The sequence below is a fragment of the Glycine max genome, chromosome 14 (assembly GCF_000004515.6).
Source record: "Glycine max cultivar Williams 82 chromosome 14, Glycine_max_v4.0, whole genome shotgun sequence".
Classification (NCBI taxonomy): Eukaryota; Viridiplantae; Streptophyta; class Magnoliopsida; order Fabales; family Fabaceae; genus Glycine; species Glycine max.
The window spans coordinates 45,501,175-45,573,263 of record NC_038250.2 but is presented as its reverse complement, the minus strand read 5'-3'; the positions used below and the strand labels follow the sequence as shown (position 1 = coordinate 45,573,263).

General features: G+C 33.4%; 5 protein-coding genes and 1 long non-coding RNA gene across 7 annotated transcripts in view; 3 read left to right on the top strand and 3 right to left on the bottom strand.

Annotated features, from left to right (window-relative positions):
- The window catches only part of LOC100789751 (uncharacterized), an 11,862-nt gene extending 10,701 nt beyond the window's left edge, over window positions 1-1,161 (top strand). The window contains exons 6-8 of the mRNA XM_041009065.1: window positions 221-362; window positions 606-619; window positions 979-1,161. Of these exons, the coding sequence (XP_040864999.1) occupies window positions 221-362; window positions 606-619; window positions 979-1,161 (339 nt within the window). The remainder of the gene's footprint in view (window positions 1-220; window positions 363-605; window positions 620-978) is intronic.
- A 4,948-nt stretch (window positions 1,162-6,109) lies between these two features.
- Window positions 6,110-6,729, bottom strand: LOC100788689 (uncharacterized). Its single transcript, XR_418152.4, has 2 exons — window positions 6,580-6,729; window positions 6,110-6,419 (listed from the first exon to the last, which is right to left on the bottom strand). It is a non-coding gene; the product is annotated as an uncharacterized lncRNA (long non-coding RNA).
- A 1,313-nt stretch (window positions 6,730-8,042) lies between these two features.
- LOC100810792 (transcription initiation factor IIA subunit 2) lies at window positions 8,043-12,228 on the top strand. Its single transcript, XM_003544787.5, has 4 exons — window positions 8,043-8,179; window positions 8,342-8,490; window positions 8,586-8,636; window positions 11,858-12,228. Exons 2-4 carry the CDS (start codon window positions 8,362-8,364, stop codon window positions 11,996-11,998), a joined length of 321 nt encoding a protein of 106 aa, XP_003544835.1. The 5' UTR covers window positions 8,043-8,179; window positions 8,342-8,361; the 3' UTR covers window positions 11,999-12,228.
- Window positions 12,229-21,022: 8,794 nt separating this feature from the next.
- Window positions 21,023-38,100, top strand: LOC100788161 (E3 ubiquitin-protein ligase UPL1). Of its 2 annotated transcripts, none has more exons than XM_006596324.4 (17): window positions 21,023-21,252; window positions 21,494-21,606; window positions 24,558-24,653; window positions 24,741-24,944; window positions 25,078-31,627; window positions 31,772-32,826; window positions 32,917-33,216; window positions 33,296-33,500; window positions 33,749-34,014; window positions 34,112-34,395; window positions 34,521-35,619; window positions 35,700-35,846; window positions 35,953-36,033; window positions 36,110-36,335; window positions 36,471-36,610; window positions 37,558-37,664; window positions 37,818-38,100. In XM_006596324.4, exons 2-17 carry the CDS (start codon window positions 21,511-21,513, stop codon window positions 37,918-37,920), a joined length of 10,959 nt encoding a protein of 3,652 aa, XP_006596387.1. In that variant the 5' UTR covers window positions 21,023-21,252; window positions 21,494-21,510; the 3' UTR covers window positions 37,921-38,100. The 2 variants fall into 2 exon arrangements, with proteins under 2 accessions (XP_006596387.1, XP_006596386.1); XM_006596323.4 differs by having other exon boundaries at window positions 21,482-21,606.
- Window positions 38,101-41,264: 3,164 nt separating this feature from the next.
- On the bottom strand, window positions 41,265-44,936 carry LOC100787629 (uncharacterized). Its single transcript, XM_003544203.5, has 5 exons — window positions 44,687-44,936; window positions 44,541-44,567; window positions 44,074-44,196; window positions 42,797-43,217; window positions 41,265-42,526 (listed from the first exon to the last, which is right to left on the bottom strand). Exons 1-5 carry the CDS (start codon window positions 44,743-44,745, stop codon window positions 41,744-41,746), a joined length of 1,413 nt encoding a protein of 470 aa, XP_003544251.1. The 5' UTR covers window positions 44,746-44,936; the 3' UTR covers window positions 41,265-41,743.
- Window positions 44,937-59,530: 14,594 nt separating this feature from the next.
- LOC100810269 (GATA transcription factor 25) lies at window positions 59,531-64,485 on the bottom strand. Its single transcript, XM_003544786.5, has 7 exons — window positions 63,940-64,485; window positions 63,689-63,778; window positions 63,071-63,201; window positions 61,183-61,290; window positions 60,821-60,926; window positions 59,973-60,032; window positions 59,531-59,894 (listed from the first exon to the last, which is right to left on the bottom strand). The coding sequence occupies exons 1-7, from the start codon at window positions 64,225-64,227 to the stop codon at window positions 59,754-59,756; spliced, it is 924 nt and encodes a 307-aa protein (XP_003544834.1). The 5' UTR covers window positions 64,228-64,485; the 3' UTR covers window positions 59,531-59,753.
- Window positions 64,486-72,089: the final 7,604 nt, after the last annotated feature.

Below are 72,089 nucleotides of genomic sequence, written 5' to 3'. Positions count from 1 at the left end.
TTGAGATTAATCTTTTTTAATCTTTCAAATTAAAATTTATATTTTTCGGTTTGGGTACATAATTTGTGATTATTTTTAACTGAAGAGGAATTAAAAACATAAATAAATCTATATTAATTTATTGTTCTATGGAGAATAATTAAACACTTCAACATTTACTTGTCCAAGTAGTGAGTGATTGAGCAGCAATCTTAACTTTCAAGACCTTTTTGTTGGTCAGGGATACCAATTTTGGACTAGAGCTAACGAGAAAGGCTACTTCTCAATCAATAATATATGCGGTGGGGATTACAATCTCTATGCATGGGTTCCAGGTTTCATTGGAGAATATTGGAACAATATTGTTCTCGCCATAACACCAGGTTCATTTAATTATATTTTACTAGAGAGAAGATATAACCCCTGAATGTTCCTTTAAAATAAACCGAATTTGTGAAGTCTTAAAAGAAATTTATACTTATCCTTAATTTAATGTACATCATAATTTTAAAATCGTACATATATGCACTTTACACACACATATGCGGATTTTGTGATATTATGTCACTTGTTTATATTTTAATTCATGTTTATTAAATACTATAAGAACAATATGCAATGTGCAGGTTGTGAAATACACGTTGGTGACATTAGAGATGAGTCAAAAATTAATCAATGTTATGAGAATTGATTTTGAATTTAAAATTAATTTTAAATAAATTTACATATTTAATTTTACATTAGAGATGAGTCAAAAATTAATTTTAACATAAAAAATTAATTTTGAGTTAAGTAACTTCAGGTAATCTTTATATTAAGTTTTATTTTTATAATAAAACATACAAATATAAATCATATCACTTCAAAATTAAATTTAATTAAAATCAATAATCCAAAATGAATTCATTCAAAATCAATTTTGTAAACATGAATTTGTTGAGTATTTTCGCATACAATTCCTTGTCTCATACCTTGACGTTTTTGGTTTGGAATTTAAAGGTTAGAGTGAATGATCCAAAACAAGATCCTCCTCTGTTCATTACTGGAGTGATTGGGAAGGACAGTGCAATAGCAAGACATGGAATTCACGGACTCTATTGGCTATTGAACATCAATGTGTCTGGTCTTCTGCTAGAGAAAGGAGTTAATACTATATTTCTAACACATACTATATTCGTCTAGAAGGTCCTAAGCCCTTTCCTCCCATAAAAAAAAATACTAAATTAGTTTATTAAATATGAACCTGCTCCTACCTACAACACCTTTTACTATTTACTATTGGAACAATAAAGTTCTTATACGCACTCCCACTATATATTTATTGTCACTCTATGTTAGAGAATAAGAGAAGATGATAAAAAAATTGATTGAGAGAAAATAGAAGGAATTTAGAATTCTAAAAAAAATTTCTGCACTCTCATGCTTCTCATTGAAGATCACTACTATTTTTATACACACTATACATGTAGCTATAACAAACTTCATAGTTGTCAAACTAACTTCAAAATGAATCACTAACTAACTCTTAACTAACTAATTGAATTAAAGCATACATCAACATCCCTCTTTAATTTAGATTTGTCAAGGATGTCACTCCTAACTTGTCTCTCAATTCCTTCAACTTGATAGACTTCAATGGTTAGTTAGTATGTCTGCAACTTGATCTTCAGACCTACAAAACTCCAATTCAAGCTTCTCCTTACTCACTTGATCACGCAAGAAATGAAACTTGGTTTCAATATGTTTACTCCTGTCATGTGCCACAGGATGCTTGGCTAAATCAATTGTTGGTTTGTTATCAATCAATAACCTCATAGGACTGCAATCTCTCATGTTCAGTTCTTCCATTAAAGCTTCCAGCCATAGAGCTTGACAAGTTGTCATAACGGCAACAATATATTCTGCCTCACATGTTGACAAAGCAACTACACTTTGCTTCTTTGAGCACCAAGAGATTGGTGATGTTCCAAATTTGAAAACATACCCAACAGTGTTTTTCCTATCATCCTTATCATCACACCAATCTGAATCACTATAATCAAACACTTCTCCTTCTATATTCTTTTGACTATAAGGATATAAAATGCCAAGATCCAATGTTCCTTTCACATACCTCAGAATCCTCTTTGCTGCCAGGAAGTGAGGTGTCTTTGATTTCTCCATAAACTTCCTTATCAACCCAACACAATAGGCAATGCCAGGTCTAGTGTTACATAGGTACCCAATGAGCCTACAATTTGCTTGTACAAGGTAGGATCAACTTCTTTCTCATCCCTATTTATTTGCAGCTTGATTCTAGTTTCAGTTGGTGTGATTACAGAATTGCACTCCATCATATTGAACCTCTTCAGAATGTCTTAGGCATACTTCTTTTGATGCATGAAAATCCCTTTACTAGTAGAAACAAATTCAATACCCAGGAAGTATGATAGTTCACCAAGATCAGACATCTCAAATTCTTCCATTATTCTTTCTTTGAACACTCTCATATCTTCTTTGCTACTGTCAGTCACTAGCAAATCATCTACATAAAGACATATTATCAAAAACTCACCAAAATCTGAGTTTCTAACATAAAATCCATGCTCAGTAGTTCACTTGGTGAAATTCTGCTGGACTAGGAAGCTATCAATTCTTATATTCTAGGCTCTAGGAGCCTGCTTAAGGCCATACAATGCCTTATTCAACTTGTAAACTTTATCCTCTTGACCTTCCACTTCATAACTAGGTGGTTGAGTTATGTAGAGCCCATTCAAAAATGCTAACTTCACATCAAGTTGATATAGAGACCAGTTTCTGTTGCTAGCAGCTGCCACAATGAGCCTAACAGTTTCAAGCCTTGCAACTGGAGCGAAAACCTCATTGTAATCCAAGCCATGTTTTTGCAAAAATTCCCTCGTTACTAATCTTGCCTTATACTTGGATACATCTTCATTAGGCTTTACTTTAGTCTTATAGACCCACTTCACATCAATTGGTCTTTTTCCTTAAGGTAAATGGACTAACTCCCAAGTTTGGTTCTTCTCAATTGATCTCAATTCTTCTTCCATAGTTGCTCTCCAATGTGAACTTTGTGAGGCTTCATCATGACTCATTGGTTCTAATTCAGCAAGTAGGGCAAAGTGCACAAAATCCCCTTCTACAGTGATTGTTGTATCAGGATACAATTCATATTCTTTGAGTGTTTGTGGTACTTGTCTCTTTCTTTGTGACCTTCTGAGTTGCTCTCCACATGATGGTACATCATCTTCACTTTGTTTGTCTTCAAGGTTCATAATCACCTTTATTTCACAACTGTCAGTAGCATTTATTTCCCAATTCCAGCCCTTTGTTTCATCTATCAAGACATCTCTGCTAATCACAGCCTTCCACATTCTAGGATCATACAACTTGTAGGCACCAGTTGGATGATATCCAATGAGTATCATTGGTTCAGCCTTGTCATCAAGTTTCTTTCTGATCTGCTTAGGCGCATGCTTAAAACACAGTGAACTAAATATTCTGAAATGACTCACACTAGGCTTCTTTTCTGACCATGCTTCTTCAGGTGTGTATCCTTGCAATCTCTTAGTGGGACATCTGTTCAGAATATACACAGCAATAGAAGTTTCCTCTCCCCAAAAGTAATGAGGCATTCTCTTCCCTTTTATCATGCTCCTGGCCATGTTCAAAATGGTTCTATTTCTTCTCTCAGCAACACCATTATGTTGAGGTGTATAGGTAGATTTCACTTCATGAATTATTCCTTCTTCATCACAAAATACTTGAAATTCATGTGAGTTATACTCACCACCTCCATCTGTTCTAAGCACTTTGATTACCTTATCACTCTGCTTTTCACTCAATAGCTTAAACTTCTTAAAAATGTTAAACACTTTACTTTTCTGCTTAATGAGATAGATCCATATTTTTCTAGTAAATTCATCAATGAGTGACACAAAGTAACTGTTACCTCCTAGGGATTTCACTTCAAAAGGACCACACACATCAGAATAGATCACTTCAAGCTTTCTTTTGGATCTGATTGGAATTTTTGACTTGAAAGAATTCTTTGGTTGCTTTGACACATAACACTCAACACACAACTATTTTGGTATCTCAATTTGAGGGAGACCAGGAACCATTTTCTTACTTTTCAATTCACTTAAACTCCTAAAATTTAGATGACCAAACCTGTGATGCCACATCCAGCTTTCATCACTTATAGAAGCAACCAAGCATTGAAATTTTGCAATTTGAATTCCAATCTTGAATGTTCTGTTTCTTGACAAAGGGGCCTTTAGAATCAACCTACTATTGCTATCAAATATCTTCATTTGACTGTCCTCCATCTGTATTGAGTAGCCCTTTTCTAGCAACTGTCCCAAACTCAACAAATTATTCTTCATATTTGGAACATATAGCACATCATTGATAAATGAGTGTTGTCCATCCTTCCTCTGAATCATCACCTTTCCAATGCCTTCTGCAGTTACAAAGTTGTTATCTGCAAACTTGATCTTATTCTTCATCTTATCATCAATGTTTACAAACCACTCTTTATATCCAATCATGTGATTGGAACAGCCTGTGTCAAGAAACCACAGATTAACACTGTCTTCTTCTGAGTTTGTAGTTGTCATTTCTTGGAATCTTTTTATTTCTGCATTCATCTGCAAAATGTTCCCATTTCTGATAGTTATAACACTGAATCCCTTTCTTGTTGAATTTCTTCTTGCCCACTTTGTGATTCCCTCCATTTTTCTTGTCAATTTCTTCATTCTGGTTATGATTTCCAGAACTGATGGAGCTCTCACCTGATCCCTTCCACTTATTGTTCTTCCACTTTCCTTTTCCCTTCTTATTCTTGCTACCATCATAGTTGCTTCATTTGGTTGTTTGGACTTGCATAGCTTGCTCAGCTGATCTTTGTGAACTTCTTTCATTGAGCTTCATCTCTTGAGCTTCAAGTATTCCTTGCAGTTCTTCAACCTTCATTTCTTCAAGATCTTGGCCTTGCTCAATTGCCACCACTATATGATCGAATCTTGGTGTCAAGGTTCTTAATACCTTGTCAATGATCCCCAAGTCTAATTGCTTGTCACCATAAGCATTCATTTGATTTGTAATTGCCAAGATTCGAAAAAAGAACTCACCAATATTTTCTTGATCACTCATTTGTAAAAGTTCATACTGCCTTCTCAAGGTCTGCAACTTCACCTTCTTGAGTTTGCTATCCCCTGCATAGGATTTCTCTAGAGTATCCCATGCCTTCTTTGCAGTATCAGTAGATCTAATTTTCTGGAAATTATCTGCATCTATACACTGATGAATAATGAACCATGCATTTGCATCTCTTTTCATCAAATCACGGTGAGCCGCCTTCTGTTCATTAGTTGGGTTCTTGTCAGGTTCTTGAACCCCTTCTTGCACCACTTCTGTCACATCTTGAAATCGAAAGATTACCTTCATCTAAGCAAACCAATCATCATAGTTCTTGCCTATGAGAACATGCATAGATGTTGGAAAATTTTCATTCGAGGAAATCATCTCAATTTCGATATCCAAGGATCTTGAACCTCAACTTTGATACCAGATTGTTGGAACAATAAAGTTCTCGCACGCACTCACATTATGCATTCAAAAAAAAACTTCTGCACTCTCATGCTTCTCATTGAAGATCACTATTATTTTTATACATACTGCACATGTAGATATAACAAACTTCATAACTGTCAAACTAATTTCAAAATGAATCACTAACTAATTGAATTACAGCATACATCAATATTTACAAAACTATCATCTCATTTGCTTGTATTGTATATTTTTGTTTTTTGAATTCTTGTATTGTATATAGTAGTATAATATTAGACATTGAACTTAAGATAATTACAAATTGCAGACATTATAGTGATCGCAAAATGTTGTTCCATTTTGCTAGGCCCACGAATTGATGGGTTTGTTTCTTTCTTTTAGTTGCCAACTTGTTAATTGGTTTGATATGCGTTGATTTTTTCGTGAAGAGTATTCATGTTTTGTCCATGACAAGGTTTACTTGGAAAAATCAAAGTTTTTTGGCCATCGCCCGTGACCTTCAGAAATAAAATAGAGACTAGAAGTTACTAATGTATAAAAATGAAGCAAAAAATTGTATAAAAGAAGTTAAGTTGGATTAATTCACACATGTGTAACGAACAAGGTATATTGGAGCTACTAAAAGAGATTTTTGTTTCCCGGCCCACATGCCCGTATGCATCAGTTCCAGTAGAAAGAAAGAAAAGGAAAAAAAAAAAAAAAAAAGACAGAAATTTGGTAGTAATTAACTAGTGAAAAGCGAAAAGTTATGCAGATTTATTATGCCTGTTCTTGATATCTTCAGCAGCCTCAACTTACATCTTGGTAGCCTCAAGTTCCGCTTCACTTGCTTCCTTCTCATTTCTTGCAGTAATAGTCTTCACCTGTTTTTCCAAACAAAAAACACCAAGTCTTCCATTACACGAAGTCATGAATTAATAAACTAACATTTCCGAATATAAAAAAGACACGAAGCCATTTCAATTAATAATAATTCACCACAGCACCAAAAAAAAATGCAAAGGGCTTGTTTGGATTTCAAACCTGACCCACAAAAAACGCTTTTACATATTGAAAACCTTCCTGTAAAGAAGCTGCGAAAGACAAACAATCCATGTCTCCTATTGCTACTTGATAAATTAGTTACCTGAAAAAAAAATTATCCTTCCCTATCAAATTCAGAGTTTGGAAAGAGAAAATAGTAGTAGCAGTATCTTAACATACAAACGGTAACAAACAAAATGAGATGAGTTTGGCTTACACGTTTCTGGAATACATGGCTTCTTTCTTTACGTGGCACATATTTAGAATATTGGAGTGTTCACAAACCAATTCAATCCAGCATAATAATAAAAAAAATCGATCTAAAACACTGAAAATCGAATGCATCAAGAAATTTAAAAATCAAATTTTTTTATTGGATCGATTTTCAGATTTGATTTAAGAAAGTGATTAAAATCAACTTTATATATATATATATATATATATATATATATATATATATATATATATATATATATATATTTATAAATTTATAATATCACTCATTTTTATTTTTATTTCTTATAGATTTATAAAATTATCATATAACTTATATTATTTATAAAAATATATTTAAGATGTATAAATATTTTATTATTAGTTATATAATCACATATAAATAAATTATTTGATATTTTAAATTTTTATTATATATCTTATCTTTTATTTAATATTTTAGTAGAATTAAAATCGATAACTGATTCAATCCAAACTATTTTAAATTAGATTGGATCATATCGAATCAAATTAAAAATTTAAACTAAACCAATTGAATTATAAATTAATAAAATCAAAACAATAGATAGTTTCATTATTAATAGAACGACAGAATGAGTTGCTCGATCGATACGCCAAGTATGAAAAATGAGTTAGATCAAGTTAGGTAAAATTTAAAATGAATTATTTTATTCTGGCCCAACTTGACCAACAGATTAAACTAAATTGGTCTATTTTACTTTTTCATTATCTAATTTTATATAATTTACAATAAAATTTTTAAAAAATAAAATAATATTGAATCAAAATAAATCTGATTAAATTTAAGTCTATGTTTATTGAACCGACCCATCGAGTCCATTAAATCAGATCAAATTCACTTAGTTTTTTTTTGGCCAAATTTTTTTAAATTAGACTTGCCAACAATGATTACTAATAATATATATTCTTTTTTTTAACCATTAAAAGGAAAGAAGATTGCGATTTTATAATAATATAATTCAATGCAAAGTATATAATATATATAAATATAAGTATATATAATATAACTTAGCAAATAAAATAAAATGCAGTAAAATAGATATAAAAACTAAAAAATGTATTAACGTAAGTTGTCAACTTAACAAGGTACACGGGATGCATTTTTTATGTGCCAGCGACACCTATCACGTGTCAAAAACGTGATCGAGGGTACGATAGTCATTGCGCACTGTTCTCCAACCTTCTCTATATATACCCCTCTCCTCCAAATTCTAGGGTATAAAAAGCCCCAAATTTCTCCAACGCTATCGAGCCAAACCCAAACGTTAACTCAGACGAAGCACCAACAGAAGAAGAAGAAACAAAACCGAACCTCTCTAAACTCTCCAACGTCGCCACCCGATTCGTAATTCGAATTCCACCCCTTAGATCTCCGTTTTTTGCTGCTTCTGTGCTTTCTCGCTTTCTCCGCAATCGCAATTATTTTTTCTATTATTACTTTCAATTCTCTGAATTCCTTCGAATTGTTTCGGTTCCGTTATCAACGCGTGCGTTTTGTTCGTCGCAGATCGCATTTCGCAGGCTGCAATGGCGACGTTCGAACTGTACCGCAGGTCGACGATTGGAATGTGCCTGACGGAGACGCTGGACGAGATGGTTCAGAACGGCACTCTAAGCCCCGAGCTCGCGATTCAGGTTCTGGTCCAGTTCGATAAGGTAGGGTTTTCTTCAATTGGTTATGATGGTTCGGTTTCGGTTTCTGGATCTGTTTTAATGTTCTTTTATTTTGTTCGCCGTGGATAATATTTCAGTCCATGACTGAGGCTCTGGAAACGCAAGTTAAGAGTAAGGTCTCCATCAAGGTAACATAACTGATTAACACCGTTTATTTTCCACTTATATGTATAATACACACACACACACACACACACACACACACACACACACATATATATATATATATATATATATTGCATGAGATGTTAAATTTTGGATATGGTTTGGACATTTATTTACTCTTCTGCAGTTGGTTGTAGTTAGGGTTGAAGTGACTTGAGGTATTTGAATCTAATCGACTCTTGTTTGAATTGCTCTTTTTTTTTTGTTGGCTCAATGAGTTAAGCTTGACTCTTTTTTTTTATGATATGTACAATTAGCTAAAACAATTTAGTTGAAATAAAATAAAATTAAATGCTAATGTTTACTGAATATAAGCATTTTTTATGGTATTGTGCTTGAAAAGTTTTCATGTCAAAGCCAATTCACGTGGTAAGGCTATAACATGTGAAAGTAGAAATTTGTGTTATTTATAAAGAAGCCAAAAATTTCAGCTCATTCAGCGCATCTTTGGTTATATGTTCCGCAAAATTTGATCCATGTCCAACCCAACACTTCCTTTTATAGATTTCATGTCTTATTTGACTGGACATGAAAACATGCCCTTGTATGCACATTTGTAACGCCCTTCAAAACATGCTATCAGTCATTAATGAATCGAGCTGCTAGCAAGCTTTCAAGTTAGCAAGTTTCTCTTCCCGCAGTTTGGTGTGTGAGGACATGCTTGCTTTTCTGTTGCTGTTTGCTTTCTTTATTGGTCATGTTAGGGAATAGATAAAGCATGAAGTATATTTTGGTAACTTTATCCTTAACATTAATCATAGTAGTCAATAGTGGACAGCAGCAAAGAGCTGCCAAAAAATGCTATAGCAAGATAGCGGGATGACCACTATTTGAATGTGTGTGTGTGTGTTTAATTATATGTTTTGTTTCTATATATTTAATTATTACATTTTTGTTTGTATGTTCTGTTTCTATATATTTATAGATTATTAAATGTTATATATTTTTCAGTATTTTTGAATGTTCTTAAATATTATTTATAGAGTAGTAAGAGTACACATTGAATGCAATAAAATTATTGATGATCATAGAACAGATAAAGCTTGATATTTGGTATTTTGCCAAAAGGTGGTGTTGAAATATGGAAATCCCCCTTCTCCCCCTTACAAGCCTGCTTTTTAGGGTTAAGTTAACCTAAACCCACATTGTTACACTTTCATTAAATATTCTTAATAATGTGCATATCTTTTGTTATTTTCATGATTGAGTATTGTTTTTTTGAGTGGAAAAAGTATGTTCATTAAAATTTAAATTTATGGTTGTAAGGAGCATGCTGACATTTATTATTTAACTCAATTACAAGACATTGGTCTTCCTTTTTACAAAATTATTAATACCAACAGATGTTATTCAAATTGAGAATGTTGACATGATTATCCCATCTATAAAATACCTTTTCACACAATTATGGCTTTCGACATTTGTTTGGTGTAAGGTCTACTAATTATATATAATATTCTGAGGGCTGATTTCTGGAAATGAAGCTAAACATATGTCCTTTTTTTGTCATGGTGGCTTGCTGTATTGTTTGTCATTATGACTACCGTAGCCATCAGATTATTTGATTATTACTGTTAAGATTTGCTTTTGCAGCCATTCATACTATAGTCTCTCTTGGTCTTGCTTGCTTCCCTCTTTTTTTTTGTTTTTCTTTTTTGGTGGGGGAGAGGGCTAAAACTAGACATATGAATTTGTTTGAGTAGCATTTTTATTTGTGTAGATGCTTGGTTGGAAGAGTTTTGATTTGTTTCTCCCAGTTAGTCTATATGGGGAACAGAATATAGAACTTTTTTGGTTTAATAGACTGAAGTTTTCATTGCTTGTTATGAAATCAATAGAGAAGACCAAAATATTTGTTTTCCAAATATATAATTTTTTTTTTCAAAAAATATGGGGAACAAAATGCCCAATCTTTTTATGTGAGCACTGCAATAATTCTTTAGGCTGATCCTATTAAATAGTAGTAGAATATTATTATACACAAGTTTTTTTTTTTTGTTTTTTCGTCTAGTTATATATTATTATTGGTGGGTTAACTATTCATTTTATCCATATAGTTTTCATTTTAAATTTTAGTCCCTATACGACAAAGTTTGTCCCTACATGTGCATAAAAGTTAACTCTTGGTCCCTATTGCTAATATCAAAGAAAACTTTTTTGGCAGTGTAAAACTGCTACAAAAGGTTTTTGCCAGTGATAAACCACCACAAAAAACTGTTCAGAAACTTTTCTTGTATGGAGATTAAAACTTAAAATGGGAACAACTATAGGGATCAATGAATAGTTTAACTTTATTAGTGTATAGAAGAAGAACTATAGGGATAAACCACCACAAAAAACTGTTAAGAAACTTTTCTTGTATGGAGATTAAAACTTAAAATGGGAACAACTATAGGGATCAATGAATAGTTTAACTTTATTAGTGTATAGAAGAAGAATTCAACAATGGAATAGTCAAATAGAAAAGGAGAACATGGAATTTTCCTTCTATAATGGCCAAAAAACAAGCAAATATGATAAAAAGAACTACAATATCTGAAAAAAGTTTTCAATCCCTAACTTGTAACTACAAAACAGTTTTTGTTTTTCTTCTGATATTATTATGGTCTTCCATGTTCACTAGCTCTAATGAATGTTCATCTCTTAAAAGTTCTTGAGCTTAGCTATGCATTAGGATTTTACTTGTATTGATCCAGAGCATGATGGAACTACCTGTAAGTTTTAGCCTCAATCTTTTGGGGTTTATTGGTCAGCACAATCATTGTTGATCATTCACCGCCTTCCATGTAGTATGGCTTGGTGCTATTATTTTCTTATATTGCTCGAATGCTTTTGAATGTTTGTTGAAATGGTAATGTTTCTTGTCTAATGGAATATTCAATGTTATTATTGATCACTCGCTACCTTTTGTGTAGTATGATTTGGCATTATTATTTTCTGTATATAACTCGGATGCTTTTTGAATGTGTTTTGAAATGATGATGTTTCTTGTCTAACGGAATATTCAATGTTAAACAATTCGTGGTAGTAGTGAAATCCTCCAATTCTTCTTTTTAACGTATATGCGTTTTGTATTCGATACTGCATATATGATTTTGATTTGTAATTCATGAATTATGCTGAAGCTCAAGTCTAAGCAATGAAATCATTTATTACCTTTTTTCTTTTCATTTGTCAATCACAGGGACATCTCCATACATATAGATTTTGTGACAATGTTTGGACCTTCATCTTACAAGATGCTTTGTTCAAGAGCGAAGACAGCCAAGAGATTGTTGGACGGGTTAAAATAGTGGCGTGTGACTCGAAGTTGCTCACACAATAATGTGCCTAATTTCTGCCATTGTCGACAAGGACAAATTGTTGTCATCTGCTGGTACTATGGGAATGGTGGCCAGACCATAGTTAAAATGGTCTTAAATTCTTGCAGGAACTAGCAACTATTGTATGTTATTATTATAGATTTAAAAGCCATCAGTCTTCATATCATTAGGTAATTAATGCTACAATGAGAATACCGCTTGGAAATTGAATGAATCTACTCCCTTCTTTTAAGTGTATTTTGTTCTATTCTTCTGTGAGTACCAGTAAACTAGTTTATTTTTCACCGGCACAGGCCAGCTCCCTCACCTAACCCAACCAGTCTTTGCTGATTACATCGTAAATTCTGGAAAGTAATTTTAAGTAAGGTTACATCAATGAAAAAATATTACATGGGTGGTATGAGGAGTAGGGAGTCTTCAAAATTGGATGTGTTGGCCATTTGACCTGTTTTTATCCTCGGTAACTCAATACACAGGATTTTTGTGATGAAGTACATTATAAGTCAATTACTTAATGGATTCCATTTTTTAATTGGTATATCCTTAAATTTTTTTAGGCTCAATTTGATCCTCTAAAATTTACGAAGTTAAAATTTTGTTCTTTACTGGTTCAGATATCCAAATCGGGTTGTATATATAATTAATATAAAAAAATGATATATTTACACTAGTTTTATATATATATATATATATATATATATATATATATATATATATATATATATATATATATATATATGGTGTAAAAAATATTATATGCATATGATGTAAAAATCATCATAGTAGGTTTGGTTATTATTAAATTTTGCTTTCACTCAAAAATGACAGATTTTAATGAAAAAATAGACAAAATTTAAATTTTGCGAATTTTACAAAAGGATAAAAAATATATTTTACCAAAATTTATGATATTTTTTTTTATCCATCCTTTCCAAGTTGCTTATTCCCAAACCTCCATGACCGTGGCTCCCAACCTCCCCCCAAACACCACCACCACAACCATCCAACACCACCTCCACACCACACCAAACCCACCACTGTGCTTCCACCCACCACCACCACGTGACCCATGAACCTCCATGCATCATGTCGCACCACTCCTGCATAGATACTGACTGTGAAATGATTATCCCTCCTCTTAATAAGTTTTTTTTTTTTTTTCTTGATACTTCTCTTCTTGAATAAGTTAATTTGACTAAAACACTTCTTATTAACTTATTTTATTCCTAAAAGTAGTTTGGTCTTTAAATATTTTTGTTATTATATGATTGCTTAATGGCAATGATTGTTTTTTATTTTTCTTTTCTGGGTTATTCATGAAACAATACACCCCCTTACATGATTGTTTAATGACCATGACTGTTTTCTGGGTTTTTTTTTTGGGTTATTCACGAAACAATACACCACCTTAACTGGTATCGATCATTATATGATTTTCAATTGTGCATTTGAGGTTGGATATGACAATTTTGGTCTCAGAAAGAAATTGTTTCGAATGAATGTTTTAAGATGTTTCGTATTTGTTTGTCCCAGATTTGTCATGGATATCATTATATTGACAATTAAAAAAATGGCAAGTAATGCTTTTGCTTTTGTGGATGGATACTCTACGTAATTAAGGATTCCAAATCATGCTTTTAAGCTAATCATCCAGTGAGTGACTACATGAGTTATATGAGAAATCTAAAAAGTTATTGTTTTATTTCGAATTACTTTGAATTCTCACGAACCTATATACGAATGTGAAAGAAAAGTTGCACGATGCCTTAATTGTTTTCAATTTTAGTTTTTATTGCTTGAACATGATCAATTGCATAAAGCAAATAATATGAATTGTATGCAAGATGTTAATTTTTAATGTTTTTTAAAAATTAATGAAATCTTATAAATTCATGAAGTCTTTTAAATTTGATGAATTTTTATGTTATAAATTTATTAAAATTCAAACTACAAAATCTTAATAATAAAGTATTTTAAAAAAACTTAAAAATTATTACATTCCGACAAAATATTTTAAAATATACAAAAAAAAATTCAAAATAATTTTTTTAAAATCTCAATTCAATACACCTCCTAAATTTACAATGACTAAAATTAATTATTTTAGTTATAGAATTAATGCAATTAGGACGCAATTATAATTTTGTCCCTAGTTAACCTAATTTTCAAAATTGTCAAAATTAGTCCATGTTATGTTTTTAAATTCAATTTTACCTAGCCTTACTAACTCCTTGTTAATGACATTTTTTTTCCTAGTGCTTTTACTCAAACTTTGCCTTAATCCCCTTAAATGTTTTCTTATGAATTTATGTTCATGTTTAACACTTGAATCCAACCACTTAGGTCTTTCAATACTGTTTAATAGCTTAAATTTTTAGCTTTGCATGAGGTTTCCTTTTTAAGTTTTAAAGTTTTCGAAAACGGTTAATAAATATCTAAGCAAAATCATACATACATCAAATGATATCATATTATTGTCACATGAAAAACTAGTTAATTGAATCGGCTAATGCTCCAATATGATTTCAAAATAAAAGTTAAACGATTGACAGTGGGAAGGGAAATATGCTTCTCAACAATGGATTCACAAACTATGAAAGAAAGTGTTTGGTGTAGGTGATGAGAACAAGTTACAAAAATAGTAAAATTAAATTGAAAAGCTATATAAACTAGACATGACATCCACACGGGGCGGGGACGGGGAGTACTCCCTCGCTTCTCGTCCCCGAACCTTACCCTACTTCCCGTCTCCGCTCCCCGTGCCTTGTGGTGAGGGTATATTTTTTGTCCTATCCCCATTTTCTGGCTTCCTGGGGACCTGCAAGGATTCCATTTTACATTAAAAAAATGTCAAAAATTATATTAAAAAAAACAATTTTTTTGTTTTATCTCAATTTCTCAATAATAATAAATTTAAGGTTTAATTCTAAGTTTAAAACATGACTAAAAATACCAAAATAAATCAATAATAATAATAATAAAACCACACAAGCATAAAAGCATCCAAGAAATATCCAAGTACACATTAATGTTACAGTATTACACAATAAAAACAATAAAACTAGCATAACATTACAAGTCTTCATACAATAAATTAACATCATCATACTAAATCAAGTCTTCATACTTCCATCCAAGTGCAATGAAACATCTTCAACATCAAACCTACACAATGAAACATGTAAATATGTGTTCATAAAATATAAAAAAGTCATGAATTAATATAATAAAATTTTCATACCTTTGGCGTTGTTTTGTCTGCATCGTCAACTATTGAGTAAAATTTCATCTTTGATTTTAAGGAACCTAATGACACACTTATACAATTATTAAAATAAATTAATTGCTTAGAAGAAAAATTTACAAGTAAAATTAAATTTATTACCTTCAATCTCATTACGCAATCAATCTTATGCCTCAACAGTGTCTTCATTTAATTTGTTACGATGTGGAGTCAGAAAGTGTCGACCAATGTTAAATGCAGACTTTGAAGCAACCGTTGAGATAGGAATAGCTAGAAAGTCTTTAGCAATCCTTTGCAAAGTAGGATACTTGACTCCAATGTTTTTTCAATATCCCAAAATGTCAAAGTTACTAATATTTGATTGATTAAACAATACATGCTCCTCCAAGTATAAATCTAATTTATATTTAACACAATCATCAGAAGAAGTTTCTTGAACATATTTTAAAAAGTCAAAACTCCAATCAACCTTTCCGTCATTATTATCCAAACCAGACACTATTAAAGATGAAGTGGAAATAGAAGTAATCCTCTTTTCCCTAGATTGATATTCAGAAATCAAATCTTCTAGTAATTTTGTCACCTTATTCAATTGATCTGTGCTTTCACTTTCATACATGAGAGGAAAAAAATAATTTAGCAACTTCATTTTCAACCTAGGGTCCAAAATAACCCCTATTGCCATCATCCCATTGATCATGCCCCAATACTTCTCAAACTTGGGAATTATACTGTCAGCCATGCCTTGAATGGTGCTATTAGAAGAAAAAATCCATTCATTTAAAGCTAATCCAATTTCACACACTTTTGGAAAATAAACACTTGAAGTTGGATATTGTGTACCCGAAAATAACTCAATAACTTTATAAAAGATTTTCAACTTCTCACAAATTTCAGTTGCCATTTTCCAATCATCATCACTTGGCAATGACTTATATTGAAGCTCTCGTTGAGTCAAACGCTTGAAAACTTCAAGATATGGCAATGCAAAAACAAGCATTAAATAAGTTGAATTCCATCTAGTTCTACAATCCATCCTAAGTTTCTTTGAATAAGGAATTTCCAATTGTTCACAAGCCTCAACAAGTTTTTCTTCCCTCTTAGGTGTTCCAACCCAAAAGGAAACACTATCCCTAATCTTCTCAATGGAATCATGGATAATTGACATTCCATCCTTCACAATCAAGTTTAAAATATGGGCACAACACCGCATATGGAAATAAGTCCCTCCCAAAATAAATGAACTAAGTCCAAACTTGCTAAGAATTTTAGAAATCATTACATCATTAGTACTACAATTATCAACAATTATTGTAGATACTTTTCTATCTAGATTTCATTCAAAAAATGTTCAATTATAATCTCTGCAAGAACTTGAGCAGTATGTGGTGCACGAACATACATAAACCTAAAATAAAATAATTATTCATCTTAAAACCAAGTTCTATGAATACATGTTACTATAACTACACATATTACCAATTATATAAAATTAAAATCATTAAACTTTCAAGTGAATGATTATTTATATCATAAGCCGACTTTACAAATTCCAATTGTTATCAATGAAATGGGCTGTAATAGTTATATAACCACCACAATAGACAATCATTTTACTAGTTATTCAACATAACCCAGTAACCTTTAAAATTAAAGAGTTAAATGTTTATTATTAATTTTATATTAATATCTAATCATAAATTATTTTAAGATAATTTTTTAAAAAATTAATTAGATTTATCTTATGATAAATTGTAACTAAATGATTTTTTTATGTTAGTGCGTAACTTTTTTATCATTATTAAATAAGCTAAAATTCATCAAGTCACCGAAAATTCACTCTTGGGCTTAGGTCAACTTAATTTGGCTAGTAACCACAATCAACCATCATTTTTTTTTTCAGGCTAATCGGTTTGGGTTACAGAAAATGTAAATTTAGGTTTACAAATCATATAATCTTGATAAATAGTTAATATTCAACCAATGTCATCAATGATAAGTAGAAAAAACTTGTGCAAATAATATGGCAAAATGGCAAGATCAAAGCTTTTCATTCCAAGAAGAACATACTCATCAAAATCAATAATTTCAAGAACCGAACTCTGCAATAAGAGTTTTTAACAGAGTCTATCCAAACGTATAAAATCACCAATCTTGAAGATTTCAGAACTGTGTTTTAAAAAATAGCTTCTCTTATCCTAAAGGCGAGTTCATGCTTCTTTGACTAGATATATTCAAGAAAGTAAGAGCTTCTAAGCTGTAACAACCACTGAGACAAACACTCAGGAACCATAAACAAGGGAAGAAAATGAAAATGAATAAAGAAAAAAAGAGATCGATTTCATGCAACCCCAAAGAAAAATAATGGGGAAAGAAGAAGCTTACCAACCCTTGAACGACTTTTAATATTATTTACTATGTGTTATTCTATTTTAATAATAGATATTGGATGACTTTTAATAATAGGGAAAAAGATTGATTACACACACATATTTACTATACCTATGTTTCCCAAAATTAGTTAAAATGATATTTGAAAGCTAAAAGGTTAGCGGGTAGTTGAGAGTTAAAAAAATTAGTTTATTAAATTATAAATATTTGATAAAATTAAATGTTGGAGTAGCCAAAAAGTGTAAAATAAAAAAATCATAATTTATTTTAAAAGGATAATTAGAAATTTTGGTAAATATATTATGAAAAAAAGAAAGAATATAAAAAACTAGAAACTAATATTTTAAAAAATGTTACTTTAAGGTTATGTTCAGCTAGACATTTTCAATTAGTTTCTAACTTTTTTTTAATAGTTGAAAAAATTGTTTAATTGTTCAGTAAATGAACAATTTTAGTAGCTTTTAGTATTTTTTAAAACATTATTTGAAGTAACTTTTTTTACAATTTCATCTAAGTTCTAGTTTTTTATATTTTTTTTTCTATTTTTATTCTCCATATATTTATCCAATTTTTTTATTATTTTTTAAAATAAATCATGATTTTATTATTTGTCATTTCAGACTTTTCAGTTACTTCAGCGACTAGTTTTAACAAACACTTATAATCTAATAAGCTAATTTTTCAGCTTTCAACTATAAGTTTTTGACTTTCAGTTATTAACTAGCTTTCAACTAACTTTTCATCTTTGAGCTAGCTATTCAGCTAGTTTTGTTTAATATTGTCCAAGTAACATTTAAAAAAATGTTAGAAGTTATTAAATACTACTAAAAAAACTTTTTTATGTAAAAATGAAAAAAACTTTTGAGCTAATAAAAAAAACTAGAAGCTAGCTAAATCACCTATATGTTATTCTATTTTATGTTTGAGATGGATCAAATAATATCAATATATTTATTTATTTATATGACAATGTTACCATTTTGTCATAATTGCCTAATATCTTTTAATAAATTAATTCTAAATATATTTTTAACTTTCAAAACTTTATTTTCTTTTTAAATTATAAAAATATTTTAAAAATGACTTTTAATATTATTTAATGAATTTTATACATTATTTTATTTTATAAACTGAAAAATTTATAATTAAAAATTAATTACAAAATTTAATACTAACAGAGTTAACATTAATTATTTATAATAAATTCTATTATTATTATTATTATTATTATTATTTTCACAAGTAATTATAATATTATTATAGCATGTCTTAAATAATTGATATGACTTTTTTAATCACAACACAACATTTATATATTTTATTAAATTTACTATTTTTTTAAAAAAAATTATTCTGTTATGCTATTTCTTAACTCAACCTCTCCACTATAATAAAAAAAAAACTAGACCAACAAAATATGATAGAGGAAGAGATAATATAATTTTTGGTTAAATTAGAACAACCCACAAAGATTCATCTTGGAGGTTTTAAATAACTAAATATATCATTATTATTTTGATAAAATAACTATTCTATTTTATTTTACCGTATCCATGTCATAAATAATAATAATAATAATAATAATAATAATAAAAGAAACATGATGCTTTAGTGTACACATTTCATTTTTTCATTTTATCCCAAAAATTTCCTTATTAATTTTTTTTCCTTATAACTTCTCTCTTTAACCAACCCACACCTCTTAGTTACATCCTAAAAGCTATTCAATATTATTTTTTTTCAAAATATTTAAAGAAGCACATAATGCCTTTTCCCTAGTAATAATTATAAGGTTAAATTGTAATTTTAATCCTCTTATAATTTTAAATTTGTAATTTTAGTATTCCTATTTCTAGATCAAAATATTTAATATATAATTCAAAATAAAATATTAATTTTGATGTGACGTATTAATGTTGACATTTATGTTTAACATGACACTTATATGATAATAGATTAAATAAAGTAAAAACAATAATCTTAATAGGAGTTGAATTGATTAGTTAGGAGTTAATGAATTGTTTGAATACTATTTTACATGTATGATTAGTTAGGAGTTGTTAACTTTTTTTTGAATTATTAAAATTTAAAAATTAAAATAAAATAAAATATTTAATATTTAAATATATTTAATATTTAATTTTACATGTATTTATTTTTACTATATAATTTTATTTTGATATAAATTAACAAGAAATTGTTCTTATTTTATTATAATTTAAAAAATACATAAACTAATATATAGATTATTTTAAAAAGTTATTTTATGTAATTTTATACAAATTATGTAAATTTAAAATAATATTTAAATAATCTAAAAATGAAAAAATTACATTTTATAATTAAAATAAAAATTTATATTATTTATATATAAAAATAAATGTGCATTATTTTTATAAATTACATAAAATAATTTATGTAAATAAATTACATATTAATTTAAGTAATTTTCTTGATTTATATAATTGGTATTAAAAAATCTTATTTACTAAATAGTTTTTTATAAGTAAAACAAAAGTATTATCATGTAAGTTTTCTAAAAAATTAAATATTAAAATTTTATTAATTTATATAATTAGAATAAAAATAATTTACATATTAAAGTAAATTTACATAATTTGTATAATTTACCTATTAATATTAATTGATGTAATTATATTTATTTATATAACTAGAGTAAAAGTAATCTGTATAGTAAAATAAATTTATGTAAATAATTTATATATTAATTTATGAAACTTAATTATAAAATTATAAATTAAAAATAAAAATATACAAAATGATATATAATAAAACTAAAAATATTTATATATTAAATATTTTTCAATTTATAACTTTTTATAATTAAAAAAATAAATAATTATTAACTAATGATATGTATAAATTATAAAATAATGTTTATAAAATTAATTAAAAAAATAAGTATCTTAATAATGTATTATTTTATGTTTAAATATAAAAAGTCTCAAGTTTAATTTCTGTTAATTATTTTTATTTTATTTTATTTCTTATCATATAAATTTTAATGTTAACAATTTACATAAAATGTTAATATTATGTTACGCTAAAGTTAACATTCGACTTTGAATGATGAAATAAAAGAATGATCAAAATTATTTATTTAAAAAAAATTAGATATTTTGATTTAATAATAAAAAAACCAAAATTATAAATTTAAAATTATATAAAAATCAAAATTATAATTTAAGATATCAATAATCAATAATAATATAAAAAAGACAAGAATAGAAAAAAAAAATAGTGAAGGCGGAATCAAACTATGAAGAAAACAAACGAAACGCCACGTGGGAATGCCACAAAAACCTAGGGGCAAAAAGGGTTAAACGAATCTGAGTTTAGAAGACCCCGCAGTGGAAGCAAAGAAAAAACGACTCAGCCTCAGTCCTACTACACTATATAACACTCTTTCCTGACGCAGAGAGACAGGACACAATTTTGTGTAGAAAGTAAATATAAATTCTTCACACTTCTCACTTCTCTTCTCAGACACAAGCGATTCTCTCTCTCTCTTTGGGGTTTTCGTTTCGCTCTCTCTTCCCATCATCGCACTTCTTCATTCGGATGTGTGTGCACCCTTCCCCTTTCTCTCTCATCTCTCAGGTATGTTTCACTCTCTCTATTCTTCACCATAACACCGTGTTTGGTTATCGTCACCAACCAACTTTTTGATCTGGTTTTCCACGCCAATTGCTGATTCAGTACCAACTCCTTGTACTTACGGAATTGCGTTGGGCCAATCGGGGATTGCTTATTTTGTGGTTCTTAATTCAATTATTATTATTATTATTATTATTATTATTGTAATTGTGATTTTTTTTATAATTTTTAGGTGGTGGTTCAGTGTGCAGTTGAGGTGAGATGACAACCCTAAGATCGAGTTGGCCTTCGAGGCTGCGCCAACTTCTGTCGAGCGAGGGCGCCATTGGTCCTTCCGTCAAGGTGGACACCGAGCCCGTGAGTGTTTTCTCTCTCTCTCTCTCTCTCTCTATAATACGCACCGTTTTGTTGTGTTTGTGAATAGGGTTTAATGAGGTATATGAATATATCTTTAACTGCTGGGTAAACACCTCGTTAAGATTCTTATTTGCTTATTCCTTTATATATTGATATATGATATATGCTATGATGAAGAATTTGATTAGGGTGCTCTGTTGCTCGTTATGAAATGCAATTTCGAGGGTTTGTGTTTGTGTTTTGGCTCTTAATGGGGTATATGAGTATATGTTTAACTGCTGGGTAAGCCCCTCGTTAAGATTCTTCTTCCATTATTCGTTTATTCAATATATATGATGAAGAATTTGATTAGCGTGCTATGTAACTCTATGTAACTCGTTATGAAATGCACTTTCGAGGGTTTTTGTGTGTTTTGGCTCTTGGCGGATTGTGTCATACTGGCTTCATTCTTTTGATAGCGAGAACCCGGAAATTATGTTTTTCTTTTCTTGTGAATGTTTATTTTTATAGTGCATTTTTTTTTGGGTAAAAGTGTAGTTCGTGAACTTTTATGTATCAGGGAAATTAGAGCAATATGCATTTGGATGATATTTAATAATTGAAATAGCCTGGTGTAAGTATTGCGCATTGGGACGGTATTTTTTGGTTGAAAGTCCAAAAGTGGCGGTGGTTTCTTAGATTTGAAGTGTGATAGCTCATAGCTTTTAGGGGAAAAACTGACCTTTTCTTTGCTTTGATGACAAGATTCAATTTGTAGCTTATTCTAAAGTGTTTTTTTCTGGTGAAGAGATGGCTTATTTAATTTAAAATATCAAAACAAGCCACTAAGTTTTTCTTGAAATTGGTATAAAGCCGGGAAAACTAATTCTACAAGTGATTAAATCAATAATCTCTGATGCTGAATTTATTCAATGTACTGTTTTTGTTGTTTATATTTTGTTTGCCAGTGGGTTACTGGGTGTGGATGGCAAAATGAGTTACTTCAGTTTGGTATTGAGATTGACTGAATGGAGAGTTGTCTCTAAACTGTTTGCTACTAACTAGAAAAGAGAGAATAAGCGCTTTTGTATTTTGATTTTGGGTCCTGTAGTTGGTTTTTTGAATTCATTACAGTGTTACTTTCTACCATTATTATAATATATAAGATGCCTTTGAAACAGGTTTATGTAACATATGACAAATAGTTACTAGTTACTACGGAATTTTAAGTTTCACAAGTTGTAATCATTACTGGACTAAAAAGGTATAATTAAGAAAATGGTGTTTTTACACGTATGTTACCTCAAAATTTGAGTATATTACACTGTTACTGGTTTATACTAATTGCTGATTTAATCGGTCATTTACTAGAGTTGGTTTAATTTGCATGCGAAAGTTTGTTTCTCATAAAGGTGGGGTTCTGCTGAAATTTATACAATTATTAATAGATCTCAGGCCTTTTGGATGAATCTCTGTTGCATATCAAATTGTTAAACGTTGAATATTTGAATATGATTGATTAGCTGTAGTTCTATTCCATATGTTTCTGAGCATCTTTTTGTTTCAAAATTCAAACCTATGAAATGTGCTTGCATTGCACATCCAATAAACATAGTGGTCAATCAAAATACTTGCAAGTTGTGTGCCATTGTGTCATTCTTTACTGCCATTCTCTGTTTTTAGTCTAGTTATTTGCAATTGATGTACTTGAGACAGCTTGAGGTATACTACACATGTAGTATAATGTAGCTTAGTCATAGCTTCTGTCAGATCTCTCTAACTGACTTAGAGGTAATTAGACAGTCATAATGTTGAAACTCTTTACAGACTACGGAGTTTATTCTGAATTTTCAGAGAGAACTCTTCAGTTTACTCTTAAATTTTCTGCTTCTTATATTTTGTTGCACTCTCTTCGTTTTATCACTCAACCGTAGATTCTAATGGTATCACATTTGTACCCTGTGGTCTCAGGCTGAGCCCAATGGACTGACCGCGGGTTTGACCGATAGGTCATGGTCCGACCCGACATACTGGGTCCGACCATATCCGTTATCAGCACCTTATTTTATAATCTCAGAAGATTTAATCATATCTTGAACTATATCTTAAATCATATCTTACCTGAAATATATCTTATCTCCGTGAATTATGGGTATAAGATATAATCGGACCTTACCATAATTAGGAAGTCTATATAAGCCACATCTCACCCAAGAGCAACAGAAGATTACACTTTATGCTCTGGATAGTCAGACCCAAACCCTAGGGAAAACTTATACTGGAACAATATTCATAGTTTCTGTTGTTTAACTTCTGTTAGAAGAACACTTACTGACTTAAAGGTAGTTAGACAGTAATCACCCAAAGAGCCCATCACTGAGTTCATTCAGAATATTATATACACAAATTTCAGAGAAAACTCTTTAGTTTACTCTTCTCACTACATTTTCTCAGCTTCTGATATTTTCCTGCATTTTCTCTTATTTTCTCACTAAAACAGCTATTCTAAAATAGAGATTGCATGTTGCGTACAGAATCTTAAGTTTTGGTAGGTTACAGAGTTTGATTTCCTGTTTACATAATGCTGCAGTACAAACATACCCTCTTTTACTCATAAAGCAAATATAGTGGCTTCTGGTTTTTGTATGGTTTTCTGTGGCAAATTCCTTGTGCTCATCATTTAAATTTTGGCTGCTCCATTTGCATGCACTCTTTTTGGTAAAATTATTGTTAGGCAGTGATGGATTTCTTTTTCTAAAATTTTGATTAATGCTGTTATTCCTCCATCAACATTGATTATCACAGAGAAATTTATGAAATCAAATATGTTTGGAAATTTGCTTCAACTGCTTTTCATAATTTTTGTATTCTTGGAACCATTTGTATTTTTTAACAGTGTAATTATATCTTTAGCATTTCCTCCCCCAACATCCATGTATTGTCATCTTAATTTGGTGATCGATTGGTTTCAGCCTCCTATGGTCAAAGCCTTCATTGAGAAGATCATCCAGTGTCCATTACAAGATATTGCCATACCACTTTCTGGCTTTCGGTGGGAGTACAATAAGGTATTAATGTTAGGTCTGCTAGTTTTGCTGCACCGAGTAATTTATTTTATTTTCCCAGTGCCTGATACCTTCCTTCTTTCAAATCAGGGGAATTTTCATCACTGGAGACTGTTGTTGCTTCATTTTGATACATACTTCAAGACTTATTTGTCGTGTAGAAATGATCTGACATTGTTAGATAATCTAGAAGATGACAGCCCATTACCAAAACATGCAATTCTGCAAATATTGCGAGTGTTGCAAATAATTTTAGAGAACTGTCCAAACAAGAGTTCCTTTGATGGCTTAGAGGTTAGTTGGTCAGAAAAGTCTGGTCTAATTTAATATATTTTCCGTAATTCTTTCCCCTGTTTATTCTAGTCAAGTGGTTTGTTATTTTATTTTTGAAACTTCTATTTCTGATATTTTATCTGTTCCTCTTCAGCATTTCAAGCTTTTACTAGCATCAACAGATCCTGAGATTCTTATTGCTACATTAGAAACTCTTTCTGCACTTGTAAAAATTAATCCCTCTAAGCTTCATGGAAGTACAAAGATGATTTGCTGTGGTTCGGTGAACAGCTATCTTTTGTCCCTAGCACAAGGCTGGGGAAGCAAGGAGGAGGGCCTAGGATTGTACTCTTGTGTTATGGCAAATGAGAAAGTCCAAGATGAAGCACTGTGCTTATTTCCTTCTGAAGAGATTGGTCATGACCAATCAAATTGCCGCATGGGCACTACCCTTTATTTTGAATTGCATGGTCCCAGTGCCCAAAGCAAGGAACATAGTGCAGATGCAGTTTCCCCTGGCTCAACAGTTATACATATGCCAGATTTGCATCTGCGCAAAGAAGATGATTTGTCCTTGATGAAGCAGTGCATTGAACAATTTAGCGTTCCTTCTGAGCTCAGATTTTCATTGCTCACTAGAATCAGATATGCTCGTGCCTTTCGTTCTCCTAGAATATGCAGGCTTTACAGCAGGATTTGCCTACTTTCTTTCATTGTTCTGGTGCAGTCTGGTGATGCTCAGGAAGAACTCGTCTCCTTTTTTGCCAATGAACCAGAATATACAAATGAATTAATTAGAATTGTACGTTCAGAGGAAGTTATATCTGGATCTATCAGGACACTTGCAATGCTTGCTTTAGGAGCTCAATTAGCCGCATATACATCATCGCATCATCGGGCACGAATACTCAGTGGATCTAGTTTAACTTTTGCTGGTGGGAACCGCATGATACTCCTAAATGTGCTCCAGAGGGCTATTTTGTCATTGAAGAGTTCTAATGATCCATCATCCCTTGCTTTTGTTGAAGCACTTCTTCAGTTCTATCTGCTCCATGTGGTTTCAACCTCAACTTCTGGTAATAATATTAGAGGTTCTGGCATGGTGCCTACATTCTTGCCGTTGCTGGAGGATTTTGATCCTACACATATTCATCTAGTCTGTTTTGCTGTGAAAACACTTCAGAAGCTTATGGATTATAGTAGCTCAGCTGTATCATTGTTTAAAGAATTGGGGGGCATTGAACTTTTGGCTCAGAGATTACAGAAAGAGGTACACAGAGTCATTGGTTTGGTTGGAGAAACTGATAACATTATGCTTACTGGTGAAAGCTTGAGATATAGTACTGATCAATTGTACTCCCAGAAGAGACTCATAAAGGTCTCCCTTAAGGCGCTTGGTTCTGCAACATACGCGCCTGCAAACTCTACCAGATCTCAACATTCTCAAGACAGTTCATTACCTGTAACTCTAAGATTGATTTTTCAGAATGTAGATAAGTTTGGAGGTGACATTTATTATTCAGCTGTTACTGTTATGAGCGAAATAATCCACAAAGATCCAACCTGTTTTTCTGCTCTGCATGAAATGGGTCTTCCTGATGCTTTTTTATTGTCAGTTGGATCTGAAATACTTCCATCATCAAAGGCTTTGACATGCATTCCAAATGGTCTTGGGGCAATTTGTCTTAATGCCAAAGGGTTAGAGGCTGTTAGAGAATCTTCATCGCTACGGTTCCTTATTGACATTTTCACTAGCAAGAAGTATATCTTAGCCATGAATGAGGCTATTGTTCCTTTGGCAAATGCTGTGGAGGAACTTCTACGTCATGTATCTACATTGAGAAGCTCCAGTGTTGATATTATCATTGAAATCATCCACAAGATCGCATCTTTTGGGGATGGAAATGGTACTGGATTTTCTGGAAAAGCTGAGGGCACTGCCATGGAAACAGATTCTGAAAACAAAGAAAAAGAAGGCCATTGTTGCATTGTAGGCACATCATATTCAGCCATAGAAGGGATAAGTGATGAGCAGTTTATTCAGCTATGTGTCTTTCATTTAATGGTATTGATTCATAGGACTATGGAAAATGCCGAGACATGCCGGTTGTTTGTGGAAAAATCAGGAATTGAAGCTTTATTGAATTTGTTGTTGCGGCCAACTATTGCACAATCCTCAGATGGCATGTCTATTGCTTTACATAGCACGATGGTATTTAAAGGGTTTGCTCAACATCATTCCATTCCTCTGGCACATGCCTTCTGTTCTTCTCTTAGAGAGCACTTGAAGAAAGCTTTAGCGGGGCTTGGTGCAGCATCAGAACCTTTGTTGCTGGATCCAAGGATGACAACTGATGGTGCCATCTTTTCTTCACTTTTCCTGGTTGAGTTCCTTCTATTTCTTGCTGCACCAAAAGACAATCGTTGGGTGACTGCCTTGCTTACAGAATTTGGAAATGGAGGTAAGGATGTTCTTGAAGACATTGGACGTGTACACCGTGAAGTCCTGTGGCAAATTGCTCTACTTGAAAACAGAAAGCCTGAGATTGAGGAAGATGGTGCTTGTACTTCTGATTTACAACAGGCCGAAGGGGATGCAAGTGAAACTGAAGAGCAAAGGTTGAATTCTTTCAGGCAGTTTCTTGACCCATTATTGAGAAGAAGAACATCAGGATGGAGCATTGAATCTCAGTTTTTTAACCTTATAAACCTGTATCGAGATTTGGGCCGTTCCACTGGTTCTCAACATAGATCAAATTTAGTTGGTCCGAGGTCAAGTTCTAGTAATCAGGTACAGCATTCTGGGTCAGATGATAATTCTGGGACTGCTGATAAGAAGGAATCTGACAAGCAGAGACCATATTATACCTCTTGTTGTGACATGGTCAGATCACTTTCATTTCACATTACCCATTTGTTCCAAGAGTTGGGAAAAGTAATGTTGCTACCTTCACGTCGACGTGATGATGTTGTGAATGTAAGTCCTGCTTCAAAATCAGTGGCTTCTACTTTTGCATCCATTGCTTTTGATCACATGAATTATGGTGGCCGTTGTGTAAATCTTTCGGGAACAGAAGAATCCATATCAACAAAATGTCGATATTTTGGGAAAGTGATTGATTTTATGGATAATGTTCTAATGGAGAGGCCAGATTCATGCAATCCTATTATGCTGAATTGCTTGTATGGACGTGGAGTTATTGAAACTGTATTAACTACCTTTGAAGCTACCAGTCAGCTGCTCTTTACAGTTAATCGGGCCCCTGCCTCGCCCATGGATACTGATGATGCGAATGCAAAGCAAGATGACAAGGAAGATACAGATAATTCATGGATTTATGGTTCTTTAGCTAGTTATGGGAAATTGATGGACCATCTAGTGACCTCCTCTTTTATATTATCATCATTCACAAAGCATTTACTTGCACAGCCCCTTACTAATGGTAATACAGCTTTCCCAAGGGATGCTGAGACTTTTGTGAAGGTCCTTCAATCCAGAGTGTTGAAGACTGTGCTTCCTGTTTGGACTCATCCCCAGTTTGTTGACTGTAGTTATGAATTTATTTCTACAGTTATTTCTATCATTAGGCATGTCTATACAGGTGTTGAAGTAAAAAATGTGAACGGAAGTGGTGGTGCTCGCATTACTGGGCCGCCTCCTAATGAAACAACTATTTCAACCATTGTAGAGATGGGGTTTTCCAGGTCTAGAGCAGAAGAAGCTTTGAGGCAAGTTGGGTCAAATAGTGTGGAGTTGGCAATGGAGTGGTTGTTCTCTCATCCAGAGGAGATACAAGAAGATGATGAACTTGCCCGTGCACTTGCCATGTCCCTTGGAAACTCAGAATCAGATGCAAAGGATGCAGTTGCTAATGACAATGCCCTGCAGCTTGAAGAAGAGATGGTCCTACTCCCTCCTGTTGATGAGTTGTTATCTACTTGCACAAAACTTTTGTCGAAGGAACCACTTGCTTTTCCTGTCCGTGACTTGCTTGTGATGATATGCTCTCATGATGATGGTCACCATAGATCTAATGTGGTCTCATTTATTGTGGAACGGATCAAAGAATGTGGTTTGGTTCCTAGCAATGGAAATGTTGCCACGCTGGCTGCTCTTTTTCATGTTCTAGCCTTAATTCTTAATGAGGATGCTGTGGCTAGGGAAGCTGCTTCTACAAGTGGTTTGATCAAAATTGCCTCAGATCTACTCTACCAGTGGGATTCTAGTCTTGATAGCAGGGAGAAACAGCAGGTACCAAAATGGGTGACTGCTGCTTTCCTTGCATTAGACAGATTGTTGCAAGTAGATCAAAAATTGAATTCTGAAATCGCAGAGCAGTTGAAGAAGGAAGCTGTGAATAGCCAGCAGACATCGATTACCATTGATGAAGACAGGCAAAACAAGTTGCAGTCTGCATTGGGACTCTCTATGAAGTATGCAGATATACATGAACAGAAGAGACTTGTTGAGGTTGCTTGTAGTTGTATGAATAATCAACTTCCATCTGACACAATGCATGCTATTCTGCTACTATGTTCCAATCTTACAAGGAATCATTCTGTAGCTCTTACATTTTTGGATGCTGGTGGTTTGAATCTACTTCTTTCTTTGCCAACCAGCAGCCTCTTCCCTGGGTTTGACAATGTTGCTGCTAGTATTGTTCGTCATGTTCTTGAAGATCCACAAACGCTCCAGCAAGCAATGGAATCTGAGATAAAACATAGTCTTGCAGTGGCATCTAATCGGCATCCAAATGGAAGGGTCAATCCTCATAATTTCCTTTTAAATTTAGCTTCTGTTATTTATCGGGATCCAGTAATCTTTATGCTAGCTGCTCAATCTGTGTGCCAAGTTGAAATGGTAGGTGAGAGGCCATACATTGTCTTGCTGAAAGATAGGGATAAAGACAAAGCTAGGGAGAAAGAAAAGGATAAGGATAAAACATTGGAGAAAGATAAAGTACAGAACAGTGATGGGAAGGTTGTTTTGGGAAATACAAACACAGCACCTACTGGCAATGGCCATGGCAAAATTCAGGATTCAAATACCAAGAGTGCCAAAGGTCACAGAAAACCTAACCAAAGTTTTATTAATGTAATAGAGCTTCTTCTTGAATCTATATGCACTTTTGTTCCTCCCTTGAAGGATGACATTGCCTCAAATGTTCTTCCTGGAACCCCAGCATCAACTGATATGGACATTGATGTCTCCGTGGTTAAGGGAAAAGGAAAAGCAGTTGCCACTGTGTCTGACGGCAACGAAACTGGTAGTCAGGTTGCTTCTGCATCACTTGCAAAGATTGTCTTCATTTTAAAGCTTCTGACAGAGATATTATTGCTGTATTCATCATCTGTTCATGTTCTACTTCGACGAGATGCTGAAATAAGCTGCATTAGAGGTTCTTATCAAAAGAGTCCTGCAGGTTTAAGCATGGGTTGGATATTTTCCCATATTCTTCATAATTTTCTTCCATATTCTCGAAACTCAAAAAAGGACAAGAAAGCTGATGGTGATTGGAGGCAGAAACTAGCAACCAGGGCCAACCAGTTTATAGTGGGTGCTTGTGTTCGATCTACAGAGGCAAGGAAGAGGGTTTTTGGTGAGATTAGTTATATCATCAATGAATTTGTTGATTCATGTCATGACATTAAGCGTCCAGGAAATGAAATTCAGGTTTTTGTTGATCTACTAAATGATGTTTTGGCTGCTCGTACACCTGCTGGTTCGTACATTTCAGCTGAGGCCTCTACCACTTTTATAGATGCTGGTTTGGTTAAATCATTCACTTGCACTCTACAAGTTTTGGACCTTGACCATGCTGGTTCATCTGAAGTTGCTACTGGTATTATTAAAGCTCTTGAGTTGGTAACCAATGAGCATGTCCATTCAGTTCATTCTAGTGCAGGGAAGGGTGATAATTCAACAAAACCTTCTGTTCTAAGTCAACCTGGAAGAACAAATAATATTGGTGAACTGTCTCAGTCCATGGAGACATCACAAGCCAATCCTGATTCCCTTCAAGTTGACCATGTTGGGTCTTATGCAGTTCACTCCTATGGTGGGTCTGAAGCTGTTACTGATGATATGGAACATGATCAAGATCTTGATGGGAGCTTTGTTCCTGCTAATGAGGATGATTACATGCATGAAAATTCTGAGGATGCAAGAAATCTTGAAAATGGAATGGAAAATGTGGGTCTACAATTTGAAATCCAACCTCATGGCCAAGAAAATCTTGATGAGGATGACGATGAGGATGATGATATGTCTGGAGATGAAGGTGAGGATGTAGATGAAGATGATGATGATGAGGAGGAACACAATGATTTGGAAGAAGTCCATCATTTGCCACATCCTGACACAGATCAAGACGAGCATGAGATTGATGATGAAGATTTTGATGATGAAGTGATGGAGGAAGACGATGAGGATGACGAGGAAGATGAAGATGGTGTTATACTGCGACTTGAGGAGGGAATTAATGGAATTAATGTTTTTGACCATATTGAGGTTTTTGGCAGAGATAATAGTTTTGCAAATGAAGCTTTACATGTAATGCCAGTTGAGGTTTTTGGATCCAGACGTCCGGGGAGGACGACATCTATTTATAGTCTTTTGGGCAGAACTGGTGATGCTGCTGTGCCTTCTCGTCACCCACTCTTGCTTGAACCTTCTTCATTCCCTCCACCTACAGGGCAATCAGGCCAGTTTCTCTGAATTGTTTGTTATCGATTTCATCTATTAATTGTTTTTGTCAAAGTCATTAATTACTATTTAAATTATAAAAAAGGATTTGATGTTGTTTAATGACATTTTGGCTTTTTGGTATCTTGCTAAAATATTCCAGATAGTTCAATGGAGAACAACTCAGTGGGTTTGGATAATATATTTCGATCGCTGAGGAGTGGGCGCCATGGACACCGTTTGCACTTGTGGACTGATAATAACCAGCAAAGTGGTGGGACAAACACTGCTGTTGTACCACAAGGCCTTGAGGAGTTGCTTGTCACTCAATTAAGGCGACCAACCCCTGAAAAGTCATCCAATCAGAACATAGCAGAAGCAGGTTCTCATGGTAAAATTGGAACAACCCAGGCACAAGATGCAGGGGGTGCAAGGCCAGAAGTCCCCGTTGAAAGTAATGCTATTCTGGAAATTAGTACTATAACTCCCTCAATTGATAACAGTAACAATGCGGATGTCAGACCAGCAGGGACTGGACCTTCACATACAAATGTTTCAAACACCCAATCACGGGCAGTTGAGATGCAATTTGAACATACTGATGGAGCTGTGAGGGATATTGAAGCTGTCAGCCAGGAGAGTAGTGGTAGTGGAGCAACTTTCGGTGAAAGCCTTCGGAGCTTGGAAGTTGAGATTGGAAGTGCTGATGGCCATGATGATGGTGGTGAAAGGCTGGTTTCTGCTGATAGGATGGCAGGTGATTCACAGGCTGCACGCACAAGAAGAGCAAATACACCTTTGAGTCACTTTTCTCCTGTGGTTGGAAGAGATGTGTCCCTTCATAGTGTTACTGAAGTTTCAGAAAATTCAAGCCGTGATGCAGATCAACAAGGTCCTGCAGCAGAGCAGCAGGTGAACAGTGATGCGGGATCAGGAGCTATTGATCCTGCTTTTCTGGATGCTCTTCCTGAGGAGCTACGTGCTGAAGTCCTTTCAGCTCAGCAGGGTCAAGTGGCTCAGCCATCAAATGTTGAGTCTCAAAACACTGGGGATATTGACCCAGAGTTCCTAGCAGCTCTTCCAGCTGATATTCGAGCAGAAGTTCTAGCTCAGCAGCAAGCACAGAGGTTGCATCAGTCTCAGGAGCTGGAAGGTCAACCTGTGGAAATGGATACAGTCTCAATAATTGCAACTTTTCCATCAGATTTACGAGAAGAGGCAAGTTTGTCAGTTCATAGCTGTTATATAATAGTGAGATTGTTTCTGTGGTTTTAAGTTTTCTTTTCTTTTTTTTCTTTTTCTGTTCAGGTTCTCTTGACATCACCAGATACTATCCTTGCCAATCTTACACCTGCTCTTGTTGCTGAGGCAAATATGTTGCGGGAGAGGTTTGCACACCGTTATAGTCGTACCCTCTTTGGTATGTATCCAAGAAGTCGTAGAGGGGAGACTTCAAGACGTGAAGGTATTGGTTCTGGTCTGGATGGAGCAGGAGGAACCATTTCTTCTCGCCGCTCCAGTGGAGTTAAGGTTGTTGAAGCTGATGGAGCACCTTTAGTTGACACAGAAGCTTTGCATGCTATGATTCGGTTATTTCGTGTAGTGCAGGTATTAATTTGTGATTTGAAGAAGTCCTTTAATGAGTCATTCTTTTATTGTCTATAATTTGTCTATTGTGTTTTTGCAGCCACTCTATAAAGGCCAACTCCAGAGGCTTCTATTAAATCTTTGTGCCCATAGTGAAACAAGAACCTCTCTGGTGAAAATTCTCATGGACTTGCTAATGCTTGATGTAAAAAGGCCTGTCAGTTATTTTAGTAAAGTTGAGCCACCATATAGATTGTATGGTTGTCAGAGCAATGTAATGTATTCACGTCCTCAATCTTTTGATGGTAAGAATACTTGATTAATCTTATGTTGTGATTGTAAACAACTGTCCTGGTTTTGATTATGCAACATAAATACAATAACTTGTTGGTTCTTATGGTTGTCAGTCGTCCCAATTATGATTTTTCTGTAATGTCTTTTATTTTCTTAATTCACAAGCTCCTTACTGGAGTGTCTATTTATAATATTTGGACGATTTTTTTGTTAAATGGTTAATGAATTTATTAATACCTTTTCTATTGTTTAATCACAGGAGTTCCCCCATTGCTGTCTCGTAGAATACTTGGAATTCTCACTTATCTTGCTCGCAATCATCTGTATGTGGCAAAATTTTTGCTTCAGTGTAGGCTGTCTCATCCTGCAATAAAAGAACCAGATGATCCACGGGGAAAAGCTGTGATGGTTGTTGAAGATGAAGTAAATATAAGTGAAAGTAATGATGGGTACATCGCCATTGCAATGCTATTGGGTCTGTTGAACCAACCACTTTATTTGAGGAGCATAGCCCACCTTGAGCAGGTGATGCTTTGGTTTTATTGGCTTCTTCGTCATTTAATTTCTTGTGCATTCAGACAGTGCTGACATAATTGTCTTTGTATCTGTGTTGTGTTTTCAGCTGCTAGATTTACTGGATGTTATCATTGACAGTGCTGGAAACAAGTCATCTGGCAAATCCTTGATACCTACTAACCCATCATCAGCTCCACAAATTTCTGCTGCGGAAGCCGATGCGAATGCAGATTCTAACAATTTACCTTCTGCGGATGATGCATCTAAAGTTGATGGTTCCTCCAAACCGACAGTCTCTGGCATTAATGTTGAATGTGAGTTACATGGAGTGTTGAGTAATCTTCCAAAAGCAGAACTCCGGCTCCTGTGCTCACTGCTTGCTCAAGAAGGGTATGCGTTTTGGCCTATGCTTGTTGCCAATAAAGCTAGTTTTTGTGTATCTATACACCATCACTAGATACAATGTTGTTTTAGTAACCATGGACTTGATCTGACATTTTGTCTATTCCTCCCAGTTTGTCAGATAATGCGTATAATCTTGTAGCGGAAGTAATGAAGAAATTGGTGGCCATTGCTCCAACACATTGTGAGCTTTTTGTCACTGAGCTGGCAGAAGCAGTTCAAAAGTTGACTTCATCTGCAATGAATGAGTTACGTGTCTTTAGTGAAGCAATGAAAGCTCTGCTTAGTACCTCTTCTACTGATGGAGCTGCAATTTTGAGAGTCTTGCAAGCCTTGAGTTCCCTTGTCACCTTACTGACGGAGAAAGAGAATGATAGAGGTACTCCTGCTCTTTCTGAGGTTTGGGAAATCAATTCAGCATTAGAACCCTTGTGGCATGAGCTTAGTTGTTGCATAAGCAAGATAGAATCCTACTCAGAGTCTGCATCTGAGTTTTCGACATCTTCTAGTACCTTTGTGTCTAAACCGTCTGGTGTAATGCCTCCACTTCCAGCTGGCTCTCAAAATATCTTACCATACATTGAATCTTTCTTTGTGGTTTGTGAGAAATTGCATCCTGCTCAGCCAGGTGCTAGTCACGACTCAAGTATTCCTGTTATTTCGGATGTTGAGTATGCCACCACATCTGTAACTCCCCAGAAAGCATCTGGAACTGCTGTGAAAGTAGATGAGAAACATATGCCTTTTGTCCGGTTCTCAGAGAAGCACAGGAAGCTACTAAATGCTTTCATAAGGCAAAACCCTGGTTTGCTTGAAAAATCTTTCTCACTCATGCTAAAGGTTCCAAGATTTATTGATTTTGATAACAAGCGTGCCCACTTCCGATCAAAAATTAAGCATCAGCATGACCATCACCATAGTCCCTTGAGAATATCAGTAAGAAGGGCATATGTTCTAGAAGATTCTTACAACCAGCTTCGCATGAGATCAACTCAAGATTTGAAGGGAAGGTTGACTGTCCACTTCCAAGGGGAGGAGGGTATTGATGCAGGTGGGCTTACAAGGGAATGGTATCAATTATTGTCCAGAGTTATTTTTGATAAAGGAGCACTGCTTTTTACTACAGTGGGCAATGAATCAACATTTCAGCCAAACCCTAACTCTGTTTACCAAACAGAACATTTATCTTATTTCAAATTTGTTGGTAGAGTGGTGAGTCCCCTTTCAAGTGTTCTGAATGTTTGCTGTTAGTCATATGGTTCTAGTTTACACTCTTTTTCTATCTCATTCAGGTCGGTAAAGCATTATTTGATGGTCAACTCTTGGATGTTCATTTTACTCGGTCATTCTACAAGCACATTCTTGGAGTCAAAGTTACATATCATGATATTGAAGCCATTGATCCTGATTATTTCAAAAATTTGAAATGGATGCTTGAGGCAAGTGCATTTATGTAGTTCCTCCCCTTTCCCATTGTGTATTCTCATCTCATTTTGTTTATTGTTCAATTTGTGATGATTGTCTGTGTTTCTGGTATGATTGCAGAATGATATCAGTGATGTTCTGGATCTTACTTTTAGCATTGACGCAGATGAGGAAAAATTGATCTTATATGAACGAACAGAGGTATTGACTGTGCCCTTTAAACTGAGATGGAAGATTGGATTTTGCATTATTATAGTCTAATCATGAACATGTCTAGGTGACTGATTATGAGTTGATTCCCGGGGGACGGAATATCAAAGTTACTGAGGAGAACAAGCATCAATATGTTGATTTGGTTGCCGAGCATCGGTTGACAACTGCTATTCGACCTCAAATAAATTATTTCTTAGAAGGGTTCATTGAATTGATTCCCAGGGAGTTGATATCGATATTCAATGACAAAGAGCTGGAATTGTTGATCAGTGGACTTCCTGATATTGATTGTGAGACTTCCATTCCTTTATATGACTTTAACTGATGTGATTATTTTTCGTTTGCTCTCCCCACATACTATCTTTACTGGTGTCTAAATTGCATGGAAGGGCAAATTAATTGTTGTGTATTTTATTTTCTTTCAGTGGATGACTTGAGAGCAAATACAGAATATTCTGGATATAGTGCTGCATCGCCAGTTATCCAATGGTTTTGGGAGGTTGTTCAAGGTTTGAGCAAAGAAGACAAGGCTCGACTGTTGCAATTTGTGACAGGCACATCCAAGGTATATTGCTTGCTATCCAGGGCTTTTGAACATTTGAATTTTTTCTAGGCTACTCATTTTCTGGTTATTTTCCAAGTGTTTTCTAAGTGCAATTATACCGGTTTATGCATTCAATTTGTTGAAGCCTTCTCTAATGCAATGCTATTCTAAATCCTTTCTTCACTTTTCGATCTTGTTATAAACCACCTCTCATTTGTACTTCTCTGCTCTCTTGAACTGACTTGTCTGTTGTGTTGGGGCATCTGTTCTTTGGTCTGAGTTTTTTGTTTGTCATGATGATCAGTGTCTCTTTTCTTTCTGGTCTATTGGTGTTCTACCAGGGCCAGCTGAACTGCCGAAGAAGCTCTTATTTTTTTGTTCCTGAAGCCGACAAATTGGGCTTTTGAGGCCTTCATTTGAAATACAAGATATCTAGACTATTTTTCATGTCTGTTTTCTTTCTGCTGCCTCCAACCCCCCCCCCCCCCCCATTGCTATGGAATATAAAATACATTGAAACATTAAAAACCAGTGAATTTTAATGATCATATGTATTAGTTAATTATATTATAATATTTTTATACTTTTGGTAAAGATCTTATGATTGGTGTTCCAATTACATGAGTTCTTTCATTCCTCTCCCCGTAAGATCCCAATTTGACAACCTTGGATCAGAGCTTTCTCTCTGTGCTGGGATTTGTTATGATATATTTATGATGTTGGCATGTTGGGCCAGTTTGTTTAAACTTATTTGTTGAAATAAACGTTTATTTTAATAAAATGAGAAACTTTTTGTTTTTTTAGTGTGTTTGTCTAAATTGTTTCTGCTTATTTTAAGAAACAAATCTTATCTGCTTCTTAAATAAGCACTTAGTTTAGTTTAAAGTTGCTTATTTTCAAGTTTAAACAAATGTACCCATTTTTGCAAACTTGAAGCTGTTATAACATTTTTTCTACTAATGTTTCAGGTGCCTTTGGAGGGCTTTAGCGCTCTCCAAGGAATTTCAGGCTCCCAGAAGTTTCAGATACACAAAGCATATGGAAGTCCTGATCACTTGCCTTCTGCTCATACTTGGTATGTCTTTTTCCCCGTTACAAAATTCCCTATAGGACCTATTATCGTTCAGTTGTGATTATCTGTAAGCTATAGGCTATATTTTATCTTTTGATGGATCATTATAGTCGTGTGATTTGAAATAATAATCAAAACGGAATTTTCTTCATGCAGCTTCAATCAATTAGATTTGCCGGAGTATCCATCTAAACAACATTTGGAAGAGAGGTTACTGCTGGCAATTCACGAAGCAAGTGAGGGTTTTGGATTTGGTTGAGAAGCTTCAGTGCGGATGGGACAAAATACAATGTATTACATTTTTAGGTTAGGACCTATTTTAAAATGGAATTGAGTGGTACAGGGCAGGGGGTCGAAGTTTTTAAGTTCATATCATGTTAATATGTTGTACAGTCGTATATTTGCAATGGGAAATGCCATTGGCAGTTTTTCAATTCAACAGTTTTACACTGCTATGATGCCTTGTTTATTTCAGTAACTCAGGTTAGTGGTTTTGCGAAATCAGCTAAGAGTATTATATGCAAATGTTACTTCCATGTAACAATGAATAAACTCAGGACGTGGTCATTTTCGTAGGGATACCGTCATGAATTGAAGGTATAACTTACTAAGGTTGTTGGTGCGATGGGTAATGGTTTATTTTGGTGTGAGGAACAAGCCATTTTCTATAAAATTTGTACAAAAAATTGTTCGAGTAGATTGATATAAGTTTATGTTAATAATTTGGTTTACAAATTTTTCAGGCTCGTTCGTAGTGTAACCAAACTGATTATAGAGAAGTTGGGAGTATAGAAGGTATTATGGTGTAGAGTGAATTTTGTATTGTGAACAGTAGTGAATGAATGAAAATAATAAGAATGAAAGAAATAAAATATAAAAAAATGGACGAATTTACATGGAGATTATTTTACATTCACAAAAAATTTAATTAGAAGCATATCTAACTAACGTGTTTGAGGCGAGTGAAATTATTAAACACCAATATTTAAGGCTCTTGCTATTTACGCCCCCTCTTTCTAAGTACACTCCCATATTCCTTTTCTACCTCTTAGTTATCTATTATACATTTTTCTTAAAGAAGTATATCCCTTTCGGAATATATATATATATATATATATAAAATAAAATATCATAAGAAATTAAGATGATTAACGAGAAATAAAAAAAATGATAAATGATTATATTATATTCATGTTTGTTAGTTTTATTTTCTCTCTCTAAATTATCCATTATATCTTTTTTCTTAAAAAAGTATACCCCTTTTGCATTTTGGAAATGTTTTTTATGGAATTACATATACCTATTTCGGAAATGTATCTTCAGAACTATGATTCATAGTTTCAGAGATATACTTCTAAAATAGGTATTTTTTTTAATAAAATATCACTTAAGAGTTAAGATGGTTGGTGAGAAATAAAAAAATAAATAAATGCTTATCTTATATTCATATTTGTTAGTCTTATTTTCATCCTATTATCATTGTTTTTTAAATCTTATATGAAATCTTATTATCTTATCTTTATTATTCTTTAAATTATAATTTTAAATTATCTTCATCATATATTCATTATATAATATTATATTTTCATTATTATTATATAATATTTTTATATTTTTTTTTCATACGATAGTGTTTCAAGGTACCTTCATCATTAAAACAAAAACAATAGCTTCATGATTAACATGACGAGATATACATATTAAGTTTTTTCTCAAGATGTAGGCAATTGGTTCAAGTTTGAGTATGCATAATGATTGTAGAAAAATGAACATAAACGGTGAAACACATCATTTGAAGGAACTAAAAAGAGAACAAAAAATTACACTTTTGATCATACTCGTCCTCTTATAATCCAAATATCTTTTGCTGCAGAAAGAAAAGGGAAATCAAAAGTTAATGCTAACGTTGAGCTATCTGTAATGTAGGAGACACAAAAGTCAATAGTTCTTGTTGTGATAGAATTGACACATGTCAAGGATGAATAAAATAAGTAGAGAGAGTTGGAGATGGAGAAAAAGTTTGATTTAGAGATCTTCGATGATACATTTAGGATGACAAAGAGACAACTACGAGATCATCAAATGTTATGTAACTTAATTCAAAAGGAAACGTGAAATTATGTAATGTAACGATGTTAATCAAAGTAGTTATTCAAATTAATTGTTCAAAGTGGTCATCATTTAAACTAGTTGTTATGTTATCTAAAAGGATTTTCACACCTCTTAATTATGCAATCTTGTCTCATTCTTATCAAATTCTCTCAAAACATTAACTCTCCAATTATTCCTCAAATAGACTTCAACAATTTAAACCTATGAAGAATGTTTGAGTGAGAACTTATTGAAGATTTTATAAATGATGACTACGACGAACAATACACAAGGTTGATGCAATGAAAAACCAACATCAAAGAGGAGCAATTCTGGTAAAGATTATTCAATGACTACTTTGAAAATCCACTTTGAAGAACTCACATAGAACAAAGTCATGAAGGACATAATTGATTATTCAATGACTACTTTGAAAATCCACTATACAAAGAGGAGCAATTCTGGTAGAGATTTTGAATGAGGGATGCATTCCTTCACATTGTACAAACCCTTGATAATCATGATGAATATTTTCAAAGAGAGTTGATGCGGTCGGAAGAATGACCCTTTCACCGTTGCATAAATGCATTGTTGCTATTTCTATATTGACACATAGAAGACACTTTTTAATAATATGAATTGATGAAAGCATTGTGGTTTATCTTTGAGTATCCTATATCTTTTAGCATACTCGTTGACTAATTAATATAGTAACTCTCCTCTTCTTTTGCTCGACTTATTAAGATGCAACTTATATAGTAATATGATTTTGGGATTAAGATATTTTTTGTCTCTATAAAATAACATGTTTTTTTAGTCTCTGTCATTACTTTTTTATTTATTATATAGTCTCCGCCAATAACTTAGTTGTTGATATGAATTTTTTTGACTTTTAGTCCATATAAAATAGTGATTTTTTCATTTTAGTCCTTGAAAAATTTTTAGTCACTATATTTTTAAGGAGTAAATGGATAAAATACAACTTTGTAGGGACTAAGTACTCTATTTGTTTTGCTGTAAAACTAAGTACTATATTTTTATTTATTTAACGAGACTATATTGCACACAGGGTAAATATAAAGACTAAAAGTGCTCGTAAAATTTTATATAGGATACTATTTTACGATAACAAAATTCATATGATGTTGTTTACAAACCTATCAGTGCTTGTACCAAGAAAACACTCCTCTATATTTGCTTACAAAATTTTATAGGGTAAATATAAAGACTAAAAGTGCTCGTACCTTAAGATGTAGACTAGCTTGAGTGTCTGCAAAACATTATCCATTTTTCTCAGTCACGTATTATTTTCTATTTCCCTTTTCTTCTCCGGAGGTAACAGAATGAGAAGAGAGAATTAGAGGTTCAATGCTATAGAAAATTTAGTCAAACAAAATTAAATTTTCCATATCAACAAAAACCAAGGGTAGCTCTATCAATAGCAAGTACAGCTAAGGAAGCATATTTTTAGGAAGAAAAAAAAAATGAAGAAACTTAGACTGGATGATCTACTAAATATCGCAAGAATATATATTGCACCTTTTATCCATGATTGCAAACCAGAATTCTAAAAGATTTTTGACACCATTACCATATAGCCAAGCGTGATAGGATCTTAACACTCCCAATATCAGGACTAAGATTTTCCGCACCATAACAAAATTGAGAATGGAGAAGGCATAATTTAACTACAAAACATAACTTATAAGGATACTTTGGCCATTTCCTCAGACAATGTAGGATCATAACAATATCACTAAGCAGTAAAAGTCTAAATATGCTATCTACAACGTAATTAACGTCACTTGCTGGTGGCAGCAACTCTATATTCATCTTGAATTTAGTGGAGCCTAAAACAGTGATGTTAACTCCTCCAAATGGAAGCTGGAGCATAAGTTTCCACTCAGGGCTTTCTAATTTTGTTTCTTTTATCTGTACTTACCTTCCCATCAACCCATTCGCAATCTGAAACTAACCTTGAGAGTTAGATATCATCGTCTACGATATTTCGTTCCTTTGGCATCATCTTCAATGATTCTGGAAAGGCTAGGTGGAAAATCAACTGGCGACAAAACCACATCATTTGCCAAAAGATCCATCTTAGCAAGATGATCTGCTGCCCTATTAGTTTCGCGCCACGAGTGAGAAATTTGATATTTATCAAACTTCTTTAACAGTTTCCATATCTGGTTCAAATAGCCAACAGCTTTTGGACAAAGTTGCTTTCTATTAACCGTCCTCACAACACTCATGGAGTCTGATTCCACCCATATTGCTTTAATCCCAAGACCCAAGGAAAGAACAAGGCCTCTCCATATGGCCCACAGCTCAGCCAAGAAAACATCTCCTTGAGGAGCTTTGGAGACAAAAGCACATATTGGTTCACCCCTGTAATCTCGAAGCAGCCCACCAAAACTAACAGTGTTACTATGAATAGAACCATCAGTATTTAATTTTGTCCATCCAAACTCTGGCTTTGTCCATTCACACCATCTTATGGATCTGGAAACTGGATTGAGAATGCTTGCAATTTGGTTGAGATTCCTTAGTAGAACCATCCCTTTGATTCTTTTCTGAGTAGAGGAAAACTCAACTCTAAGCTCATTTTCCTTATCCTTGTGTTTCCTCCCTTTAAGATGTGCCCTTAAGCAATTTTCACTGGTTGTACTAATCTGACATAATGCACAACTCCATTCCTTCTGGACTAGATTTTTAATAGTTAGCCTTGTGTAACTGCTTTCTGTCTTGTCACAACCAGCGATATCATCTGTCTCCTGATGCAAACAATTTTTCAAAAAGTCTACATTAATATCTATCCAGACAATGACACAATAGAGTTAGAGTAGATGAAAATCAGATAAGCAGTCACCTCCTTGAGTCCTTGTAGATGGTGAAAACTTATATGTAAACAAATTTGAAATATTTGCAATATAATTGCAAGTGAAAATTCATCATGACATTTAGTATGACAATTGCATATTTGGAGTTAACAGATAGATGAGAAATTAAATGAAAATACTGGGGCAAAAACTTGAAACCAATACCTGATATGCTTCAAGTTTCTTTTCTTCTATTTGACTTGTCGTTATTGTCTGGTCAGAGACGTTAAAAAGTTTACTATCCTCATCTGATTCCAAATTTCTGCTCTTCTCACTGAAGTTGTCAGTAATTTGCTGTAAAGGCATGAAAATACTGCGGTATAAACTTGAAACCAATACTTGATATGCTTCAAGTTTCTTTTCTTGTATTTGACTTGTCATCTGGTCAGAGACATCAACAAGTTTACTATCCTCATCTGATTCCAAATGTGTGCTCTTCTCACTGAAGATGTTTGATGTCCTTGTAAATAGGCTCCAAGTAAAGTAGTGTCTAATTAAGAATTTATAGACATATGGTGCTGCACCAACATAAGGTATCAACAGCAAGATAGTTGCTATGGATTTCACATGAGGCCACCATGGGAGGCTGTGACAACAACCAATTAAAAATGAGAAAATGGTAGCAGAAAATCAAAAGATCAGGATATTCAAACATAAGCATATGTTATGATTGGTTTCATGCAGTAGACAACGAATGCAGGGGGATGAACTGTCATGTTTAGTAGTCTATATTTTCTTTTTCTTTCCTAACCCTGCCAGTGACATGCAAAAAATTATCCCTAAATGCATGCTTTTTGCAGATGATATGCTTTTAATTGAGGAATCAAGGGAAGAAATTAACTCTTCACTTGGGCAGGCTCGGACACATTGAGTACATCCTATACATGTATCATAAATCTTTACTGAATGTGACATTGGATCATAATCCTTGAACTTAAAAAATTCAACATTTTCAATCTAGTAAACTCGTAAACTAATTTATATATATATAGACCAGTTGAATTTTATGAACGTGAATGTTGAATTTTATAGACACAACAAGAGAAAAACATGGGAATAACATAAGTATGGTAAGATGGATGTGTGCTAAATGCTCACAAAAAAGGACATGATATGAAATGACTATATAGGAAGAGATATTTTATATTTGTCCAATGCCTATTAAAGAAAAGTTTATTAAAAATCAACAAAGTTGTTTGCACACATGCAAAGAAAAACATCATTTCACTAAACAAGACTACAATCAAGCTCCAGCAATCCAGAAGCTAACCATGACTGATGATTAAAGGAACCAAATTTTGTAGTTATAGTGGAAATTAAAATTATCACAATATGCATGAACAGTTAAATGAGCTTAATGATTAAACTATACTAATTACACTGCGGATGCAAAAAGGAGTTTGCCAAATTATCAATTAATTCTCATCTGAACAAAAAATTACCAGTTAAATAGCACTGAAAGTTCCCCTTCCATGATCATACACAAGGAATACAAAACCCAAAAAGCGAGACATCGCTGGTTGCTGGACCGGGAATCACTCTTCATTACCCGAACAGAAACAAACCTGCAAAAAATAAATAGATGTTAAAGTAAGAATTTCACAATTCTCTTTCTCTTGCTGTCTCATAGAAAGAAAACAAAAAACTATTTTTTTAACGAAAAACTAGCAGAAAGACAGGCATGCCTTGTCTTCATTTCTTATTTTTTTGAAAAAAAATATATAAATTAAATTTGATTTAATTTAAGATGAAAGTTTTAAAGAGAACAGTGAGTGGTTTGAAGAACAGTTAAAGGATGAACAACTTTAACAAAAATGTGTAAACCAAATGGGGATATTCCCTTTATTATTGTTATAGATTATAAATTTATAATTTATATATAAGAGAACCAAAGAGTATAGGTACTTACAATGGACAAAGAAAACTGACTGGAGGCCTGCATGTCCAAAAAAATAGAAAAAATGAAGACATCAATGTTAGAGAATAAGACCCAATGATTGTAACTAAATTTTGAAATAACTGGTTGAAAACAAAAAAGAATGAAGAGAAGAGTACCAGGAAAGGACGGTGAATGATTTGGTTAAAAGCGTGTAAATTGCTTCTATCCAACCCATTGTTTCACCTTCAATCTCACTTCTATTCTTTTCTTCAACCAAAGTCCAAAGACAAGAACTTTATGGAGAAGGAAGTAGTAGTAACAACGTAGTGGCGAAGGAGAAGACCAAAGGTCAATTTAATCATTGCTCCCTCTTTCCTCGTATCTCTCCCTGTTTCCAAATAAGCCAATGAAAGAAAGCGAAGGAAAAGACGGGGAAATAATTGAGAAAGAAAAAGATATGTTCGTGTCGTTGCGCTAAAAAGCAAAAATTAAGCAAAGTTTGTTTTTTAAAAAGAAACAAAGGATATTGTGTATTTATGTTATTGAAGACAAAAAGTCACGATTTTCATTCAAAAAGGAAAAGGCACAAATCTAATTGATTATAAATCTAATAATAAGCCTTCAAAAAAAAAAAATCTATCAATCATATAACGTACAGAACTTATTTAACAACTGCGGGTCTCCTATGAATAAGGTGGATAAACAAACCCAGATCTATGGATTGGTCTACGGTCTGAACGAGTACCAGATCAATTTTTTTAAGTGGTCATTGGTTATGTCATATTTTTGGGTCCGTCCCACTTAATCTGCAAACTATGCGTGTTTGATCCGTGGGGTCCGCGGGTTGCTTGCATTAGGATTTTATTGCTTCAAATATGAAATTATTTGTTGTTGAAGATGTTTAAGTTTCATATTTTAGATTTATTACTTGGATTTTCTTTTGTTAACACATTATTTATTTTATTGATGCAATTGACTAATTAAGATTTTATTTACATTTGTATTGAACTTAATTTAATTGTGTTGTATTTTTATTGAAATTGAAATTCTTTTAAAACTAGGCCCGCAGACCGGCCCGTTTGATCTGCGAGGTCCACGGGGCCGGGACGGACCAATTTATTTGGTCCGTGTAAGAATGTGGGGCGGGCTGGTCTGGTCCGCTACCAATGCAGGCGGACTTTACGCGGGGCGGACCGGCCTGCTTACCCACCCCTACCTATGAAGTCTGTTCTTGGATTGGTCTCATCCATGCATGCCACATAACATTTTCATATGTCTCAATTCTCATATCTCAACCCCTAAGTTTCGACTTTCAATTATTATTAAGAAGGTAAATAGTCATTTTTATCTGGAATGGCGATAAATTTGTTTTTGAAAGATGAAAATTTAAATTTTAAGTCTTAAAAGTAAAAAAAAAAATACGACAAATCTATGCATCCGTTACTTTCATATGTTACTGTTAACGAAAGAGCTTACCTAATACATTCAATGATAAATTGTTAGCGTTCTACACATTTAAAAATAAAAATGACTATTTACTTAAAAAGAATATGGGAAGACTAATGCTATACTACATTGGTAGGAAAGCTAGGAAAGAATATAGCTTCTTCTCCTTTTGCTATTTTATTCTCAAAATCCAAATTTATGATATTTTAAGAAACAAGATAGATTTACCCCCAAACAGTTTGGTAACATGCTTGCAGGCATCCAAAGCACAAAATGCTAAAGCTAACCCTGGTATTGGTCTAACCCCTGAGTTGAGAAAGACATCTTCTTTTGACAAGACACAGGAACATACCGTGGCAAAATCTGTAGCTTATGAATTTGTTGCACCAGATGAAGCATCCAACAATAAACCAAAAGATTCCAAAGGTGCTATTGTTTGATGGATTGACAAGTGCATCAATTTGTCTCAAGTAATAAAATTAAAATGGAAGTTCGAGTGTCGAATCCACACAAACTTTGTTTGTACTTAGGTAGATGAATATTTAATTAAGAAAAAGATTTGAAAAGATTATAGAAAACAATAAATTAAATTGCTGAAAATTAAATCAAACAAGAAAAAGAATTAAACATGAATTTAAATTAATTAAAGATAGAAAATATGAGAAAATCCAATAATGTTGTAGAAGGAAATTGAGAAGATGAAAATGTTGGGAACTTAGTCTACCAGAGTTATTATTTGATATAATGTTAATGATTTTTCTCTATTTATAATTATTTCAATTTATACTTACATCTACTAGTATACTTTAACTTTGGTCAAAGAGCCTAATTAGCTTCCTTTCCTTAATTATTCTACTTTCCTTAATTAGTCATTCTTTCCTCAATTAGTTTTCTTTTCTTACTTAGCTTTGATTTCCTTAATTATTCCTATTTTTCTGGACTTTATTTTACTCACTAAGCTTCATAAATTCATTACTTTTAATATTCTTTACACAAAAACTTAAATGATGTTAATTTAACAATTATTTGCTCGAAAAGAAAAAATTAGAAGAGAAAAATTACAATTTCTTCTATAATTTAATCATCAAAATATACTTATAATTAGTCGTTATCAGCTATGCCACTTGAAGAGAAGAAATCTAGACCACAAAAGATAATGGAATTTCACAACATCAAAATTAGTAAGATCGGTAGTAGTTTTGGACCATTTGAAAGTTGTCACCCATCACATTTCACTACCTGTGTTGAAATAATTCCAATTTCTTATGAATCATACATTCTTTCTTGCAGGTGGAATTATGTATTACCTATGAAGGGTCAAGATTTGTTGCGAGTTATATGAAATTATTGATGGATCAATTTCACTGAGTGGAGTTTATGGGAACTTGGCGAAGACTCTTCTCTCGAATTAAGAAACATATCATATGGGGATTCCTGAAATCTGTGATTGGAATGCAAGTGATGAACAAATTAGAGTTTCCTGATCTCCTTTCATTTTGTTGTTAACAATAATGAATGGATGTATACCCATTGTGTTTATCTTTGTAGACAACTATTCATACCTAACTACCACTGCAAATTTATAACGACGTTCTAAAACAAACTTGAGTGAAATTGTTGTTTGATTCCATTTAAAATGGCTTTTGCCAATTGTTGAGTGGAAAAGAAAACACATGACAAAACTACAAATACCCTAATTGCCTAGTTATCAACTTATGTAGATCCTAGAATTACCTTAATTAGACATATCTAACGATATCCAACGCTCTTTGTCAAGTTGAAGCATATAAATCATATACACCAAGCTTGTTACATAAATAATCAATTTGTAGACCCCTCAAAAACTTGGTGAAGACATATGCCAATTAGTTATTGGAATTGACAAAATTAGTGGTGATATCACCTAATAAAATTTTCTCTTAGATGAAATGACAATCTACCTAAATGTGCTTAGTTCTCTCATGGAATACCAAATATGTGAACTAATGTGAAAGACATCTTAATTATCACAAATGAGTGTTCCCAAACTTTAGTTCTTTAAGCAATTTTTTAAGCTAGCCAAGTGCTCTAGTGGATGAAGCCATGACTTTATATTCCTCTTCTACACTGGACCTTAACATTTTGTATTTTATTTAATGATTGCTTAGCCTATACTTCCTTTGTTCCAAAATGACAAGAGGTTTTTCACACAAATTAAGAAAAACAAGTATTCCAAGACAATAGTATTTATTAGGGGAGAATTTTATTAAATATAATTACTCTCTTTCTTAATTTCAATAAATATATTATCAAGTTTTTCAAGACAACGATAGTATTTATTAGAGGATAAAATTGGAATAAATATTTAAATATCTCAATGAATACTGAAAATATCAGTCAATATGATTTTTTTAATACAAAAACATCAGTCAATTCAGAATGGAGGGAGTGTATTGTAATGCTATGAACAATTTCAGTATGGAGGAGCAATATTTAGTTTTTTCGTTTCCTTTATACTCAAGTTGGTGAAATTCTTTAACTGATTATTCTTAATTCATTTAAATGTCTTATTGTTGTGGATCATGTAGTGTAAGAAATTTAAAGACAAAGGTCAAATTCAGCTCCCTAGTTCTGCTCCGGAAATGGACCTTATTTTGAGTGACAATGAAGGCCAAGCAGGAAAATCTGTTAAGCTTCCACCAGCTTGGCCTAAGCATCCAAATGACGAAGCAGCTAATGGATTTGTAACATCCATTAAAGGAATATTTAGAACTCAACATCACAAGGAAAAGGCATTTGTGCACAAGACAAAGAAAGGAGAAGTGGAGAATGAAACTCAAGGGGATTTCAGTGAATATGATGGAGAGATTGCTCCTTTTGCTAGGCATCTCACGAACACACAAGCTAAAAAGATTATTAGGAAGCACACCAAGAAGTTGCAGTCTAAAGCACAAAAAGGTTTGTTCTAGAGCTCACTTCCATGTTTTTTACTTCTCGATTCACTATGATTTGTGGATAACTTTAAATTATTTGGATAAGATACACACACACACACACACACACACACACACACACACACACACACACACACACACACACACACACACATATATATATATATATATATATATATATATATTATTGTGAGGAAAGGAAATACTCCTCAAAGAACAACCAAAAAAAAGTCAAAATGGCTCAAGATTTCAATAAAGTATCTGATCTCTCCCTAACACCAATGTGTTTCAGCCAAGGATTGTACTTTATTCTGTTTGCCATGTGTTCTATCCACTCACTTACTTTGATTATTTATCCTAACTTTTTCTTTCTGAATTATGCAGTTACTTGAGTAGTTTGAATACCCTAACATTCAAATTATATTGGCTTTTTATTTTTATGGGACAAATATAAGCTATTAGTTTGTTAACAGGGGATTTGAACCCACTACCTATTTCCTTCACCCTTTAGTACAAAGTGAATCTTATATCTCCCATTATATTGGCTTCGTGAGTTTAACCCTTAAAACAAGAGTACATTATCCGTCTGTACTTTTGAAAATAAATCCCATCAAATGACTTATTTTGATAACTTATTTTCTAATCTTGCTGATTTTGTAAGCCATTCAATTCTTCATGACTTAATAGCTCAAGGACTAAATAGTAAATGTTTTACATGTTCCTCCTCACAACAAACAGAAGCACTAGCATCATCTCCTAAAGAAGAAAACATTACATTTGACAGTGATTCTTCAAGTGGATCCTCATCTGATGATGAAGCTTTTCATGAATAGGTTATCTAAAGGAATTCTTACTTTTCAGCTGATCATGAAGCACGTTTTATCTTATTCTTAAATCACTAAATCAGCAAGTACCTCAGATAAACACCTAAATTAACAGAAAATCTTGAGGGTAGGGACACCAAAAATGGAAATAGAACTTTGGACTTAAAATTTGGATAATGCATGATTGATATTGATTTTTATTCAATGGATTACCTGGAAACCTCAGTCATTGTTGATAAAGAACCTTGCATTCTTCTCGTTTGTTGGTAAGTTTTGCAATTTTGGGCTCCTTAATATTTCACAAGAGGAGAGAATATAATGCAACTTCATGAGATTTTTTTAAGAGACCACAACTAAGATTCAAACTCAAAAAGTTGTAGACTTGTCGTCCAACTTGTAGCAACACACGTTCAAATACTAATCTAATTGTTATGAAAGTGATGAAGACCAAAACAAGAACAACAACAACTGGTGAACCAGTATGTCATACACATAATTAGAAGTAAAACGAAAGAGAGAAAGAAGATAAAGAACACATAGAATTTTACGTGGTTCACCCTTAGATTAGGCTGCATCCACGGGAGGGGCAAAGAGAAATTTTATTACTAATACAATCCAAAAAAAAAGGTCCATCCAATATAGAACAACCTGACCTTTATATTATAAAGGATCATAAATAATAGAACAGAAACAATAATAGAATTAACTGCCATATGGATTTTAGTCACAACCCAACAATTCACCACTTTGAACTAACATCCATATACAACACAAACTGCACCCTCCAAACACACATTGAACTTAATCCCAACAATCAACATTGAGCAAGCTTAAATAGTGATCAAACTTGCACTTTGGAACTGGCTTTGTGAATATATCAACAGGATTATGCAGAGTATTGATCTTATGAACCTTAATTCTTTTTTCTGACCGGATGAAGTGATATCTAACATCTATATGCTTGGTTCTATCATGATGAACCTAATCCTTGGCCAAGCATATAGCACTAAGGCTATCACAGTAGATGTTAGCATATTCTTGATTAATTCCGAGATCATTTATAAGACTTCTTAGCCAAATCCCTTCCTTTTCCGCTTCAGTAAGAGCCATATATTCAGCCTCAGTAGTTAAGAGGGCAACAAAATGTTGCAGTGTTGCCTTCCAACTCACCTAACAGCCACCAAGAGTGTAAGCATACCCAGTTAGGGACCTTCTCTTGACAAGATTAGCAGCAAAGTCAACATTAAAATAGCTAGTGAGACAACAATCCGAGTTAGATCCATAGATCAAACCTACATTTGTAGTCCCTTTAAGATATTTGAAAATCCTCTTTACAACCTTCCAATGTTCCTTCTGAGGTTGGTTTAAGAACCTACTAACCATGCTAACAGCATAAGCAAGGTCAGGTCTGGTGCACACCATGGCGTACATGAGACTGCACCAGACCTGAGTATGGAACTTTTGACATATAGTCCTGATCAGCTTAGTTTGAACACTTATTATAGCTGACAACTTCTCTCTTTCTAAAAGAGGAGTACTGATAGGTTTAGAATCAACCATTCCAAAACTCACAAGTATCTTTTGAATGTAATCTCTTTGAGACAAAAATAACCTTTTTTGAGTTTTGTCCCTATAGATCTCCATTCCTAAGATTTTCTTTGCAGCCCCTAGATCTTTCATATCAAACTCACCACTCAGGAGGATTTTCAGATTTTGTATATCACACATGATTTTAGCTGCAATAAGCATGTCATCTACATAGAGTAGAAGATAGATCATTGATCCATCCTCCACCTTGTTGTGATAAACACAACAATCATAAAGACTTCTCTTGAATCCTTGGCCGGTGATAAAGCTGTCAAACCTCATGTACCATTACCTTGGAGATTGTTTCAATCCATACAAGGATCTCTGTAGTTGACAAACATACCTTTCTTTTCCTTGAACTTCAAATCCTTCAGGTTGTTTCATTAAAATATTTTCTTCCAATCTTCCATGGAGAAAAGTAGTCTTGACATCAAGTTGTTCAAGTTCCAAATCTTGGTTTGTCACTATAGCAAGCAAAACCCTGATGGATGTATGTCTAAAAACATGTGAAAAGATTTCGTTGAAATCTACTCCTTCTTTCTAGTTGAATCCCTTGGCAACTAACCTAGCCTTGTATCTTATCCCTTCCTTTTTTGAAAGACCAGGTTTCTTTTTGAATATCCACTTGCAACCTACCACATGTCTTCCTTTAGGTAGTTCAACAAGTTTCTAGGTTTGATTCTTATATAGAGATTCCATTTCCTCTTTTATAGCTAACAACCAATTTTCAACTTCAGGATGATTGATAACTCCTTTGTAAGTGGCAGGTTCATTTGAATCTATTTCTTCAGCTGCATGTAATGCATAGGCAGCCATGTCTTCAAAACCATATCTTTCAGGAGGCTTGATGACCCTCTTAGGTCTCTGACTGGTTCCAGGATTGAATTGAGTAGAATCAGGTTCAATATTCTGATAAGACTCATTTGCACTGAAATCTTCTGATTGCCCACCTTCTTGAAGAAACACAAGAGATTTATCTGTATGACTTTTTTTTTCTGAGTCTTTGGTTATAGATTCTACATCTTCTTCTTGGGGACAGTGACACTCTGTGTTTCAGTAATTAAAACCTCAAGTTTTGGATGAAACATATGTGATTCATCAAAAATTACATCTCTACTGAGAAGAACTTTCCTTTCAGAAGGTGACCAGATCCTATAACCTTTCACCCCATCACCATAACCCATGAACAAACCCTTTCTTGATCTAGGTACCAGGTTTCCTTCATTGACATGAGAATAAGCATTGCAGCCAAATACTGTTAGATTTGAGTAGTTTTCTATTTTGCCATTCTAGATTTCAATAGGAGTTTTAAGTCATATAGCAGTAGAGGGTGTTCTATTGATCAGAAAACAAGTTATATTGATAGCTTCTCCCCAAAAACTTATGTTGAGACCAACATTAGATAATAGGCATCTTGTTCTTTCCAGAAGTGTTCTGTTCATTCGTTCAGCAACTCCATTTTGCTGAGGAGTGTTCATGACAATAAATTGTCTAGCAATTCCTTCATCCTTGAAAAATTTGTTAAATTCTGTTGAGCAAAACTCTAGGCCATTATCAGTTATGAGTCTTTTAAATTTCCTTTCAGTTTGTTTTTCAATCAGTGTCTTCCATTCTTTGAAGCATTTGAAAGCTTGACTCTTCTGACTCATGATGTAGATCCATGTCATTCTTGAGTAGTCATCAATTATGGAAAGGAAATACCTTCCACCACCTAGTGAAGGTACTCTTGCAGGCCCCCAACAGTCAGCATGAATGTAATCAATAGTTCCTTTGGTGGTGTGAATTGCTTTAGGAAATTTAATCCAATGTTGTTTGCCGAAAACACAATGTTCACAGAATTTAAGTTCACCCAGTTTCTGATTTCCCAACAGATGTTGTTTTTGAAGTATCATCATACCTTTTTCACTCATATGGCCAAGCCACATGTGCCATAGTTGAGTTAAGTCATGTATGCTCTTATTAAATTTTGATGCAACAGCTACTAGACCATCATCATTACATGTTGTACCTTGAAGTATATAGAGATTACCCTTCTTTATACCTTTCATCACCATTGTAGAGCCTTTCTAAATTTTCATGACCCAATTTTTAGTGTTGCATTTGAACCCCTTTCCATCCATAATACCTATAGAGATTAGATTCTTCTTCAGCTCTGGAACATGTCTAACTTTAGTGAGTGTTCAGATAATTCCATCACGCATCTTGATTTTTACTGTGCCAATTCCAACTATCTTGCATGAGATATCATTTCCCATGAAGACATTTCCACCCGATTTCTCTTCATAGGTGTCAAACCAGGTTTTGTTAGGACACATATGAAAGGAACAACCAGAGTCTAATATCCACTGATCTTTAGAATGTTGGTGGTGATCAGCAACTGAGAGAACAATCTCATTTTCAGATGTGGAACCTTCCTTGGCAATAACAACAGATGGTTTGCCCTTTTTCTTAGGACAATCTTTCTTCCAATGACCTGGCTCCTTACAGTAGTTACAAATGTCCTTTGGATTGACATGAGTCTTCTTCTTTCTTTTAAACACCTTTTTCTTGATGTTCTTGTTAAAGTTAGAGACCACAAGACCAGATCCATTTGATTCTTTAGAATTTTTGGGTGCTTTAGATCGAAGTTCCCTTGAGTATAAGTTGGATTTCACCTCCTCCATGGTGACACATTCCTTACCAACACTAAGAGAATTGACAAAGCTCTCATATGATGGTGGTAGAGAGGCTAACAAAATCATGGCAACATCTTCATCCTTTATCTTAACATCTATATCTCTTAATTCCATCAAAATAGAATTCAATTCATCAAGATGATCCTTAAGAGATGTACCTTCTTTCATGTGTAAACCAAATAGACGCCTTTTCAAGAAGAGCTTGTTGCAGATTGACTTGGTCATATATAGCTTTTCCAACTTGAGCCATAAGCCACTTGCAGTTTCTTCATTAGCAACCTCATATAAAACTTCATTAGACAAAGAAAGCAAGATTAGTGAGTGAGCCTTTTCTTCTTGTTCCGCAAGTTCTTCAATCTTTGAAACAGAGACCTTTTCTTTTAATTCAGAAGCCACTTCTTTCTTCACAGATGTTGAAGCAACAGGAGCCCAAACACATTGTTCCTTCAACAAAGCACGCATCTTGATACGCCATAGATTGAAGCTATTCTTTCCATTGAATTTCTCAATCCTGATTGTGTTTGACATGATTTCTTGAGTGTTCTTGATCACAATGAAGCAACGAAAGATACCAGAAACAAGACTCGCACAACTTGATCTTCGTATTCAGACGAGAATCTTGAATTTCCTTGATCGCAACTTGAGCTCTTGATACTAATTTGTTATGAAAGTACCAAAACAAGAACAACAACAACTGATGAACCAGTATGTCATACACAAAATTCGAAGTAAAACAAAAGAGAGAAAGAAGAGAAAGAACACACAAAATTTTACATGGTTCACCCTTAGATTAGGCTACATCCACGGGAGGGACAGAGAGAAATTTTATTATTGATACAATCCAAATAAAAAGGTTCATCCAATACAGATCAACCTGACTTTTATATCAGAAATAGTAGAATAAAAAACATAACAGAATTAACTGTCATATGGATTTTAGTTACAACACAACACTAATAATAGACCACAGCAAAAATAACGGTCCATGCATTCACAAACATAAATTTGAGGATGCAAATGTTTATGGAACATAGACTAATTAAGTTAGGATAACTTTATGTTTGATTTACATGTTTGGTGATGACTTCATGAGATTTAAGAATGTCGTCTTTTCTTTTGGTGAATGTATGTGGTTTTAAATTTGCTTTTGCTTTTTCTTTTTCTTTTTTTTTTTAAAAAAAGGAAGGTTCTTAAATTTACTATAGACTAACGGATTACGATGCTAATAACAATTATTATGAAAGTAAATAAATAAAACGTTAACATGTATGGGAATGAGAGGTCACGGGGAGAGAAAGAGATGTATGTAGTGCAACTATTTGAGCTATATACTTATCATTATTGTTTTGTTTTGTGTTTTGTCAGCACCAATTTAGTTTAATCCTGTCATTATAATGTGAAAAGGAAATAAGTTTGTTGTTTCGCTTTTTTGTGAATCGCTAACTTATCTCAAAGAAAACTCAAAAGAAAAACGATCGATGTGATTCAATTTCAATTGGTAGTAGAGGCATTCAAATATACAAACAATTGCAAAACGAAGGAGACGGATATTGAAACCTCACGACGGTCAAAACTCCAAAGCACGCTACCAGCTACAAGACAATTTAAGGAGGGACTTTATTTAACGTATCCTTTATGACAAAGAGAATGAAACTCCTTGAATATTTTTTTTTATCATAAGAGATTCCTTGAATATATAGGACCACTGCTCTATGCAATCCACTGTTTATATTAGTTTATTTTAAAATATTTATTATTTAGAAAGGGGTTTTTGATAATTAATTTTCTTTTATAATTAAGATCTGTTTATTTCATAATTAATCTTCTAGATTTGGTTGTAAAACATTGTTGAACATTAGTTTAAACTATGAAGATAAAATATTAATTTGTGTTTCAAAATAATATTTTAAAGGATAGTTTAAAAAAAAGTAGATGCGGTTATTTTAGTAGAATTGATTTTGAAAGAATTAATGCTGAGAAAAAATTGTATTTGAGCATAATATTTTTTTTAAAAAAATCCTATTTGAATAATAAAATAAAAACACTTTTAATATAATTTTAATCTTTCTCATAAAAATCATGCTAGATGGATGCATGAACTCCAATTTCTTCAAGTTGTCTTCATGCTTACCATTCATTTGCTTGATCAAAGCTTCTTATTGACTTCTTCTTGACTCTTCATCACTCAAAGCCTTCATTTTTCAAGTTTTAAAGCTAGATTTTACCGAGTTTCAAACCTCCTTAATTAAAGTCTAATAACGCACGAAGAACACATCAAGAGTTCTAAATGATAAAACTACACAAACGTAAATAACAATAAACAAAAAGTGATCTGAAAACATTAACATATATAAACAAACAAAAAATAAAGATAAAGAATGAAGAAAGGTGGAATTAATGAAGCCTCCACCACACATGAAACATTAAAATATTTTTTTATTAGAAATTAATTACATTGGGATGCATTTAAATTATAGTAGAATTGTATTAATAAAAAAATAAAGAAAACTTTTACTTTTATTTTTTAATCATGTATTGTTAGATTTGTAATTAAAAAAAAAGATTATTATGGGGAGAATATAGATAAAAAAAAAGGGTGTATTGGAAAGGATTCTAATATATTAATTATATATTTTTTAATTTGTATGCTAAAATCTTCAAATAAAAAAAACAAAGATAATAGAATTTCACCCAAAACTCAAGCATTTGACCAAAAAGAAACAGTAAACTTGAGTAAATAAAACATTATACTATCAAATATAAGGAATTCAATGGAACATTAATTATGATAAAATATAGGTGCATTATTTTAAATGATTTTATTTTATTTTAATAAAACCATAGCTTCATCGTGATAATTTGCATAATAAAAATTAATGTTAAAGGTTGTGTTAGTGACTAAAGTGAAAATCTAATTTTGATTTAAAAAAAACAACAAATAAAATAATATTCAGCATAAGCTTTGTCCTATTAGAAACTACTGAAAATAAAAACTTTCTAATTAATATATAAACCCAGGGTTAGATCAAATCATCTTGAAATTATAATCCTAGTCAAAACACTATTTTTTTTAAAATTTCTTTTTATCAGTTCATTTTAGAAAACAGCATACAGATTAGAAAATATAATTAGTAAATGGAAAATGTTGTTCAGTAAGAATGAAAATCCGCACTAAACAATGACATGCTTGTCTGATGTATAAAGCGATTTCAATTTCAAACATGAAACCCGCTCATGTCTCTCTTCAGATCCCGTGATTCTTGTTGGTTAATATTGAAAAATTGAAACATGCAACCGTAAGCAAGAGCTCTGCTGTAAATATTATTTGTCTAAGTGTGATCACATTTTATTCTATTATGTGTTTTCCCCTTCAACCAGTAGAATTCCAATTGATTCTTTTTTTTCTTCTTTCTTTCTGGAATATGCTTTTGTGTGGATATTTCCAGTTTCTTCTATTTAAAATTTCAAAGAATAATAAAAGTCCATATAGCTTGAGTTCAATCAAATCGTTATTTTTCTGGCTTCAGGATTATTGACTATCTTCCCAATGAAATAGAAGTTCAAAACGCCATATAGCATGAGTTCAATCAAATCAAAATCATTATTTTCCTGGCTGAAATTAATGATATCAAATTTTTAAACAGTTATAAGACAAAGATAGACTTAGACCTCAATTTTGCAAAAGAAAGATTCGTGATTATTGAAAGCTTTGAAGAGGCAATATGCGACACTGCGCCAAACGAAAAAATTTACAATTTGTCGGGAGTAATTGTTATTAGGTTTTGTTTATTTTGATTTTGGAGGGATAACTTCCAGGATAAACGAGATTTGATTACAAAAGATTTATTTATTTTTCTTTAATTATTTTTATTTTTTATTTTATAAAAAAATTACTGACCGAAAATCATGAAACTAAACCCTCAAGATATATCAATTATTGAAGCGATTTTATCTCTTACAATAATGTCTTCCTTATATGCACGATTTAGGAATCAAATTCTTGTTGGCATACTTAAAAAAACTTGCTATTTACTACTCGGTTGGGCCTTGTTAGTATTATTTTATAAAATAATAACATGATTTTTCGTGCTTTAGTACTTTAGAATTTCGTACTATATAACAGTACTGGTATATATTTATCATTATATTAAAAGTATTTTTTAATCCTCTAATAAGACATTTTTGTGTAAAACTACTATTTAATTTATTCATTTATGATTAATTAATGTGTATACTATTTAATAATTTAAGTAGAGATAAGAATATAATTGAAGAGTTTATAATTAGTAGTGTTGTTTTTTTTATGTGAAAGCGTTGCTTTTTTATAATTAGCAATATAATTTTTCTATTTTTTAAAACCTTTTTTTTAAAAAAAATCTCTATAACAATTACCTACGGATTGATTAAGCTACCTATGAACGTTTTTATCCACTGAAATATTTTTATACTAAATATTGACAACGGTTTTTTTTGTATATTATAAAAAAAATTAAACTTAAGTGCAACATATTTATAAAATAAAAAATTATATATCTTTTTGTTGTGAAATTATAATTTTTAAATAATTTTAAATAAAAATCCAATATAAAAAAGAAGTTAGAGTAATTTATTCTCTTTTTCCTAAAGAATAATTCTAAATACTCCAACAATATCCTTCAACTTTCTTTATAAGTATGAAATATATTTTATAGGCTTAAATAATCTATAAAAAATATAATTTTTATTTTATTTTAATCCTTTAAAGATTTTTTTATTTATTTTTGTTTTGATTTTAATGATGACTTAACAACTACGTTAAATGATGATACATTAAATGATCTTTAAAGTTCTTTTTGTCACCTTATCACCACCTCTCCTTTTCTCCCCAGCTACTCTGTCATCTGCCACTGCCACCGCTCGCCGCACACTGGACTTTGTCTGTGCCACCATCGTGGCCCTCGAGAATGTCAAATCAAGCTTCTACAATGCCGACTCCACGAAGCAGAACACCACTTACCACCGCCAAAAACACAACATCATCATCAACAACATAGCCCCTGCGAGAGGAGTTGCAGTCAAAGAAGAAGACCTACTGTCCATAGGGTCGTGTGTGGTAGTATAGCGCATAATGCTATGGAATGAGATCAATTTAAAATCATTATTTTTTTACTCTATATGCAAGAAAATTTACTTTTTCACTGTAGCCTGCGCCTATAAATTATGCGTATAATTTAAATCATTAAGAAAATTAAAGTAGAGGCAAAATATTGTAAAATATAACTCGCATGAATAACAGAGCGTAACTTATTACCCTATGTAATAGTATAGAGTAATACTTCAAGGGCTATCTTCCATGTATATTCCATTGTTAATTTTGCATCAACTTCTCTAACAACCGTGATTATCTATCGTTTAAGATTCGGACATCATATGTTCCCTATAGATTCATATACATTGCATATAGTCTCCGCCTGTTGTAAAATTAAGGAATCGAAATTGTTGGCTTTTGCTTTGCATTTGCAAGACTCGTTGTGTTGCCAAATGTCCCAATTGTGGCAACCCACAGGAACCCAATGAACAAAAAATCTACGTGTAAAATTAAATTCAAGGTATTGGGTGAGACCATCACCAAGTCATCATTCAAGTTTCAGGTTATACATCCAGAGATCAATGGTTAATGCCATAGATCCAACCATATAAAAACAAAGTTCTTGCATTGATGGGAGTATTGTTATGTCTGTACATTCCTATTGGTCAATCTGAATGGAAGAACTATAGACCTACTTATGCCAGAGTAAACTACTTCAACATTTTCTGAGACTGGAAAACTTTATGATCAGCTACCAAAGCTGGATTATCATGCTCTGAGAAAGCAGGAAGATTGTTATGTGCAGGGTCGGCAGTGGCAGTCCGACAGTCCGAGTCATTACCTTCATCAACCTGATTATCAGATGCAAAAAAAGGTTAAAAGGATGCACATATTACCATTCTGATTAATAGATAAGAAATGAATGCTACCTGCTCAACTGGTGGAAGAGAGTGTTCCTGATTTCTCTTAGAAAGGTCTCGCAAAGCACCCTGCAGAATACCATTATCAAAAGGTGGAAACACTAACAACTCAGCAATCAGCAAAAAAGAAATTGCAAATTCACAATTCAGCAAATTTGAATTCATGCTAATGAAGAATATATTTGCACCTCCCTCTAGGCAAGATAACACACCTTGAAGATAAAGGGGAAAAAAAATTAAATTACCCCCCATGACTTTTAATAGAAAACAGTTCAAAATGAGTTCAGAATAAATTTCAACAACACTTCCAAAGAATTTGGTATTCACAAATAGTGCCAGAAAAGATCACACACAATACATGATTCCCCCACTTTCTTGTTAAACTCCAGATATTATGTATTCCCACTGTCAAGTCCACAAACAGACAGGGCTTGAGGTCATATGCATTTCACATCATACCCAGTGTGGTTATTGGATCATTCATATATGTAGCTACAATACATATTAGAACATCTATAATAGACAAACAGACAGCTCATAAATATTTTTATGCAGATAAAACTAAACACTCCAATATGGACATTAAAGCTTAAATAGATTTTAAAAATCTTACGGCATATACAGAAACAAGAAAGAAAAAAACTGAAATTGTAGCTTTATATCAACCAACTCCTTCCAAATTCAATTACAAATGAGGTGAAAGAGCAGGCCCATGCTTGAGAAATTATATATTAGTCTCTACTCATTAGTCATAAATATAAATTTAGTTATAGGAATATATACATCTAAAAAAATGAATTAAAACTCATACATAATTATTTTCCCAAAAACAAAAGCCATTTGATGAAAATACATACCCTATTTGCCCAAAAAAGCCCACAAGCGTTGCAAAGTGACCTTGGACCAGATGGCCCTCGCCGCATCATTGGGGTGGATTTTGAACTAATGCCACAATGTGTACATCTATAGAAACATGCAATAAAAAAGATATGATAAAACATCTAGTTAGAGACTGCCTAGTCAAGGGAAATTAGCTTCATCAAGTAATAACTTCATGATACAAGTCTCTAATAATGTGAAATATAAAACTGTATCAAATAAACCCTAAGCTAGAATAGATAGCAATTAAAAAGGCAACACTAGAAACTCACATTAAGTTACAAAATTTCAGAAAGAAACAGATCATTTGGCTAAAAGATGCAAGTAACACAAAACTCACGAGGTTTCGGATTGACTATCATCCTGTCCTGAATCTTGGTCAGTACCATAACTATTAGCTCCATCTTGTTTCTTAGATGAAGTAAACTGGCCCTTGTTACGGTGCATCCTACATATATTCATCAAATAAGTAAGAAATAGGCAATGAAACAAATAAAATATAACAGCTAAAATGATGAGCAACAAGAGACAACATTGAAAATTAATGAGATTATGAAAGACTCCTTTTAGGTACATATGGAATGGAAGCAATATGGAGTCCAAGAAAAGTTCCCGCTAAGACAGTTAACATCTGTTGAATTCAAGTCATTTGTTAAAACAATGCATGCAACTATATATACCAAGTTACCAGGCAAATCACAAGGAACTATTCGGCCTTCACTCTAGCAGATTTAAATTATCAAGGTATGATCTATCCAATATTCCAATGTACTGATGGATGATGCTGTTACAGTGTAGAACATCAATGCCCTAGTGGTAATTTCTTGTTAACAGTACTATGTAATATTTGTCTCACACATTACAAACATAAGATTAAAAAAAAAATCTTTCATCCGATTTTCAAATCACTGCATGGAAATCAGCCATTTACAAGAGCACGATGGAGTAGCTGTAAAAATCTTGGCTTTAAATGTAAAGCTTGTTTCATTTTCAATAAAAATAGAAAACAGGCTAAAAAATGTTTTTGGCTCAGTTTTTAATGAAAATGCTTATGAAACATTTCTTGAAAAGGGACAAATCAGACAAGTAGAATTTTCATCGTTTCTGGAAACAGGAAATTGAAAACACAGAAGCAACTTCATAATCATAATAAAAACAATGAGCCAAGGAAAAGCATTAGTACCCAATCCATAAAGGTACACACCCAAAGTGAATCGCCAGACAATTGCTGGTTAGTGGTTTCACAATAATCATTTAAAAATTAATTTAACAAAAACCATATAATCAACAACACAACAGACAATAAATGTTTGACAATTAACCTGAACACCAATGCCCTTGAAAAAGAAACATGGTGTACTAAAGTAATCCTCTTTTCCCCATCAACCAATTACACTTTCTAAAATTTGAAAATCTGAAAGGAAAATCATTTCAAGGAAATATATAGAAAATGAAAACATAAAATGTTCACATTTAAAAGAGGAATGATGGAGTTGATTTAGGAATTTATGTAATGAATAGAAAACCTAGGATGCAAAGGAGTGAATTACAAGAATAACAAATATGCTCATTGTAATATTCAAAATAAACGATATGAAGAGAGAAAAAAAATATACTATTACATTTAACAAAATTTTTCATTAATATGTAAACATAGCTTAACAAGATTAGACACTAAATTCAGATTCAGTTCTTCCAGAACCCAAAAAGGACAGGCTTCAGTATAGTTCAGTTAGAGATTCCTCCACAAGTTAAAATCACCCCCCACTAACTACAATGTCTATAACTCTATTTTATGCTGGTTCAAACTTCAAAGCGAGATAGCAGTTAAGCACATATTTCTGTAATAGAGCAGTTTATACTTAATAGGGCTGGGATTGGGCATTAACTTTGCCAATTCCCAAAGAGTTGAACACATATCTATGGAAAAAGAAGCTCAAAGGCAACACAATTCTATGTATAACAAAGTACAAGATCCAGCCTGCTATCAAATCTATTGTTTAGCATACTGCTCATTTATATTATATTATATTTACTACTTATCAATAAATGGGTTTGAAGAAGCAACATAGCAAACTCATTCCAAATCATCGTTCACATGATGGATTTGTCACACAAGCCGCGTCAACTTTTAAACTCAGACTGTAAAGAGCTTTGTTTATGCTCAAAGAATTCAATCTAACACTCATAGGTTTCTATTTCAAACGACAGTATGCTAATTATCAAACCTGAGCGCAACTTCTTGCCGCACGCTATATCTCACTTTTTTGTCAAAGCATCGCTCTTTCCTCTTCTGCCTGAACCTATGTAATGAGGCAGCTCGGTGTGGTAGACTACATTTAGGAAATTCCATTGAACCCTGCAACAAGACCCAAAGAATTAGAAAATACCACTCAACACACAGCAGTTGAACATTAATAAAGTTCTACCATGAATAATACTACTCACAGCCCCTTCCACTCACTCACATCAGTTTATCATTGACTAAGTAGCTTTACCATAATAATCACGATTCACTTGATGATACATCTACCACCAGATACCAAACATTATCAAACTTTGTCAACCAATGCTAGCAAGCCTTAAAGTTGGGAAAGTATGTATTACCTAGATCTGCTCACTACATAGCTTTAAGTTAATTATTATTCAACATCAAAGTTACTATTAAGTATTTACTACCTAACTCCAATTAATGAATATACAAATTACAAACTCTCACTTTATTATGTATGGTGGGGTAAAGTACCCTGCATCAGGTGATACTAATAAATAAATGGTAAAGTGATGCAAGTGCAAGTGTGTGTGAACAACATTAATATTATATTCTAATAACTATCAGAAAATACCCTTTGATTATGTTGAGCCCCCGGATCCACACATGGCGAACCACCTGAAGATAGTTCACATCCACCCAACAGTAACAACACCGCTTGAACCTGTCACGTGAAGCCAAACACAGATTACAAATTTTTGAAATAAATAAATATATAATTAAATTCACGCTCTCTTCAATGTGTTCATTCAATTGCAACGTTGGATCAACGAAAACTAGGAGAAAATTGAATAATAAAATCACGGAAAAGGGGGGAAACGGTACCTTATCAGGCGTAACGGCATCGAAGACGTACACTTGGCCACGAAACGACAGCGTAAGCTGGCTGGACTCTACGGGGCCTCCACCGCCGGAGACATAGACCGCATCCGAGGTAACATCCTCGACGACGACGGCGGCACCGTCCTCGAGCGCGTGCGTTTCGTACTGAATGTGGTGGTGGTGGCCGTCGACGGCGTGCTCGTTTCCGGAGCCGTCGTCGCTTTCGCCGCCGCCGATCTGCGAGGGCATGCTCAGGGGCTGGGAGTGTCCGTACATTGCTGATGGCTCCATGGTAGTAGGACCCGGGAATTAAACTGCATTACAGGGATAATTCGAGGGGAGTTGGAAACCCTAACCCTAATTTGATTCGAATTTGGGCGTGTTTTGAGAATGACAAGTGTGCGTGTGCGTGTGAGGCGAGGGAGAATGAAAGGGAGTGAAGAGGAACTGAGGGAGGAGAAGGACAAGACATCAATTGATTCAGGAAAAGGTGTTGCCTGTTGATGGTGATATTTACGAGGCTTGCCCACTCCAGGCCCAATAAGCATGGCCTCATGGGATTTGATCTTTAATAACCAACTTTAATACCAAAAAGCAACATTTTATTTATATTTTAACTTTCTTAATTTCTCTAATTTTTTAGTGGACGGTGTCCAGGGGTGCACCACTTTCTCATGTGGTCTATGGTGTACCACTATTAGTGACCCTTCGATTGATCTGAATCTCACAATATTATGTTGCACGTTTCACATTGTAACACTATTGTTCCGGCAGTTGACCACCATTTGTTGTTGTCGGAAACCGCCTCCGGCAATGATGTTTCATTTTTTCCTTTTAATTCCTCATGCCTCACCACACCCCTGTCTCCCTCGTTGTCTTCTGTCGACGATTTCTGGCAATGAATTTCAAATTTCCCCGCATTTTACAGACTTGACAACCATCATCGCAACCACGTCGGCACAAGGCACCACAACCATGACGGCCACCCTTTGTCTCCAATTATTGCGACAACCTCTAACTCGAGACGACGAAATCTTTGAGCGAGGGACAGAGGATGTGAGTGAGAAAAGAAGGAGATCGTAGAGTGCAGGGATGGTGAATTGCAGTCATCCTCCACAAGAGTCAAAGAGGAAGGAGTTTCTTGAAAGTTTGGAGGGCGGCAAGGAGTCGCAGCGACGAAGATCTGGTGAGTGGGATGTCAGATCTGGGTTTGAAATCTAATAGATTTTTGTTTTATCTTTCATATCTATTTTCTTTTATCATTGTGTTCTTGGAGTTTGAATTCACATATTTTCTTGTTTATTTTGCCAATATCTTTTGTTCTGTAATTGAATTCTTTAAATCATTAAGAGTATGTTTGGATAGAGAATTTTAACTGAGTACAGTAATTTATTAGAGAATTTGAATTTCTGTAAACTAAAATTCATTGTTTGGATATTTTTTTTTTAAGAATTTAAAATTTTAGAATTTTAAAACAAAATTTTAAACAACTAAAAATTTGAAATTTCAATTTCCTTCTAAAAGGTGAGAAATTGAAATTTTCTTCTTACCATCTTCTTCAAGAAACACCATATGAGATTATGGAACATCGATCGAGTCTGAGTGTAGAGAAACACGTATAACTAGCACACCAATCATTTTTTTTTCATTCATTTTTTTCACCCTCGTAGTTTTAACTTTTTTTATCCAAACACAAAATTTTGAAAATAAAAGAATTTCAATTGTAGTATTTAAAATTCTTAGAATTTAAAATTTCTCCATCCAAACACACATATAAATCTATAATATTTACCTTACAACAACGATGGGTTTCGACAATTAGTAGTGTCTCTGATGAGGACAACAAACATAATGCCGAAGACATCTTGAGAATGGTGGCGGTGGAGGAAGTTCCATCAGAGGCAGTGAGGTCGTCGACATCAACAAGGGGTTCCTCCAACGATGGTGCACAACAAGAGAAGCACACACAAGGATTAGAGAAGATGAGATCTGTTGGAATATGGATCTGAAGGAGGCAAGTCTACGATAAAACTGTATACTCAGATTAATCTAATGGCTATAATTTCTTTTGCACAATGGACCACTTATGTTAGTTAGACATCGCCTTTTTAATATAATGTATCTATTAAAGTCTTAATGTAAGTTACCACATATACTAGATAAGAAACCAAATCTAAGTGAAAATGAGTTTAATTTTTTTTAAAAAATGAATTTTTATACTCAAATTTTGTTTATAAAAAATGTTGAAAAAAATTGTTATTATAAAGTTATGTTTGATTTTTTGTTTGAAGTGTTCCAAATTTAGTTTCAAGAGTAAACTAATTTCAAGATATGTTTAATTACCTTTATAAGTACATTTGCATATTAAATGGTTGTTTGGAAAACCATTGGAGTTGTGGCAAAATGTTTGGAATTTGTCCCCGCAAAATTTTTAGTAGTTTTTTTGTCCTCACAAAATAAAAATATGTTAAATTTGGTCTTGAGATCCAAACTACATGTTTGATGATTGTGCACATTCGTCAATTCATTAGCCAATTCGACATCGACATGTGTTAAAACTCTAACCCTCTATGGACGATTCAACCCTAAACACTGTTCCCCTTCCTCCCCATGATCCATCTCCACAAAACTTGCAACCTTCGTGATTATAAGCGACTCGCTAACAAGTTTGGTTGTGGAGGTCTAGTTGAGGAGCCTATGGCTGTCGTGGAGAGTACAACTGGCAACCAAGAAAGCGTTGAGGTCGATGGTGGATCCCATGAGAGTTGCTTGCACATGGAGCTCCATTTTAGAGTCTTGAGGTTTTTGGCTTGGAGCGAGTTTGGGTTGGAGTAAAATCGAGATTTGAAGAACGATTTTGGGGGTTTGTTCACCGGAATCAGTAAGTTGTTGTTTAGTTGTTTGTCAGAATTGTGAAGCCATCGAAGTCGTTGGTGGTGTCTTGTGTTGTTCTACCAATGAAGGTGGGGACCTTGCCATCAAAGGAGGATATCATCGAGGTTTCGATGGAGGGGAGAGGAACAAGCTTGTTGTTGTTGTTCAAATCCCTAATGTGTTTTTTATTTGGTGAAATTTCCTTCTTGCTTAACTTCTCTCTTAACTTGTAATATTTGAAATTTCCCCCAATACCACAACCTTTTTCTCCAAAGGGCTTTTCTAAGTTATTAACATTTGAAATTCTCATAATATCTCTTACGTGTGTTTGGATAAGGTAATTTAATTACGTAATGCATTTTTTACGGGGAATTAAATTTCTTCCTATTAAAATTAACTGTTTGGATATTTTACTAAAAGGAATTTAAAATTTAAGGATTTTAAGAAAGAATTTTAGTTAGCTAAAAAAATAGAATTTCAAATTCCATCTCAAGAGAAAGAATTTAGAAATTTTCACTCTTTACGAAGGGGAAGCTTCATGCTCTCGACGCGAGTCCTCACTCACTTGCTCTCGCACACAGAGCCTCACTCTTGATGCGATACCTCGCTCTCAAACTTCTCTCTCTGGTTCATCTTGCTCCATTTTTTGGTTGGTTTTTTTTATTGAGATTTGGTTCAAGGGTTTCATGGTTTTGATATTGTTCTTCTGTGATAATTGTTTTGTTTTATGCTCATCTTAATCTTAATCGCATTTTACTCCATTGAATTCCATGTAGGAAAAAAGGTGTTCACAAACACATATTGCGGAATAAAATGATCTATTTTGTATTTAAATTATATTATAAACAGATGACATATTAAAGAATGTACATGTTGATGAGCTCTTGAAGCATAAAAATTCTTCAATAGTGTAAAGACTCTATGTGTATCCACACCGAGACTGATCTCTATTCATCAACAACTTTGACAAGTGAAAAAATAAGAATAGAGAAGTGATATTGGGATTGTTTCAACGTGCAACCTAAGGCTCTGTTTATAGCACGCTAAGGATACCAATTTCTGATCAAATCAAAATCACTATTGATAGTATCCCTTTTTAAATTATATTATTTCTTGTTACCTTTTATTGCTAACCATTTAACAATTAAAATTGAAATAATAATTGACCAAGTCAAAATTGTATCTAGCCGCCTTTTCAACCCAAATTCCAAATACAAAATCATACATGTTTGTTTCTCTTCTTTCACCAAATCTCTTTCATATTAATTATATTTTCAGTGCTAGCAAAAATATAATAATATTCCACCTTTTTGAAATCAATTAATCATTTGATCATATTAAATTCTCTAATTTAATTAATCATCAAATATTAAAATAATTTCTTTAACAAAGATTAGAACACTTGTTTGTTTGTGACCCCGTATGTTCAATACTAAGCCGGTAATATATTAATCAAATTAATATACTAATCAAGGTAGGCGTTTAGCAACACTCGTTAACGTCGGGATAGCATGAAGTAGCATTTTGCTTTCAAGAACCATTAGAAGAGTAGTGTAATAATTTTTTCCTTCTTTACAACTCTGGGTTAACTCTAGAGTATGGTATTACTGTCAAACCCTTTTGAGTTAACTCATAATAACTTAAGAAACTTATTTCTTCTTTCTTTAATTTTCCTGGCCAGGATATAATTTTATTCATAGAGCTCAAACTCATTACCAAGAGTTGATGGATTCCTTCTTGATTAATCATTAATCCTATAGGTATTTAATCATATCCAATATCCGTTCAACAAATACTCTAAAGTATTAGGTGTTCGGAATCAAAATACACAAATAACCTGTTAATTACTATGACAATCTCAGGTCAAAGAAAACTATTATACCTCTTTTTGAGAATTTTCTATTGACAGTTTATGGTAAATTTTAACCATTAGAAAATTTCAATTGAGTCAGTTCAATGATCACATCAACATGTGACTCATTTATATATGAAAATTAATAAATGAGATCTATTAATATTTATCCAATAAATACTATCACATATATATTAATCTATCCAGATTATTGATATTCTATTTACAATAATCCTATGATCAAGAACGATTTAGATTTAAATTAGAACAAACTTGTTTCTCATTATCATAATATCCATTATAATAACAAGTCTTTAATTTTAATCAAGGACATTATCAAATGGACCATTTAATCAAATAGTGAAATATGAAAATGAAAATAAAATAATACTTTATTATTAAAATTAGAATTGATTACATGATGACTTGGATCGTGGGCATACAAATTTATTCCCAACATTCCAATCTAGGGTTCATGATAATTTTCCTCAATACTCCTTATTGCAGACCCGGTCCCCGGCCCTCAAACTTCTTTCTCCCTGGTTGGTCTTGCGCTATCATCTGCTAGGATTTTTTTTATTGAGATTTGGTTCTAGGGATTCATGATTTTGATGTTGTTATTCTTTGATGAATATTTCATCATTTTTTTTGTTTTACTCTCATCATAATCACATTTTACTCCATTGAATTTCAATCTTAGGGTTCATATATTTTCCTCTAGTATGTATTGTTCATCCTCAAGTGCTTTAAATAAAAGACAAACCACCACACGAGAATGTATTCAACACAAATGCAATTTAAATAAAAGAAACGCTAGGAATCCTCTTTTAAACACATTCTCAGTTTGAAATTTATTGGAGACATTCCATAACGAGCAAGAGCATCAGCTGATGCATTTGCCTCCGGAAAAACATGCCTACACTGAAATGCTGTAACTGAATAACCAAAGCTCTAAATCAGCTGGTTAACCATATTAACAAGCAATTAATGAATCACCTTTCAGCAAAGAGATTTGAAAAACCTTTGCTGACAGCTAATTGAAATCTCGAAAAGTATCGCACTGACTGTTGATGGTTTTTTGCTCCTTGCAAGTGCGTACGAATAATGTCTTGTACAAGGTGACAGGTTTTCCCGTGAAAGAAACAAAATCATTCCATCTTTTTCCTCACTCTTGGTCAGGTAAGGTTACTTTAAACTTTGAAGCCAAACAATAACATGCAGAGATGTTTTGCTCTGGTTGGATGAGTGGATTCCTCAAATTAGGAAGCTTTCTAAGTATGTTACTAAATCCTTATCTGATTCAGACTTGGAGTGGTGGAAGTTACCCTCCACGACGACTTCAATTGTTAATAGGGGATTCTCTAAACAGATTGACCAAACAACAATGAAGAACTAAACAAGCAAGTTTAACACGCATCATTGTTCAACTTAATTAATGTTGGATGTTTATAGATTCATGAACTCAATTCCCATAAGTATCAACAACTTTATTCTTTGATTTGGTCTGCAAGATCCAAGATCCACGGTTTGCCCTGCAGCCTCATTTCTGACAGCGATCCCATATTTATCAGCAAATTTTGGCGTGAGTTGTTCTGTCTCTATTGCACCAATTTCCACAAAAGCACTTTCTATCACCCGGAATCTAACGGTCTAACAGAGGTTTTCAACAGGGTCTTAGAGCAGTATCTCTGCTCTTTTGTTCATGAGAAACCCGCTCTCTAGTCTAAGTTTGTATCATTGGCGGAATGGTCCTATAACACCTTAGTACACTCCGGAATGGGCCTCACCCCGTTTGAGGTTATGTTGGGCAAGCCACCTCCTCGTTTTCCTCCTTATAGCTCGGGAGACATTCCAGTGAAGGTCGTGGACTCTATCTTGTCCACTCGCAAGCCAATGTATGCATTGTTACAAAAACGCCTTGCTAAGGCTCAGGCTGACATGAAGTGGTACACTGATGCTAGGTGTCGTAACCTATCCTTCATGGTGGGTGATTGAGTATATGCTCGACTCTGTCTGTTATGACAAGAGGCAATAGGCAACATGACACAGAACAACTTGATGCAGAGCAACAATCACACAAAGAAAAAGAGGAGAATCAAAGGCCCAAAAGGAAAATCAACAAACCTCACTACCTTAGGGATTTTGTGTAACAGACTATGAGGTAGATTGTTGAGTTGGCAGCAGAGTAGTGGCCATCTAGGATAATTGTCGGCCAAATATTTCCTTTTCTGTTAGAAATAGTTTCCTTGGTTTCTTGTATTTGAATTCCTCTAAGGCATGTGGTGCCAAAATCCGTTAGAAATTTGTTAGAATATTGCCTATATAAACATGAATGATGTATTCTAATGGACAAACAAAAATAAAATTTTCCTTTCTTACCTTTCTTCTGGAGGTACCTAGACCTCGAATGTTAGGATCTTTTCTTCCAAAAATTATGATCATAACGTCGTCTGTAGAGACAATCCTCCCTTGTTGGATCTTACAGCAAGCTAGCCAAACGCTTCTTTGGCCCGTTCCAGATCACAGAACGCATTGGCGCTGTGGCTTATCGTTTGTTGCTTCCTCTTTCCTCTAAAATCCATGACGTGTTCCATGTCTCTCTATTGAAGGGGCATTATGGTCCTTCTCCTTCTCTTTCTGTCGACCTGCCTCCGTCGTCAGTTGACCATCATCCCTTGGTCAAGCCTTTGGCCATCCTGGTGTCCAAGGTTGATACATCCACTACCCACTAAGCACGTTCTTGTCCAATGGGTTGGTCTCACCCCTGAGGACACCACCTGGAAAAAATGGGATGATCTCAATCTTACTTTTCACCTTGAGGATAAGGTGCTTTTTCCAGTGGTGGGAGTTAATAGCAATGCTGAGCACAGTTGAACACTCCCAGCGGTGACTCTTCCCTTCAGTCCCAAGAGAGCTATAAAGTGTCCATCACACTTGGAAGACTTTGTCTAAGTTGTTTGTTGACAAGTTGTTATTGAATATTCCTTCTGCCTAACAGAATTTGTTATTGTTGTTGTGCATTCTGTTATTTCAATCGTGCAGCTCATGATTGGCACATACGACTCTTCTATGAATATCAATGGAAAGTGAAATGAAAAACGGGAGAATTATGACCTCAAATTTATTATTGTTAGAGTAGCCTTGGGAGTAGCTTTCCAATAGTAAACTGCTCTATCAAGATCCCATATGATATGGCCAAAATTATGCATATAAGCAAGAGCAAAAATTACACTGACACTTTCTAAGATTTTTTCGAGTTATACAAATGATACTGATGTAATTGACTGTATTAATTCATGAGAACAAAGCCCAAATCTCAAATGTTGTTGTCACGTCAGAATGCGGCATATACCATTATACTTGTACTTCAGCAAATCCGATAGCGTCAATGACGTCATGCAGAGGAACGTAAGCTCTGGATTTGTTC

Coding starts and splice junctions, on each gene's coding strand:
- LOC100788161 (XM_006596324.4), top strand. CDS start 21,511: ATGACAACCCTAAGATCGAGTTGGCCTTCGAGGCTGCGCCAACTTCTG. Junction 35,847..35,952: donor ATTTGAAATGGATGCTTGAG/GCAAGTGCATTT, acceptor GTATGATTGCAG/AATGATATCAGTGATGTTCT. Junction 37,665..37,817: donor TTGCCTTCTGCTCATACTTG/GTATGTCTTTTT, acceptor TTCTTCATGCAG/CTTCAATCAATTAGATTTGC.
- LOC100810792 (XM_003544787.5), top strand. CDS start 8,362: ATGGCGACGTTCGAACTGTACCGCAGGTCGACGATTGGAATGTGCCTG. Junction 8,491..8,585: donor TTCTGGTCCAGTTCGATAAG/GTAGGGTTTTCT, acceptor ATAATATTTCAG/TCCATGACTGAGGCTCTGGA. Junction 8,637..11,857: donor AGAGTAAGGTCTCCATCAAG/GTAACATAACTG, acceptor TGTCAATCACAG/GGACATCTCCATACATATAG.
- LOC100810269 (XM_003544786.5), bottom strand. CDS start 64,227: ATGGAGCCATCAGCAATGTACGGACACTCCCAGCCCCTGAGCATGCCC. Junction 61,291..63,070: donor CGGCAAGAAGTTGCGCTCAG/GTTTGATAATTA, acceptor GAATATATGTAG/GATGCACCGTAACAAGGGCC. Junction 60,033..60,820: donor GGCTTTTTTGGGCAAATAGG/GTATGTATTTTC, acceptor GGTATTCTGCAG/GGTGCTTTGCGAGACCTTTC.
- LOC100787629 (XM_003544203.5), bottom strand. CDS start 44,745: ATGGGTTGGATAGAAGCAATTTACACGCTTTTAACCAAATCATTCACC. Junction 43,218..44,073: donor CTTTCAGTGCTATTTAACTG/GTAATTTTTTGT, acceptor TTGTTGTCACAG/CCTCCCATGGTGGCCTCATG. Junction 42,527..42,796: donor AGAAACTTGAAGCATATCAG/GTATTGGTTTCA, acceptor TGTTTGCATCAG/GAGACAGATGATATCGCTGG.